This window comes from Oncorhynchus mykiss, chromosome 9, assembly GCF_057628025.1.
Source record: "Oncorhynchus mykiss isolate SJ-2025 chromosome 9, ASM5762802v1, whole genome shotgun sequence".
In the NCBI taxonomy this organism is placed as follows: domain Eukaryota; kingdom Metazoa; phylum Chordata; class Actinopteri; order Salmoniformes; family Salmonidae; genus Oncorhynchus; species Oncorhynchus mykiss.
Genome location: NC_143030.1, coordinates 72,786,935 through 72,859,023, shown reverse-complemented (window position 1 = coordinate 72,859,023; position 72,089 = coordinate 72,786,935). Strand labels below are relative to the sequence as shown.

The 72,089-nt window shown below is 44.6% G+C and overlaps 2 protein-coding genes across 2 annotated transcripts; both read right to left on the bottom strand.

The window, feature by feature from the left end:
* Window positions 1-18,749: 18,749 nt before the first annotated feature.
* LOC110533034 (pro-glucagon-like) lies at window positions 18,750-19,684 on the bottom strand. Its single transcript, XM_021617161.3, has 2 exons — window positions 19,575-19,684; window positions 18,750-18,906 (listed from the first exon to the last, which is right to left on the bottom strand). The coding sequence occupies exons 1-2, from the start codon at window positions 19,667-19,669 to the stop codon at window positions 18,750-18,752; spliced, it is 252 nt and encodes an 83-aa protein (XP_021472836.2). The 5' UTR covers window positions 19,670-19,684.
* Window positions 19,685-38,626: 18,942 nt separating this feature from the next.
* fignl2 (fidgetin like 2) lies at window positions 38,627-66,469 on the bottom strand. Its single transcript, XM_021616844.3, has 3 exons — window positions 66,270-66,469; window positions 57,387-57,556; window positions 38,627-41,000 (listed from the first exon to the last, which is right to left on the bottom strand). The coding sequence occupies exons 2-3, from the start codon at window positions 57,409-57,411 to the stop codon at window positions 39,157-39,159; spliced, it is 1,869 nt and encodes a 622-aa protein (XP_021472519.2). The 5' UTR covers window positions 57,412-57,556; window positions 66,270-66,469; the 3' UTR covers window positions 38,627-39,156.
* Window positions 66,470-72,089: the final 5,620 nt, after the last annotated feature.

Below are 72,089 nucleotides of genomic sequence, written 5' to 3'. Positions count from 1 at the left end.
ATTAGAACTGGGACATTAGAATATCACTGGGACATTACTATAGCATTGGGACATTAGAATAGCACTGGAACATTACTATAGCACTGGGACATTAGAATAGCACTAGGACATAACTATAGCACTGGGACATTATCACAGCACTGGGAAATTACTATGCACTGATACATTAGAATAGCACTGGGACATTAGAACTGGGACATTAGAATAATACTGGGACATTAGAATAGCACTGGGACATTACTATAGCACTGGGACAGTAGAATAGCACTGGGACAGTAGAATAGCACTGGGACAGTAGAATAGCACTGGGACATTAGAATAGCACTAGGACATTATTATAGCACTGGAACATTAGAATAGCACTGGGACATTACAATAGCACTGGGACATTAGAATAGCACTGGGACATTACCACAACACTGGGACATTGGAATAGCACTGGGACATTAGAATAGCACTAGGACATTACTATAGCACTGGGACATTAGATTAGCACTGGGACATTAGAATAGCACTGAGATATTAGAATAGCAGTTGGGACATTACTATAGCATTGGGACATTAGAATAGCCCTGGGACATGCCTATAGCACTGGGACATTAGAATAGCACTGGGACTTTACTTTAGCACTGGGACATTACTATAGCACTGGGACAGTAGAATAGCACTGGGACAGTAGAATAGCACTGGGACAGTAGAATAGCAATGGGACAGTAGAATAGCACTGGGACATTAGAATAGCACTAGGACATTATTATAGCACAGGGACATTAGAATAGCACTGTGACATTAGAATAGCACTGGGACATTACCACAACACTGGGACATTGGAATAGCACTGGGACATTAGAATAGCACTAGGACATTACTATAGCACTGGGACATTAGAATAGCACTGGGACATTACCACAACACTGGGACATTGGAATAGCACTGGGACATTAGAATAGCACTAGGACATTACTATAGCACTGGGACATTAGAATAGCACTAGGACATTATTATAGCACTGGGACATTAGAATAGCACTAGGACATTATTATAGCACTGGGACATTAGAATAGCTCTGGGACATAAGAATCTAAATAGGACATTACTATAGCACTGGGACATTAGAATAGCACTGGGATATTAGAATAGCACTGGGACATTAGAATAGCACTGGGACATTAGAATAGCACCAGGACATTACCACAACACTGGGACATTACCACAACATTGGGACATTATCACAACACTGGGACATTAGAATAACACTGGGACATTACCACAACACTGGGACATTAGAATAACACTGGGACGTTACCACAACACTGGGATTACCACAGCACTGGGACATTAGAATAGCACTAGGACATTACCACAACACTGGGACATTAGAATAGCACTGGGACGTTACCACAACACTGGGATTACCACAGCACTGGGACATTAGAATAGCACTAGGACATTACCACAACACTGGGACATTAGAATAGCACTGGGACGTTACCACAACACTGGGATTACCACAGCACTGGGACATTACCACAACATTGGGACATTATCACAGCACTGGGACATTAGAATAGCACTGGGACATTAGAACTGGGACATTCGAATAGCACTGGGACATTAGAATAGTACTGGGACATTACTATAGCACTGGGACATTATAACTGGGACATTAGAATAGTACTGGGACATTAGAATAGCACTGGGACTTTACTATAGCACTGGGACATTACCACAGCACTGGGACATTACCACAGTTTTTGGACATTACCACAGCACTGGGACATTATCACAGCACTGGGACATTACTATGCACTGAGACATTAGAATAGCACTGGGACATTAGAACTGGGACATTAGAATATCACTGGGACATTACTATAGCATTGGGACATTAGAATAGCACTGGAACATTACTATAGCACTGGGACATTAGAATAGCACTAGGACATAACTATAGCACTGGGACATTATCACAGCACTGGGAAATTACTATGCACTGATACATTAGAATAGCACTGGGACATTAGAACTGGGACATTAGAATAATACTGGGACATTAGAATAGCACTGGGACATTACTATAGCACTGGGACATTACTATAGCACTGGGACAGTAGAATAGCACTGGGACAGTAGAATAGCACTGGGACAGTAGAATAGCACTGGGACATTAGAATAGCACTAGGACATTATTATAGCCCTGGAACATTAGAATAGCACTGGGACATTACAATAGCACTGGGACATTAGAATAGCACTGGGACATTACCACAACACTGGGACATTGGAATAGCACTGGGACATTAGAATAGCACTAGGACATTACTATAGCACTGGGACATTAGATTAGCACTGGGACATTAGAATAGCACTGAGATATTAGAATAGCAGTTGGGACATTACTATAGCATTGGGACATTAGAATAGCCCTGGGACATGCCTATAGCACTGGGACATTAGAATAGCACTGGGACTTTACTTTAGCACTGGGACATTACTATAGCACTGGGATAGTAGAATAGCACTGGGACAGTAGAATAGCACTGGGACAGTAGAATAGCAATGGGACAGTAGAATAGCACTGGGACATTAGAATAGCACTAGGACATTATTATAGCACTGGGACATTAGAATAGCACTGGGACATTACAATAGCACTGGGACATTAGAATAGCACTGGGACATTACCACAACACTGGGACATTGGAATAGCACTGGGACATTAGAATAGCACTAGGACATTACTATAGCACTGGGACATTAGAATTGCACTGGGACATTACCACAACACTGGGACATTGGAATAGCACTGGGACATTAGAATAGCACTAGGACATTACTATAGCACTGGGACATTAGAATAGCACTAGGACATTATTATAGCACTGGGACATTAGAATAGCACTAGGACATTATTATAGCACTGGGACATTAGAATAGCTCTGGGACATAAGAATCTAAATAGGACATTACTATAGCACTGGGACATTAGAATAGCACTGGGATATTCGAATAGCACTGGGACATTAGAATAGCACTGGGACATTAGAATAGCACTAGGACATTACCACAACACTGGGACATTAGAATAACACTGGGACATTACCACAACACTGGGACATTGGAATAGCACTAGGACATTACTATAGCACTGGGACATTAGAATAGCACTGGGACAGTAGAATAGCACTGGGACATTAGAATAGCACTGGGACATTAGAATAGCACTAGGACATTATTATAGCACTGGGACATTAGAATAGCACTATGACATTACTATAGCACTGGGACATTAGAATCTAACTAGGACATTACTATAGCACTGCGACATTAGAATAGCACTGGGATATTAGAATAGCACTGGGACATTACCACAACACTGGGACATTGGAATAGCACTGGGACATTATCACAGCACTGGGACATAACTATAGCACTGGGACATTACTATAGCACTGGGACATTAGAATAGCACTAGGACATAACTATGGCACTGGGACATTTGAATAGCACTAGGACATTTCAAAGCACTGGGACATTAGAATAGCACTGGGACATTAGAATAACACTGGGACATTACCACAACACTGGGACATTGGAATAGCACTGGGACATTATCACAGCACTGGGACATAACTGTAGCACTGGGACATTACTATAGCACTGGGACATTAGAATAGCACTAGGACATAACTATGGCACTGGGACATTTGAATAGCACTAGGACATTTCTATAGCACTGGGACATTAGAATAGCACTGGGACATTAGAATAGCACTAGGACATTGCTATTCTAATAGTTTGTTGGTGAAGTGGGCACCAAGGAACTTGAAGCTCTCAACCTGCTCCACTTCAGCGACATTAGAATAGCACTGGGATATTAGAATAGCACTGGGACATTACCACAACACTGGGACATTGGAATAGCACTGGGACATTATCACAGCACTGGGACATAACTATAGCACTGGGACATTACTATAGCAGTGGGACATTAGAATAGCACTAGGACATAACTATGGCACTGGGACATTGGAATAGCACTGGGACATTATCACAGCACTGGGACATAACTATAGCACTGGGACATTACTATAGCACTGGGACATTAGAATAGCAGTGGGACATTACCACAGCACTGGGACATAACCACAACACTGGGACATTAGAATAGCACTGGGAAATTAGAATAGCAGTGGGACATTACCACAGCACTGGGACATAACCACAACACTGGGACATTAGAATAGCACTGGGACATTACCACAACACTGGGACATTAGAATAGCACTGGGACGTTACCACAACACTGGGACATTACCACAACACTGGGACATTAGAATAACACTGGGACGTTACCACAACACTGGGATTACCACAGCACTGGGACATTAGAATAGCACTAGGACATTACCACAACACTGGGACATTAGAATAGCACTGGGACGTTACCACAACACTGGGATTACCACAGCACTGGGATATTAGAATAGCACTAGGACATTACCACAACACTGGGACATTAGAATAGCACTGGGACGTTACCACAACACTGGGATTACCACAGCACTGGGACATTACCACAACATTGGGACATTATCACAGCACTGGGACATTAGAATAGCACTGGGACATTAGAACTGGGACATTCGAATAGCACTGGGACATTAGAATAGTACTGGGACATTACTATAGCACTGGGACATTATAACTGGGACATTAGAATAGTACTGGGACATTAGAATAGCACTGGGACTTTACTATAGCACTGGGACATTACCACAGCACTGGGACATTACCACAGCACTTGGACATTACCACAGCACTGGGACATTATCACAGCACTGGGACATTACTATGCACTGAGACATTAGAATAGCACTGGGACATTAGAACTGGGACATTAGAATATCACTGGGACATTACTATAGCATTGGGACATTAGAATAGCACTGGAACATTACTATAGCACTGGGACATTAGAATAGCACTAGGACATAACTATAGCACTGGGACATTATCACAGCACTGGGAAATTACTATGCACTGATACATTAGAATAGCACTGGGACATTAGAACTGGGACATTAGAATAATACTGGGACATTAGAATAGCACTGGGACATTACTATAGCACTGGGACAGTAGAATAGCACTGGGACAGTAGAATAGCACTGGGACAGTAGAATAGCACTGGGACATTAGAATAGCACTAGGACATTATTATAGCACTGGAACATTAGAATAGCACTGGGACATTACAATAGCACTGGGACATTAGAATAGCACTGGGACATTACCACAACACTGGGACATTGGAATAGCACTGGGACATTAGAATAGCACTAGGACATTACTATAGCACTGGGACATTAGATTAGCACTGGGACATTAGAATAGCACTGAGATATTAGAATAGCAGTTGGGACATTACTATAGCATTGGGACATTAGAATAGCCCTGGGACATGCCTATAGCACTGGGACATTAGAATAGCACTGGGACTTTACTTTAGCACTGGGACATTACTATAGCACTGGGACAGTAGAATAGCACTGGGACAGTAGAATAGCACTGGGACAGTAGAATAGCAATGGGACAGTAGAATAGCACTGGGACATTAGAATAGCACTAGGACATTATTATAGCACAGGGACATTAGAATAGCACTGTGACATTAGAATAGCACTGGGACATTACCACAACACTGGGACATTGGAATAGCACTGGGACATTAGAATAGCACTAGGACATTACTATAGCACTGGGACATTAGAATAGCACTGGGACATTACCACAACACTGGGACATTGGAATAGCACTGGGACATTAGAATAGCACTAGGACATTACTATAGCACTGGGACATTAGAATAGCACTAGGACATTATTATAGCACTGGGACATTAGAATAGCACTAGGACATTATTATAGCACTGGGACATTAGAATAGCTCTGGGACATAAGAATCTAAATAGGACATTACTATAGCACTGGGACATTAGAATAGCACTGGGATATTAGAATAGCACTGGGACATTAGAATAGCACTGGGACATTAGAATAGCACCAGGACATTACCACAACACTGGGACATTACCACAACATTGGGACATTATCACAACACTGGGACATTAGAATAACACTGGGACATTACCACAACACTGGGACATTAGAATAACACTGGGACGTTACCACAACACTGGGATTACCACAGCACTGGGACATTAGAATAGCACTAGGACATTACCACAACACTGGGACATTAGAATAGCACTGGGACGTTACCACAACACTGGGATTACCACAGCACTGGGACATTAGAATAGCACTAGGACATTACCACAACACTGGGACATTAGAATAGCACTGGGACGTTACCACAACACTGGGATTACCACAGCACTGGGACATTACCACAACATTGGGACATTATCACAGCACTGGGACATTAGAATAGCACTGGGACATTAGAACTGGGACATTCGAATAGCACTGGGACATTAGAATAGTACTGGGACATTACTATAGCACTGGGACATTATAACTGGGACATTAGAATAGTACTGGGACATTAGAATAGCACTGGGACTTTACTATAGCACTGGGACATTACCACAGCACTGGGACATTACCACAGTTTTTGGACATTACCACAGCACTGGGACATTATCACAGCACTGGGACATTACTATGCACTGAGACATTAGAATAGCACTGGGATATTAGAACTGGGACATTAGAATATCACTGGGACATTACTATAGCATTGGGACATTAGAATAGCACTGGAACATTACTATAGCACTGGGACATTAGAATAGCACTAGGACATAACTATAGCACTGGGACATTATCACAGCACTGGGAAATTACTATGCACTGATACATTAGAATAGCACTGGGACATTAGAACTGGGACATTAGAATAATACTGGGACATTAGAATAGCACTGGGACATTACTATAGCACTGGGACATTACTATAGCACTGGGACAGTAGAATAGCACTGGGACAGTAGAATAGCACTGGGACAGTAGAATAGCACTGGGACATTAGAATAGCACTAGGACATTATTATAGCCCTGGAACATTAGAATAGCACTGGGACATTACAATAGCACTGGGACATTAGAATAGCACTGGGACATTACCACAACACTGGGACATTGGAATAGCACTGGGACATTAGAATAGCACTAGGACATTACTATAGCACTGGGACATTAGATTAGCACTGGGACATTAGAATAGCACTGAGATATTAGAATAGCAGTTGGGACATTACTATAGCATTGGGACATTAGAATAGCCCTGGGACATGCCTATAGCACTGGGACATTAGAATAGCACTGGGACTTTACTTTAGCACTGGGACATTACTATAGCACTGGGATAGTAGAATAGCACTGGGACAGTAGAATAGCACTGGGACAGTAGAATAGCAATGGGACAGTAGAATAGCACTGGGACATTAGAATAGCACTAGGACATTATTATAGCACTGGGACATTAGAATAGCACTGGGACATTACAATAGCACTGGGACATTAGAATAGCACTGGGACATTACCACAACACTGGGACATTGGAATAGCACTGGGACATTAGAATAGCACTAGGACATTACTATAGCACTGGGACATTAGAATTGCACTGGGACATTACCACAACACTGGGACATTGGAATAGCACTGGGACATTAGAATAGCACTAGGACATTACTATAGCACTGGGACATTAGAATAGCACTAGGACATTATTATAGCACTGGGACATTAGAATAGCACTAGGACATTATTATAGCACTGGGACATTAGAATAGCTCTGGGACATAAGAATCTAAATAGGACATTACTATAGCACTGGGACATTAGAATAGCACTGGGATATTCGAATAGCACTGGGACATTAGAATAGCACTGGGACATTAGAATAGCACTAGGACATTACCACAACACTGGGACATTAGAATAACACTGGGACATTACCACAACACTGGGACATTGGAATAGCACTAGGACATTACTATAGCACTGGGACATTAGAATAGCACTGGGACAGTAGAATAGCACTGGGACATTAGAATAGCACTGGGACATTAGAATAGCACTAGGACATTATTATAGCACTGGGACATTAGAATAGCACTATGACATTACTATAGCACTGGGACATTAGAATCTAACTAGGACATTACTATAGCACTGCGACATTAGAATAGCACTGGGATATTAGAATAGCACTGGGACATTACCACAACACTGGGACATTGGAATAGCACTGGGACATTATCACAGCACTGGGACATAACTATAGCACTGGGACATTACTATAGCACTGGGACATTAGAATAGCACTAGGACATAACTATGGCACTGGGACATTTGAATAGCACTAGGACATTTCAAAGCACTGGGACATTAGAATAGCACTGGGACATTAGAATAACACTGGGACATTACCACAACACTGGGACATTGGAATAGCACTGGGACATTATCACAGCACTGGGACATAACTGTAGCACTGGGACATTACTATAGCACTGGGACATTAGAATAGCACTAGGACATAACTATGGCACTGGGACATTTGAATAGCACTAGGACATTTCTATAGCACTGGGACATTAGAATAGCACTGGGACATTAGAATAGCACTAGGACATTGCTATTCTAATAGTTTGTTGGTGAAGTGGGCACCAAGGAACTTGAAGCTCTCAACCTGCTCCACTTCAGCGACATTAGAATAGCACTGGGATATTAGAATAGCACTGGGACATTACCACAACACTGGGACATTGGAATAGCACTGGGACATTATCACAGCACTGGGACATAACTATAGCACTGGGACATTACTATAGCAGTGGGACATTAGAATAGCACTAGGACATAACTATGGCACTGGGACATTGGAATAGCACTGGGACATTATCACAGCACTGGGACATAACTATAGCACTGGGACATTACTATAGCACTGGGACATTAGAATAGCACTAGGACATAACTATGGCACTGGGACATTTGAATAGCACTAGGACATTTGAATAGCACTAGGACATTATTATAGCACTGGGACATTAGAATAGCTCTGGGACATAAGAATCTAAATAGGACATTACTATAGCACTGGGACATTAGAATAGCACTGGGATATTAGAATAGCACTGGGACATTAGAATAGCACTGGGACATTAGAATAGCACTAGGACATTACCACAACACTGGGACATTAGAATAGCACTGGGACATTACCACAACACTGGGACATTGGAATAGCACTAGGACATTACAATAGCACTGGGACATTAGAATAGCACTGGGACATTAGAATAGCACTAGGACATTATTATAGCACTGGGACATTAGAATAGCACTATGACATTACTATAGCACTGGGACATTAGAATCTAACTAGGACATTACTATAGCACTGCGACATTAGAATAGCACTGGGATATTAGAATAGCACTGGGACATTACCACAACACTGGGACATTGGAATAGCACTGGGACATTATCACAGCACTGGGACATAACTATAGCACTGGGACATTACTATAGCACTGGGACATTAGAATAGCACTAGGACATAACTATGGCACTGGGACATTTGAATAGCACTAGGACATTTCTATAGCACTGGGACATTAGAATAGCACTGGGACATTAGAATAACACTGGGACATTACCACAACACTGGGACATTGGAATAGCACTGGGACATTATCACAGCACTGGGACATAACTGTAGCACTGGGACATTACTATAGCACTGGGACATTAGAATAGCACTAGGACATAACTATGGCACTGGGACATTTGAATAGCACTAGGACATTTCTATAGCACTGGGACATTAGAATAGCACTGGGACATTAGAATAGCACTGGGACATTGCTATTCTAATAGTTTGTTGGTGAAGTGGGCACCAAGGAACTTGAAGCTCTCAACCTGCTCCACTTCAGCGACATTAGAATAGCACTGGGATATTAGAATAGCACTGGGACATTACCACAACACTGGGACATTGGAATAGCACTGGGACATTATCACAGCACTGGGACATAACTATAGCACTGGGACATTACTATAGCAGTGGGACATTAGAATAGCACTAGGACATAACTATGGCACTGGGACATTGGAATAGCACTGGGACATTATCACAGCACTGGGACATAACTATAGCACTGGGACATTACTATAGCACTGGGACATAACTATGGCACTGGGACATTTGAATAGCACTAGGACATTTGAATAGCACTAGGACATTATTATAGCACTGGGACATTAGAATAGCTCTGGGACATAAGAATCTAAATAGGACATTACTATAGCACTGGGACATTAGAATAGCACTGGGATATTAGAATAGCACTGGGACATTAGAATAGCACTGGGACATTAGAATAGCACTAGGACATTACCACAACACTGGGACATTAGAATAGCACTGGGACATTACCACAACACTGGGACATTGGAATAGCACTAGGACATTACTATAGCACTGGGACATTAGAATAGCACTGGGACATTAGAATAGCACTAGGACATTATTATAGCACTGGGACATTAGAATAACACTATGACATTACTATAGCACTGGGACATTAGAATCTAACTAGGACATTACTATAGCACTGGGACATTAGAATAGCACTGGGATATTACCACAACACTGGGACATTGGAATAGCACTGGGACATTATCACAGCACTGGGACATAACTATAGCACTGGGACATTACTATTGCAGTGGGACATTAGAATAGCACTAGGACATAACTATGGCACTGGGACATTGGAATAGCACTGGGACATTATCACAGCACTGGGACATAACTATAGCACTGGGACATTACTATAGCACTGGGACATTAGAATAGCACTAGGACATAACTATGGCACTGGGACATTTGAATAGCACTAGGACATTTGAATAGCACTAGGACATTGTTATATCACTGGGACATTAGAATAGCTCTGGGACATAAGAATCTAAATAGGACATTACTATAGCACTGGGACATTAGAATAGCACTGGGATATTAGAATAGCACTGGGACATTAGAATAGCACTGGGACATTAGAATAGCACTAGGACATTACCACAACACTGGGACATTAGAATAGCACTGGGACATTACCACAACACTGGGACATTGGAATAGCACTAGGACATTACTATAGCACTGGGACATTAGAATAGCACTGGGACAGTAGAATAGCACTGGGACATTAGAATAGCACTGGGACATTAGAATAGCACTAGGACATTATTATAGCACTGGGACATTAGAATAGCACTATGACATTACTATAGCACTGGGACATTAGAATCTAACTAGGTTATTACTATAGCACTGCGACATTAGAATAGCACAGGGATATTAGAATAGCACTGGGACATTACCACAACACTGGGACATTGGAATAGCACTGGGACATTATCACAGCACTGGGACATAACTATAGCACTGGGACATTACTATAGCACTGGGACATTAGAATAGCACTAGGACATAACTATGGCACTGGGACATTTGAATAGCACTAGGACATTTCTATAGCACTGGGACATTAGAATAGCACTGAGACATTAGAATAGCAGTTGGGACATTACTATAGCATTGGGACATTAGAATAGCCCTGGGACATGCCTATAGCACTGGGACATTAGAATAGCACTGGGACTTTACTTTAGCACTGGGACATTACTATAGCACTGGGACAGTAGAATAGCACTGGGACAGTAGAATAGCACTGGGACAGTAGAATAGCAATGGGACATTAGAATAGCACTGGGACATTAGAATAGCACTAGGACATTATTATAGCACTGGGACATTAGAATAGCACTGGGACATTACAATAGCACTGGGACATTAGAATAGCACTGGGACATTACCACAACACTGGGACATTGGAATAGCACTGGGACATTAGAATAGCAGTAGGACATTACTATAGCACTGGGACATTAGAATAGCACTAGGACATTATTATAGCACTGGGACATTAGAATAGCACTAGGACATTATTATAGCACTGGGACATTAGAATAGCTCTGGGACATAAGAATCTAAATAGGACATTACTATAGCACTGGGACATTAGAATAGCACTGGGATATTAGAATAGCACTGGGACATTAGAATAGCACTGGGACATTAGAATAGCACTAGGACATTACCACAACACTGGGACATTAGAATAACACTGGGACATTACCACAACACTGGGACATTGGAATAGCACTAGGACATTACTATAGCACTGGGACATTAGAATAGCACTGGGACAGTAGAATAGCACTGGGACATTAGAATAGCACTGGGACATTAGAATAGCACTAGGACATTATTATAGCACTGGGACATTAGAATAGCACTATGACATTACTATAGCACTGGGACATTAGAATCTAACTAGGACATTACTATAGCGCTGCGACATTAGAATAGCACTGGGATATTAGAATAGCACTGGGACATTACCACAACACTGGGACATTGGAATAGCACTGGGACATTATCACAGCACTGGGACATAACTATAGCACTGGGACATTACTATAGCACTGGGACATTAGAATAGCACTAGGACATGCCTATAGCACTGGGACATTAGAATAGCACTGGGACTTTACTTTAGCACTGGGACATTACTATAGCACTGGGACAGTAGAATAGCACTGGGACAGTAGAATAGCACTGGGACAGTAGAATAGCAATGGGACATTAGAATAGCACTGGGACATTAGAATAGCACTAGGACATTATTATAGCACTGGGACATTAGAATAGCACTGGGACATTACAATAGCACTGGGACATTAGAATAGCACTGGGACATTACCACAACACTGGGACATTGGAATAGCACTGGGACATTAGAATAGCAGTAGGACATTACTATAGCACTGGGACATTAGAATAGCACTAGGACATTATTATAGCACTGGGACATTAGAATAGCACTAGGACATTATTATAGCACTGGGACATTAGAATAGCTCTGGGACATAAGAATCTAAATAGGACATTACTATAGCACTGGGACATTAGAATAGCACTGGGATATTAGAATAGCACTGGGACATTAGAATAGCACTGGGACATTAGAATAGCACTAGGACATTACCACAACACTGGGACATTAGAATAACACTGGGACATTACCACAACACTGGGACATTGGAATAGCACTAGGACATTACTATAGCACTGGGACATTAGAATAGCACTGGGACAGTAGAATAGCACTGGGACATTAGAATAGCACTGGGACATTAGAATAGCACTAGGACATTATTATAGCACTGGGACATTAGAATAGCACTATGACATTACTATAGCACTGGGACATTAGAATCTAACTAGGACATTACTATAGCGCTGCGACATTAGAATAGCACTGGGATATTAGAATAGCACTGGGACATTACCACAACACTGGGACATTGGAATAGCACTGGGACATTATCACAGCACTGGGACATAACTATAGCACTGGGACATTACTATAGCACTGGGACATTAGAATAGCACTAGGACATAACTATGGCACTGGGACATTTGAATAGCACTAGGACATTTCTATAGCACTGGGACATTAGAATAGCACTGGGACATTAGAATAGCACTGGGACATTGCTATTCTAATAGTTTGTTGGTGAAGTGGGCACCAAGGAACTTGAAGCTCTCAACCTGCTCCACTTCAGCCCCGTCAATGAGAATGGGGGCGTGCTTGGTCCTCCTTTTCCTGTAGTCCACACTCATCTCCTTTGTCTTGATCACATTGAGGGAGAGGTTGTTTTCCTGGGACCACAAGGCCAGGTCTCTGACCTCCTCCTTATAGTCTCATCGTTGTCTGTGATCATGTGTCATCGGCAAACTTGATGATGGTGTTGGAGTCATGCCTGGCCATGCAGTCATGAGTTAACAAGGAGTACAGGAGGGGACTGAGCACGCAGCTCTAAGTGGCCCCAGTGTTGAGGATCAGCATGGCGGATGTGTTGTTACCTACCCTTATAACCTGGGGACGGCCTGTCAGGAAGTCCAGGATCCAGTTGCAGAAGGAGATGTTTAGTCCCAGGGTCCTTAATTTATTGATGAGCTTTCAGGGTACTATGGTGTTGAACGCTGAGCTGTAGTCAATGAATAGCATTCTCACATAGGTGTTCCTTTTGTCCAGGTGGGAAAGGTCAGTGTTGAGTGCAATAGAGATTGCATCGTCTGTGGGTCTGTTGGGGCCGTATGCAAATTGGAGTGGGTCTAGGGTTTCTGGGATAATGATGTTGATGTGAGCCATGACCAGCCTATCAAAGCACTTCATGGCTACAGATGTCAGTGCTACGGGTCGGTAGTCATTTAGGCAGGTTACCTTAGTGTTCTTGGGCACAGGGACTATGGTGGTCTGCTTGAAACATGTTGGTATTACAGACTCAGTCAGGAATAGGTTGAAAATGTCAGGAAAGACACTTGACAGTTGGTCAGCTCGGAGTACAAGTCCTGGTAATCTGTCTGGCCCTGCGGCCTTGTGGATGTTGACCTGTTAAAAGGTCGTACTCATATTTGCTACGGAGAGCATGATCACACTCTCATGCATGTTTCAGTGTTACTTGCCTCGATGCGAGCATAGAAGTAATTTAACTCACCTGGTAGGTTCCTGTCACTGGTCACTGTGCTTCCCTTTATAGTCTGTAATAGCCACATCCGACGAACGTCGGAGCCAGTGTAGTACGATTCAATCTTAGTCCTGTATTGACGCTTTGCCTGCTTGATGGTTCGTCAGAGGGTATTGCAGGATTTCTCATAAACTTCCGGGTTAGAGTCCCGCTCCTTGAAAGCAGCAGCTCTAGCCTTTAGCTCAGTGCGGATATTGCCTGTAATCTATGGCTTCTGGTTGGGGTATGTACGTATGTTCACTGTGGGGACGACGTCATTGATGCACTTATTGATGAAGCCAGTGACTGATGTGTTGTACTCCTCAATGCCATCGGAGGAATCCCAGAACATATTCCAGTCTGTGCTAGCAAAACAGTCCTTTAGTTTAGCATCTGCTTCATCTGACCACTTTTTTGTTGACCAAGTCACTGGTGCTTTCTGCTTTAGTTTTTACTTCTCAAGCAGAAGTCAGGAGGATATAATTAGGGTCAGATTTGCCAAATGGAGGGAGAGCTTTGTACGTGTCTCAGTGTGTTGAGTATAGGTAGAGTTTTTATTCCCTCTGGTTGCACATTTAACATGCTGGTAGAAATTAGGTAAAACGGATTTAAATTTCCCTGCATTGAAGTCCCCAGCAACTAGGAGCGTCACCTATGGATGAATGTTTTCCTGTTTGCTTATGGCCGTATACAGCAGACTTTGTTGAAATTATTCAACTTTATTCCATAAATACAGATTCAGTTCCTAATTTCATGCTCCAAATTAAATACCTCTCACAGTAAATATTTACATATTCAATTTTCATAATGCAGTATCATCATCCAATATAAACCCTTATTTTAATTTATACAGATGTATACAAACATTTTAGATTGCTCTATCTCTGACCAAACTGTCCTTCCAATTTGATTGATGCGGATTCTGCAGACCTATTTGAAAACCAAAATGGTAACATGGCTTTTAATGAAGAGTTACCGTAAGTTGTTAGACCTGAGATTTACGTTCTGTGGCATTCCAAACTCCATTTCTGTTATTATTTTCATGTTCATATTTCAGGTGATCAGCTCCTTGCTGTAGAAAATCAGAGCAGCCTGTTCGCACAGAGTGTACAGCCTACAATACAATTCAGAAATAATGTCCAGGATTCTGTGTAATTTACCACAACATAAACCAAAGACAGGAAACTGTCTTATTTTTTATTTTTCGTTGGTAGAAGGTCCTGTTTTATGATACTGTCCATCACAGGAGGTTGGTGGCACCTTAATTGGGGAGGAGAGGCTTGTGGTAATGACTGGAGCGGAATCAGTGGAAGGGTATCAAATACATCAAACACATGGTTTCCAGGTCTTTGATTCCATTCCATTTGCTCTGTTCCGGCCATTATTATGAGCCGTTCTCCGCTCAACAGCCTCCACTGCTGTATATGATGTTAAGTAGCTAGGAAACGTCCTTGTGGCACTTCTGGTGGTGTCTGGGTCTTCTTACACCCCCTCTAGGTTGAGGGGAAGCTCCTTGCATCTACAGGTCAACATGGAAACACCTCTTTCAATTACAATGTAATAACCAAAAGCTCAACTGAAAAAAACGACAGAAAACTAATGTAGATCTTTTGCAATAATTTTGACAAACAAAAGTCAACATTAACAATTAATTATACACAATTCGAGAATATAAGGTCTAATCTGCAACAGAGTTATTGACTTTGTTCTATATCATGTTCTCTACCTATAAAGTACTCTAAAAAAATGTGCTTGCATCATTCTAACCAATCAGGGATCAGAACTTTATTGTCATCTTTTTGCAGGTAGAACCTTCTAATTCTAAGATCACGAATTGTCATATGCAGTTGAAGTCGGAAGTTTACATACACTTATGTTGGAGTCATTAAAACTCGTTTTTCAACCACTCCACAAATTTCTTGTTAACAAACTATAGTTTTGGCAAGTTGGTTAGGACATCTACTTTATGCACGACACAAGTAGTTTTTCAAACAATTGTTTAGACAGATTATTTCACTTATAATTTACTGTATCACAATTCCAGTGGGTCAGAAGTTTACATACACTAAGTTGACTGTACCTTTAAACAGCTTGGAAAATTCCAGAAAATGATGTAATGGCTTTAGAAGCTTCTGATAGGTTAATTGACATCATTCGAGTCAATTGGAGGTGTCCATGTGGATGTATTTCAAGGCCTACCTTCAAACTCAGTGCCTCTTTGCTTGACATAATTGGAAAATCAAAAGAAATCAGCCAAGACCCCAGAAAAAAATGTAGACCTCCACAAGTCTGGTTCGTTCTTGGGAGCAATTTCCAAACGCCTGAAGGTACCGCGTTTATCTGTACATCTGTTCATCTGTAAACAATAGTACGGAGGTATAAAAACCATGTGACCACGCAGCCATCATACCGCTCAGGAAGGAGACGCGTTCTGTCTCCTAGAGATGAACGTACTTTGGTACGAAAAGTGCAAATCAATCCCAGAACAACAGCAAAGGACCTTGTGAAGAGGAAACAGGTACAAAAGTATCTATATCCACAGTAAAACGAGTCCTATATCGACATAACCTGAAGGCCGCTCAGCAAAGAAGAAGCTACTGCTCCAAAACGGCCATAAAACAGCCAGTATACGGTTTGCAACTGGACATGGGGACAAAGATCGTACTTTTTGGAGAAATGTCCTCTGGTCTGATGAAACAAAATTAGAACTGTTTGGCCATAATGAACATCGTTATGTTTGGAGGAGAAAGGGGGAAGCTTGCAAGCCGAAGAACACCATCCCAACAATGAAGCCCGGGGGTGGCAGCATCATGTTGTGGGGGTGCTTTTCTGCAAGATGGACTGGTGCACTTCACAAAATAGATGGCATCATGAGGAGGAAAAGTATGTGGATATATTGAAGCAACATCTCAACACATCAGTCAGGAAGTTAAAGCTTGGTCGCAAATGGGTCTTCCAAATGGACAATGACGCCAAGCATACATCCAAAGTTGTGGCAAAATGGCTTAAGGACAACAATGTCAAGGTATTGGAGTGGCCATTAAATCCCTATCCTCAACCCTATAGAAAATGTGTGGGCAGAACTGAAAAAGCGTTTTCGAGCAAGGAGGCCTTACAAACCTGACTCAGTTACACCAGCTCTGTCAGGAGGAATGGGCCAAACTTCACCCAACTTATTGTAGGAAGCTTGTGGAAGGCTAACCGAAATGTTTGACCCAAATTAAACTATTTAAAGGCAATGCTACCAAATACAAATTGAGTGTTTGTATACTTCTGACCCACTGGGAATGTGATGAAAGAAATACAAGTTGAAATAAATAATTCTCTCCACTATTATTCTGACATTTCACATTCTTAAAATAAAGTGGTGACCCTAACTGACCTAAGGCAGGTACATTTTTACTAGGATTAAATGTCAGGAATTGTGAAAAACTGAGTTTAAATGTATTTTGCTAAGGTGTATGTAAACTTCCGACTTCAACTGTATATATATATATTCGAACAACATTTATCTTAACCCTGGAGTGAACATTGTTCTGTTCACACTGGTATTTTTAAATCGGAGCAAGACTTTTAATCTAATTCAAACCAGGGTAAAAATGTGAAAACATTGGTGTTGAGCTTGCGCAGAGATGAAAGGGTTTAATTTGACTAAATTACTTTGGTACCTTCTGTGTTGGGGAGACCCAGGTTGTTCAAGCTGAATCGCCTCTGCACAGTGGTGGACACCGACCGATACAACACACATATAACAGTTGCCTCCCTCCCCTCTTTTTAATATCCTGTCCATACTATTGCAAGGATTACCTACCTGAAACGTACTGTGATGGCTCAGATATAAATGATCTTCATTGTCCTACCTAGAACACATCCATAATGTTCCAACAACTATGGTGGATGTGTAAACAGATCAGTGCAGTGCAGCTTGGCATGGTTCTGCTCGACAGAGTGGTTTGAAAAGTGTGAAAGGTCAGTCGCATCATCAACAGCTAGCCTGCTTTGCGATACTCTGATGATTCTGACTGGAATGTCTATCTGTGGTGTGCTACTAACAAAATGTCAGTGCCCTTACTTCTCTCGTTTGGTGCTGGCCAGCCACTGTATGAAGTCTTTAGCCTTGATCTTATCCAGGTAGTGGGTGTAGTCATTGGTGAACGTTCCGTCTGAATGCCTTTTGAAGCTGTTGATGCCATTCTGTCCTCTCTGCAGCTCATATGTACGCCACCTGGGAGGAACAAGGCGTGATGAGGGGCCACAGTGTTAATTCTCCTTATGATGTGCATGTTAATAATTACTTGAGTCCATTTTGGAGAATTTAAAACAGAATATTTTTCAATCAGGATATTTCAATTATTAACTTGGAATTTCAATTTACACCCTGGACTGACTGTATTGAAATGACTCAAACACTGATGCTGCAAAGAATCTGCCAGTTAGAATGTTACAGGAAAATAAACCTGGATTATTATTCAGTCATTTCAATTTAGCAAGGTAACTAACTAGATAAGATAGTTAAGATAAGATAATCATTGAGATAAGATAGATAAGACAGATAAGCATTGAGATAAGATAATATAAGATAAATAAGCATTGAGATAAGATAAGATAGATAAGATAGGTAAGCATTGAGATAAGATAATAGAAGATAAATAAGCATTTAGATAAGATAGATAAGATAGGTAAGCATTGAGATAAGATAATAGAAGATAAATAAGCATTTAGATACGATAAGATAGGTAAGCATTGAGATAAGATAATATAAGATAAATAAGCATTGAGATAAGATAAGATAGATAAGATAGGTAAGCATTGAGATAAGATAATATAAGATAAATAAGCATTAAGATAAGATAGATAAGATAGGTAAGCATTGAGAGTAGCCTAAGGTGTTACCCTGACTGGCTGGCTAAGGCTTTGTCCTCCAGCACCATCTCATCAGTACCAGGACAGAGCAACAGAAGCAGCAGACACCACACTGAACCACACATCCCTGCGTCTGGATCTGGTCAGGTCCCCTCACTGGAGAAACAGGGAGAAGAGCATGAGAAAATTACATTAACCTAGCCTGAGTATTGAAGACTTGTGTTGGCTCCCCAAGCGAATGCGCAGTCAATGGATGAGTTTTAAACCTGACCTTTTAGAATGTACAGCAGCAGAAGTGGTCCTTGGAAGTCTTTCTCTAGCAAGAGGAACCGCTGGGAGCTGAAGTCTATTGTAGTGAACACACGGCCCCAAAACCCTATCTGGGAGAGAGAGGTACTTCACACACTACTGTAGCTTCAAGACACTTTGAGAGAGAGGGGCTTCTTCTCACAAACCACTGGAGATCTGTCATCATCCCTGTCACTTTATAAGGAGACCAGGTGTCTTCCTGTGACACCTAGGTCAACTCGCACACTGTTGGATCCACAAGGGGCTCTTAACATTATCCTCAGACCATCGCTCTCTCGCTCTCTTTTTCTCTCCCTCTCTTTCTCATTATAGTAGTCCACATGATGCTCTGGAGAGGCCCCCCCCCCCCTCTATCTCTCGTTTCCCCGTCCCCCTCATTATGGTGGAAGTTATTGAGTCTTTGGAACCTGTTTGAGGTGACCTCTCCATACAGGTCAATGAGTCAGAGTTTTCTGTCAGTGACAACTCACTCATACAGCAGGTGTGAACCTGGCACGTAGAGATAGAGATGGATAGAGGACGCACTTGCCACAAAGCCTCTTTTAGCATGGGCAGCACCGTTTGGGCTTCCTCAATGTTAAAGTAGTCAACTTGGTGGGACTTGCAATGGGTTAAGGAGGGATCACAGAATTTCATCCAGGTCACCAGGATGGATCAGACAATTAATTCAACAGAATTATGGCAGTACATCCCTGGCTTTATTCCTGTTGAGGTGACAAACTCCAGGTGGTGGTATGCACAATTTCAGTTTGTTTATGAACTGTCAATAGACTCAAATAAATATAAGAAGTGAAGACAGTTAAAATGAAGATGGCGTTCATTATGATGTCATAGAAGCCATCAAAGCGATACTTTCCCATCTCTATGTTGACCTGTCACGCTTACTACCCGCTCCCCCTCTCTGGTGCTCATTGTCGCCAGTTTACTCATTATTACGCACACCTGCCACCATCGTTATACGCACCTGGACTCCATCACCTTCCTGATTACCTCCCCTATATCTGTCACTCCCCTTGGTTCTTTCCTCAGGTGTTATTGACTCTTTCTCTTTCTGTTTCATGGCTGTATGCTTTTCATGTTTATTGTTTTGTACGATGTTCTAGTTATTATAAAAGTTGCACTCCCTGTACTTGTTTCCCAACTACCAGCGTACATGTTACAGTACATGACTCCACCAGCATCAGTGTGTTGGTTTAGAGAATATTATAGTTGAAACCTTTAAATCTTATAATAGTTTCTCCCGACATATGTTCAAATGTAATACATGTCAAACTAAGTACCTGGCCAGTGCGCACTGGCTAGATCTTTGCACAAGGGGGCGCTGTGAGAGCATAGCAAATCTTCCCCATGCTGCTCCATAGGCAAGCACCAAGGTCTTGAAGATGATGCTTAGACTGGGAGCCAGTGGAGTGTGCGGAGGAGCGGGGTGACATGGGAGAACTTAGGAAGGTTGAACACCAGGCGGGCTGCAGCATTCTGGATAAGTTTCAGGGGTTTGATGGCCCAAGCGGGGAGCCCAGCTAATAGGGAGGCGGAGTAGTCGAGACGGGAGATGACAAGTGCCTCGATTAGGACCTGCGCCACTTCCTCTGTGAGAAAAGGTTGTACTCTACAGATGTTGTAGAGCATGAATTTGCAGGAGCGAGTCACTGCGTTGATGTTTGCAGAGAATGACAGGGTGTGGTCCAGGGTCACGCCAAGCTTCTTTGATCTATGGGAGGTGTACACTGTGGAGTTGTTAACCATGATGGAGAGGTCTTTGAGCGGGCAGGCCTTTCCCTCGAGCAAGAGCAGCTCCGTCTTGTCAAGGTTGAGCTTGAGGTGGTGGGCCGACATCTAAGCTGAGATGTCTGCCAGACACGCAGAGATGCTTGTCGCCACCTGGGTGTCAAAAGGGGGGAAGGAGAAGAGTGGTTGAGAGTCATCCTCATAGCAATGATAGGAGAGGCCATGTGAGGATATGACAGAGCCAAATTACTTTGTGTAAAGAGAAAAGAGGAGAGGGCCTAGAACCGAGCCCTGGGGGACTCCAGTAGTGACAGCACGTGGTGCAGACACAGATCTTGCCACGCCACCTGGTAGGAGCAACCTGCCAGGTAGGATGCAATCCAGTAGTCTGCAGAGATGGCCAACCCTGAGAGGGTGGAGAGGAGATTCTGATGGTTCACAATAATGCCTTGCAGTCTGGAGGGTGGCCTTTTGCATTCCCCCAATGGTCCAAATGTGGAATCTGTACCCTTACCGATATCTTGGACAGTAATGGTTTGAGAACATTCCAAGATTTGAAAGGCACGCACACATTACCTTTTCTATATTTACAACTTAGGTCAGCTATTCTGGCCTATGGAGTCCATTGGGAAACCCAACTACCGAACCCTCTAATGATGGGATTTATAAATAAATTATCTGGGCTTCCGAAAGGACTGATCTCTTTAATATGTTCTGAACAAAAATATAAACGCAACATGCAACAATTTCAAAGATTTTACTGGTACAGTTCACATAAGGAAATCAGTCAATTGAAATAAATTAATTAGGCCCTAATCTATGGATTTCACATGACTGGGAATACATATATGCATCTGTTGATGACAGATACCTTTAAAAAAAAAGGTAGGGGCGTGGATCAGAAAACCAGTCAGTGTCTGATGTGACTACTATTTGTCTCAAGCAGCGCAACAACATCGTCTTCGCATAGAGTTGATCAGGCGGTTGATTGTGGCCTGTGGAATGTTTTCCCACTCCTCTTCAACGGCTGTGCTAAGTTGCTGGATATTGGCGAGAACTGGAACACGGTGTCGTACACGTGGATCCAGAGCACCCAAAACATGCTCAATGGGTTAACGTGTATAATGAGTGACATGTCTGGTGAGTATGCAGGCCATGGAAGAAATTGGGCATTTTCAGCTTCCAGGAATTGTGTACAGATCCTTGCGACATCGGGCTGAAACACAAGTTGATGGTGGCGGATTATTGGCACAACAATGGGCCTCAGGATCTCGCCACGGTATCTCTGTGCATTCAAATTACCATCGATAAAATGCAATTGTGTTCGTTGTCCATAGCTTATGCTTGCCCATACCATAACTCCACCACTCTGAGATGATTGTGGACTTCAGGAAACAGCAGAGGGAACACCCCCCTATCCACATCGATGGGACAGTAGTGGAGAGGGTAGTAAGTTAAGTTCCTCGGCGTACACATCACAGACAAACTGAATTGGTCCACCCACACAGACAGCATCGTGAAGAAGGCGCAGCCTCAGGAGGCTGAAGAAATTCGGCTTGTCACCAAAAGCACTCACAAACTTCTACAGATGCACAATCGAGAGCATCCTGTCGGGCTGTATACGGCTGGTACGGCAACTGCTCCGCCCACAACCGTAAGACTCTCCAGAGGGTAGTGAGGTCTGCACAACGCATCACCGGGGGCAAACTACCTGCCCTCCAGGACACCTACACCACCCGATGTCACAGGAAGGCCATAAAGATCATCAAGGACAACAACCACCCGAGCCACTGCCTGTTCACCCCGCTATCATCCAGAAGGCGAGGTCAGTACATGTGCATCAAAGCTGGGACAGGGAGACTGAAAAACAGCTTCTAGGGCCATCAGACTATTAAACAGCCACCACTAACATTGAGTGGCTGCTGCCAACACACTGACTCAACTCCAGCCACTTTAACCTGTTAATGGGAATTGACATAAAATATATCACTAGCCACTTTAAACAATGCTACCTAATATAATGTTTACATACCCTACATTATTTATCTCATATGTATCTCATATGTATACCGTATATACTGTACTCTATATCATCTACTGCATCTTTATGTAATACATGTATCACTAGCCACTTTAAACTATGCCACTTTGTTTACATACTCATCTCATATGTATATACTGTACTCGGTACCATCTACTGCATCTTACCTATGCTGCTCTGTACCATCACTCATTCATATATCTTTATGTACATATTCTTTATCCCTTTACACTTGTGTGTATAAGGTAGTAGTTTTGGAATTGTTAGTTAGATTACTTGTTGGTTATTGCTGCATTGTCGAAACTAGAAGCACAAGCATTTCGCTACACTCGCATTAACATCTGCTAACCATGTGTATGTGACAAATAAAATTTGATTTGTTCACAACACTGACCTCAGCAAACCGCTCACCCACACGATGCCATACAGGGTTTTTTTGATTGTGAGGCTGGTTGGACGTACTGCTAAATTCTCAAAAAAATTTTTAGAGTGGCCTTTTATATTAGGTGCACCTGTGTAATGATCATGCTGTTTAATCAGCTTCTTGATATGCCACACTTGTCAGGTGGATGGATTATCTTGGCAAATGAGAAATGCTCACTAAATGCTCATACCTATTGTAAAATATGGTTGTGGATCTTTGATGTTATGGGGCTGTTTTGCTTCCACTGGTCCTGGGGCCCTTGTTAAGGTCAACAGCATCATGAACTTTACTCAGTACATGGACATGTGCCTCTGCAAGGAGGCTGAAGCTTGATAAGTGGATATTCTAGCAAGACAATAACATCAAGCACGCATCATAATCTACAAACAAATAGTCTCTGAACTTGAACTCCACTGAAAACCTGTGGTTTGATTTGGACAGGCCAGTCCATAAGGGCAGACGAAGGATATCAAGGATCTGGAAAGATTATGTATGGAGGAATGGTCTAAAATCCCTCCCATAAAACTTTTCAGAAAAAATGGTTTTGAAACCAATAGACAAAATATACACACCGAATATAGACCAAAGGATTTACTCATATTCTACATATAGGATAGATACAGTAAAAACATAACAATTAAACATAATTAGAGAGTATTGTTATTGAGTATTTGAGACGTACTCCCATTTGAACATTTGACAAACACAGGCGCTTTTGAAGATTTGCCCTGGTATTCTTAAAACATCATTTGGCACTGTTGGTCATTCATTTTCATAATTTTTCAGTATTTAGTTCCTTAGAAAGGTCAAGACCTAGTTTCAATCAGATCAAGCATTAACTCGCACTAGCCGACACCCACATAGCTTTTGTTTTGGGGGATGTGTCCAAAACAAAGTTTGAGACGTCCAGTTGGGGAGCACCTGCTCTTGTGGTCAATGTCACGAAGCCACACCTTCTCCAACCTCTTTTGAAGTTCAGAATGATAAAATGTTGGCTGTGTAGAAAATAGAAAATCATTACATCAGTCTTATCGAGGTGTAGATTACATCACACATGCCAGTTTTTTAAATTGTAACATGGCTGCGCAGGATTTCTACTAACGCAACTCAGTGCAGCCAATGGCAGTGTCCACAATAGGTATAACACCGGGAGCCGCTTGAGGATGTGACAGTTGCACCTCCGACACCGCCAAAACCACAGCTATGCGGGTGTTGTATAGCGCGGAAATGATTGAATCTGATCTAGTCCCAGGTCTCCTAGTGGTCTCTCAGTTGTGTCACAGGCTGTCACTCATTAGTCTCCTCTCTGCGACCCCAGGGTTGGGCCTGTGATGATGTCAGTGGTCAGGGGATAAGGGTTGTATGAGGTCAGGCCTGGTTCCTGTCTCATGTCGCATGACTGCAACAGGCCACACAGTCCTCAGCAGTAATTGGGATAAGAGTCAACCCAGATGGCTGTGGTTTACCCACCTCTGTCTCTGTGTATGTGTGCCGTATAGCCTACAGCGTGAGAAGTACCACAAACAGACAAAAACTCCAGGGTCATATATTTATTAGGCACCAAATGGAAGAAAACATAAAGGACTAACTGGACTTGATCAATAAGAAACCCACATTTCTGTTGCATACCCTAATGAATAGGACGTATCTGTCAATGCCCAGGTAACACTTCCCCTCATCCTCCTCCTGCTGCTCCTCCTCCCCTTCCTCATCCTCTTCCTCCTCCCTTCCTCCTCATTCTCCCCTTGTTTGGTGTTCCTTGCCCCTGGGTCTCATCCACTGTAGCACCAGCAGCTGAGTCTGTACTGAGTTTCTTTGTGTGTTTGTGTGTCAGTTATACATCATTAAAGTGCAACTATGATTCCTTCCCTCCTGTCTGCATAGCTGTTCTGCATGGCTGTTCTGCATGGCTGTTCTGCATGGCTGTTCTACATAGCTGTTCTACATAGCTGTTCTACATGGCTGTTCTGCATAGCTGTTCTACATGACTGTTCTGCATGGCTGTTCTGCATGGCTGTTCTACATAGCTGTTCTGCATGGCTGTTCTGCATGGCTGTTCTACATAGCTGTTCTGCATGGCTGTTCTACATGGCTGTTCTACATAGCTGTTCTGCATGGCTGTTCTACATGACTGTTCTGCATGGCTGTTTTGCATGGCTGTTCTGCATAGCTGTTCTGCATGGCTATTCTGCATGGCTGTTCTGCATAGCTGTTTTGCATAGCCTGGACAATGGAGGTGCAAGAAGCAGCACTGAGCTGGAGAAAGGTGGAGAGGGAGAGGGGAAAAGGTTAGGGGTAGAGGTGAACAGGGAGAGGGAGAGGGAAGGGGGAAAAGGTTAGGGGTAGAGGTGAACAGGGAGAGGGAGAGGGAAGGGGGAAAAGGTTAGGGGTAGAGGTGAACAGGGAGAGGGAGAGGGAAGGGGCAAAAGGTTAGGGGTAGAGGTGAACAGGGAGAGGGAGAGGGAAGGGGGAAAAGGTTAGGGGTAGAGGTGAACAGGGAGAGGGAGAGGGAAGGGGGAAAAGGTTAGGGGGTAGAGGTGAACAGGGAGAGGGAGAGGGAAGGGGGAAAAGGTTAGGGGTAGAGGTGAACAGGGAGAGGGAGAGGGAAGGGGGCGAGGTGAAGCGAAAGAAGGAGAGAGAGGGGGGGGGCAGGCTACACCTTATTTTCATGTACAATGTGAATTAAGAAATTACCCTTTGTTAATTAATGAAATCATGGTGAGGTCTGTACGTTCGTTCGTACGTTTGTCACACTCGATATCAGCACTGGGCCGATTTGGACAAAACTTGGGTGAACGATGTGTCCTGCCATAGAGATCCAGCATTTAAAGAATTACACTGATTTGCCCAAAGTGGGAGCTATAGTAATTAACAGACATTTGTTAGCCACATGCAATATCTCATTTGGCCCAATGGGGGGCGCTGCATCATTCTTGGGGGACGTCATGTTTACTGTTATCTTGTTTTGGTGTGGTGGTTGTTGTTGTCACATAAATATGATTCATGTTTTTGTGAGCTTGTTGCAAGGCCTCATTGTACCTCTCCTCTCCTCACTTCACCTCTCCTCTCCTCTCCTCTGTCAGTATTATGAGTTAATATGATGGTGGATCATTAGCATATTTTATTATCTCATTATAAACTCTACTCGCCTAATTACCTCCAATTAACAACAATTATTGACTTCCTGCTTCCTGTTGGCCGAGAACCAATCAGAACAACAACAACAACAACACTCCAACAACAACACTCCATGGGAGGATAGATATTAAGGTCATAGTTCTCATTCTAACACTTAGACTGACACCATCACCGTGGCCAGGGACAACAGGCCGTGTTTCTGGACGTTGTTTGCTGTACACATTAGAAGATCCATTAACACAACAGATCTCCCCTGATCTTCAAACACATCTCGTTATCCATTACCAGACATAGGCCTATAGTCTGGTTAGTGAAACAATAGTGAGCGCAGCGGGTAGTCTGGTTAACCTGAGACCAATAGCCTTCATGGATTTATAGTAATAAGTGTAGAAAGGGTGGATTACTAAATGCTGTCTTACAAATTCTTGGTGTTCTATGGTATTCTTTGATCGGATGAAGTTAACCACATTGTCATACAAGCTGTAACCAGGCCTATAACCTTCATGGACAAATACAATTAGTTTGTAATGTCTTAGACATTCTTGGTATTCGTAGATACTCCTGTGTGGTGTTCACGGCACTCAAGGAACACTGTCTGTTGCTGCCTGCAAACAAGGTTTCGTTGCTGCCTCGCTCTCCATCCAAGGTTCCGTTGCTGCCTCGCTCTCCAACCATGGTGCCATCGCTGCCTCGCTCTCCATCCAAGGTTCCGTTGCTGCCTCGCTCTCCAGCCAAGGTTCCGTTGCTGCCTTGCTCTCCATCCAAGGTTCCGTTGCTGCCTTTCTCTCCATCCAAGGTTCCGTTGCTGCCTCGCTCTCCATCCAAGGTTCCGTTGCTGCGTCGCTCTCCAACCATGGTGCCATCTCTGCCTCGCTCTCCATCCAGGGTTTTGTTGCTGCCTCGCTTTACAACCATGGTGCCATCTCTGCCTCGCTCTCCATCCAAGGTTTCGTTGCTGCCTCGCTCTACAAGCATGGTGCCATCACTGCCTCGCTCTCCTACCATGGTGCCATCTCTGCCTCGCTCTCCTACCATGGTGCCATCTCTGCCTCGCTCTCCTACCATGGTGCCATCTCTGCCTCGCTCTCCTACCATGGTGCCATCTCTGCCTCGCTCTCCTACCATGGTGCCATCTCTGCCTCGCTCTCCTACCATGGTGCCATCTCTGCCTCGCTCTCCTACCATGGTGCCATGGTAGGAGAACTGAAGAAGAGAATATTCATCCACTCTTGAAGAACAACGATTCTAAATTATTATTATTTAAACGAACAAATGTCTGCATTTAACCTTCAGCACTCCTTCTCCACTCACCAACCTCTACAAGGTTACAATTAGGTCTGTTCTGTGTAAGTGTGTTTATGTTTCTAACAGCTGGGGAAACAATTATCCTTGATGGAGGGCTGAAGGACGGCCACTAACCACAAAGCTGAGGGCAGAACACAGCTATACATCATTATTAGACTATTATTAATCATACAGTCAACACCACACACACACACACACGCATGCACTCACTCACTCACGCACGCAAGCACGCACACACGCACTCACGCACGCACACACACACACACACACACACACACACACACACAAACACACACTATTCTACTAGGACTCACACACATCTTATAGCTCAGTTTAGATGTTGACATTACTGCTATCCCTAACCCTATCTTCAACCACAACCGTAACCCTAACTAATAAGTGATGGCTTCCAGAAACTTTAATTCACCATTTTTTGTCAATGACAGACCCGAAATAGAATTTGTCAGATTCACTTCTATATCAGTCAGTTTTTTAAAATGATTCAGTCAGTGAAGAAATAGGAGAGTTGAGGCAGTATGGTACACGTTGTTGTTTACATAGTGTGACAGGGATGGATGAGCTCAGTGCTCTGGTTTCTCTGGAGGTATACTCTGTGATCCTGTAGCTGTCTCTGGATCTGCTACTGCTGCTGCTGATGTTGCAACTGTCTCTGGGTCTGCTACTGCTGCTGATGCTGCAACTGTCTCTGGGTCTGCTACTGCTGCTGATGTTGCAACTGTCTCTGGGTCTGCTACTGCTGCTGCTGCTGCAACTGTCTCTGGGTCTGCTACTGCTGCTGCTGCTGCTGCAACTGTCTCTGGGTCTGCTACTGCTGCTGATGTTGCAACTGTCTCTGGGTCTGCTACTGCTGCTGATGCTGCAACTGTCTCTGGGTCTGCTACTGCTGCTGATGTTGCAACTGTCTCTGGGTCTGCTACTGCTGCTGCTGCTGCTGCAACTGTCTCTGGGTCTGCTACTGCTGCTGATGTTGCAACTGTCTCTGGGTCTGCTACTGCTGCTGATGCTGCAGCTGTCTCTGGGTCTGCTAATGCTGATGCTGCAACTGTCTCTGGGTCTGCTACTGCTGCTGATGCTGCAGCTGTCTCTGGGTCTGCTAATGCTGATGCTGCAACTGTCTCTGGGTCTGCTACTGCTGCTGATATTGCAACTGTCTCTGGGTCTGCTACTGCTGCTGATGTTGCAACTGTCTCTGGGTCTGCTACTGCTGCTGCTGCTGCTGCAACTGTCTCTGGGTCTGCTACTGCTGCTGATGCTGCAGCTGTCTCTGGGTCTGCTAATGCTGCTGCTGATGTTGCAGCTGTCTCTGGGTCTGCTACTGCTGCTGCTGATGTTGCAACTGTATCTGGGTCTGCTACTGCTGCTGATGCTGATGTCGCAACTGTCTCTGGGTCTGCTACTGCTGCTGATGTTGCAGCTGTCTCTGGGTCTGCTACTGCTGCTGCTGATGTTGCAACTGTCTCTGGGTCTGCTACTGCTGCTGCTGATGTTGCAGCTGTCTCTGGGTCTGCTACTGCTGCTGATGCTGCAACTGTCTCTGAGTCTGCTACTGCTGCTGCTGATGCTGCAACTGTCTCTGGGTCTGCTACTGCTGCTGATGTTGCAACTGTCTCTGGGTCTGCTACTGCTGCTGCTGCTGCTGCAACTGTCTCTGGGTCTGCTACTGCTGCTGATGCTGCAACTGTCTCTGGGTCTGCTACTGCTGCTGATGCTGCAACTGTCTCTGGGTCTGCTACTGCTGCTGATGTTGCAGCTGTCTCTGGGTCTGCTACTGCTGCTGATGCTGCAACTGTCTCTGGGTCTGCTACTGCTGCTGATGTTGCAACTGTCTCTGGGTCTGCTACTGCTGCTGATGTTGCAACTGTCTCTGGGTCTGCTACTGCTGCTGATGCTGCAGCTGTCTCTGGGTCTGCTAATGCTGATGCTGCAACTGTCTCTGGGTCTGCTACTGCTGCTGATATTGCAACTGTCTCTGGGTCTGCTACTGCTGCTGATGCTGCAGCTGTCTCTGGGTCTGCTACTGCTGCTGATGCTGCAGCTGTCTCTGCTACTGTTGCTGATGTTGCAGCTGTCTCTGGGTCTGCTACTGCTGCTACTGATGCTGCAGCTGGATCTTTGAGCTAAGGATGTAAAAAAATATCCAGCAACTCTTGGAAGAACAGTGGAAGAAACTGAGATTTATTTGAATAATAAATCATTATTTTTTAAACAAGCTTCTATTGACAGTTAGTTGCTGGATAGTTGTTCCATCTTCAGCTTGCGTCACTGTTCATGTAGCTTGATGTAGCTTTTTTTCTTTACTGTCTTTCTGAACCCCTAGAGCACTGAGAGGATGAACATATTCTCAAAACACAAGAACCAATAAAAAAACTGCCCAAGACAATATATCTGACCATAATTCTATCCTCTGATTCCTGCTTACTCGCAAAAACTAAAGCAGGAAGTACCAGTGACTCGCTCAATACAGAAGTGGTCAGAACCATCAAACAAGCAAAGCGTCAATACAGGATTAAGATTGAATCCTACTACACTGGCTCTGACGCTCGTCGGATGTGGCAGGGTCTGAAAACTATTACGTATTACAAAGGGAAACCCAAGCTAAATGCCTTTTATGCTCACTTTGAGGAAAACAACACTGAGCATGCACGAGAGCACCAGCTGTTCTGGATGACTGTGTGATAACGCTCTCGGTAGCTGATGTGAACAAAACCTTTAAACAGGTCAACATTCACAAAGCCGCTGGGCCAGACGGATTACCAAGGCGTGTACTCAAAGCATGCGCGGACCAACTGTCAAGTGTCTTCACTGACATTTTCAATGTCTCCCTGACCGAGTCTGTAATACCTACATGTTTCAAGGAGACCACCATAGTCCCTGTGCCCAAGGAAGCGAAGGTAACCTACCTAAATGATTACGGCCCCGTGGCACTCACGTTGGTAGCCATGAAGTGCTTTGAAAGGCTGGTCATGGCTTACATCAACAGCATCCTCGTAGACACCCTAGACCCCCTCCAATTCGCATACCGCCCCAACAGATCCACAGATCACGCAATCTCTATCGCACTCCACACTGCCCTTTCTCACCTGGACAAAAGGAACACCTATGTGAGAATGCTGTTCATTGACTACAGCTCAGCATTCAACACCATAGTGCCCACGAAGCTCATCACTTAGCTAAGGACTCTGGGACTAAACACCTCCCTCTGCAACTGGATCCTGGACTTCCTGATGGGCCACCCCCAGGTGGTAAGAGTAGGCAACAACACATCTGCCACGCTGATCCTTAACACTGGGGTCCCTCAGGGGTGTGTACTTAGTCCCCTCCTGTATTCCCTGTTCACACACAACTGCGTGGCCAAACACGACTCCAACACCATCATTAAGTTTGCTGACGACACAACAGCCTGATCACTGACAACAATGAGACGGCTTATAGGGAGGAGGACAGAGAACTGGCAGTGTGGTGCCAGGACAACAACCTCTCCCTCAATGTGAGCAAGACAAATTGGCTGATCGTGGACTACAGGAAAAGGCGGGCTGAACAGGCCACAATTAACATCGACAGGGCTGTAGTGGAGCGGGTTAAGAGTTTCAAGTTCCTTGGTGTCCACATCACCAACGAACAATCATAGTCCAAACATACCAAGACAGTCGTGAAGAGGACACGACAAAACATTTTCCCCTTCAGGAGACTGAAAAGATTTGGCATGGGTCCCCAGATCCTCAAAAGGTTTTACAGCTGCACCATCGAGAGCATCCTGACCGGTTGCATCACCGCCTGGTATGGCAATTGCTCGGCATCTGACTGTAAGGATCTACAGAGGGTAGTCTGAATGGCCCAGTACATCACTGGGGCCAAGCTTCCTGCCATCCAGGACCTGTACAATAGGCAGTGTCAGAGGAAAGCCCATAAAATTGTCAGAGACTCCAGTCACCCAAGTTATAGACTGTTTCTCTGCTATCGCACAGCAAGCGGTATCGGAGCGCCAAGTATTGGACCAAAAGGCTCCTCAACAGCTTAAGACTACTGAACAATTAATGAAATCGTCACCGGACAATTAGCATTGACCCCCTCCTTTTTTGTACACTGCTGCTACTCGCTGTTTATTATCTATGCATAGTCACTTCACCTGTCAGTTCCTGACCTTAGTTCCTTTTTTATGTCTCTATTTTAGTTTGGTCAGGGCGTGAGTTAGGGTGGGCATTCTATGTGTTGTTCTATGGCCTGGTATGGTTCCCAATCAGAGGCAACTGTTTATCGTTGTCTCTGATTGAGAACCATACTTAGGCAGCCTGTTTTCCCACTATGAGTTGTGGGTGGTTTTTTCCTGTTTTGTGTTGCTGCACCTTACAGGACTGTTTCGTTTTCGTTTCACTCTTTTTGTTATTTTGTTTAGTGTTTCTGTTCCAATAAATATAACATGAACACTTATCACGCTGCGCATTGGTCCGATCCTTCATACTCCTCGTCAGAAGAGGAGGAAAACCTTTACATCACCCCTACCTACATGTAGAAATTACCTCAACTAACCTGTACCCCCACACATTGACTCAGTACCGGTGCCCCCTGTATATAGCCTAATTATTGTTACTTTTTATTATAACTTTTTATTTTAGTCTACTTGGTAAATATTTTCTTAACTCTTCTTGAACTGCACTGTTGGTTAAGGGCTTGTAAGTAAACATTTCACGGTAAAGTCTACACTTGTTGTATTCAGCATTTCACGGTAAAGTCTACACTTGTTGTATTCAGCATTTCACGGTAAAGTCTACACTTGTTGTATTCAGCATTTCACGGTAAAGTCTACACTTGTTGTATTCAGCATTTCACGGTAAAGTCTACACTTGTTGTATTCAGCATTTCACGGTAAAGTCTACACTTGTTGTATTCAGCATTTCACGGTAAAGTCTACACTTGTTGTATTCACCGCATGTGACTAATAAAGCTTGATTTGATTTGTAGGTCTACTGCCTAACTACAAATCCATGTTACTGATGTCTGAAAATGTAATTAGTGTTTTGAATCATTAAATTATATTTTCATCAATTGGAGTGACTTCACTGACCTTAACATTGGGGTCAGCCCAGTTATATGGATGTAGAGTGAGGTAAGAAGGAGGAATGTTGTCATTCCAGCGTTTTCTGGAATTGGAACTCTTTAACAATCCAATTGAAATGCGAAATGGGAACACCTGATCCAAAACGCATGTCATGCAAGGCCATGGTTGAGTGATAAATCATCCGGCACATGTATGAAGCTCCCGACCGGAGTTCAATTCCTCCATCCACCCTTCCCTCTGTTTCTCCCACCGGCCTGTATCCTCTTCTTCTTTTATAACCGTAAAGAAAGTGTGGTAATGTCCTGAAATAAATGTATTCAAAAATGACTCACAATGCCACAGTTCAACATTGACACATTTCTGTTTAATAGCGTGTGATAATCTTCTCTTAACATCGTCTTTTCTGAAGGAGACCATTATTACAGTTCAAAAACATTGTTATCAGCTTGAAAACAGACATAAAAAAACACATGAAATCAATACTTCATGTACAAGATGTTGCAAAATGAGGTAGAAATGGTCACAGAAAATGTACAAGAACCAAAAACAAAGTCACTGTAGTAAATACATAACATAAGTAATAGATAACAAAAAAGCTTTTTTGTTGGACAAACTGTTTTCGTATTTTTTTCTTTCCTCATTGGCTTTATAAAGACAAAACACTGATTTACAAACAGGTGTATTGTAGACGTGATGGACTTCTGGGATATGATCCTAACATGCTGCTGCATTGGTGAAACGTTTTCTCCATTTGTAAGAATCTCATTTGAAACTTTGGCATTGTATAGCGTTATCCCAGATCAATTCAGGACAGGGCTTTCTCTCTCAGTGTTTCGGTTAAATCTGAGACTATTTAGTGACTATCCTATGACTATTTAGTCATATTGGGTGACTATTCTGTGATAATCAGTTTATCACCAAGTCTTTTTCCAAGAAATCAGCCAGACGTTGTGAGCTCATTGCACTTTAAAAGGGCTACCTCACCCAATCATCAATACCTTCTAATGACCTGAGCTGTTCCTGCTAATGAACTCGGACTGATACCATCAAGCATATATGTTTAGCGAGGTAATCCATTAAGTAAAAACAAGTAAACAACTGACAGAAAAATTAACAAAATAAGTATGTTCTTCTAAATCTACATGTTAGACAAACATGGACGTTTTGGGGAATCTGAGCCTGGTGAACTGGCTGAAAGATGTTTAACGAATCACATTGACTAATTATAGTATAGATATAGGCTGCTATTCATGAACTAAACTCTCATTACCTCTGTTTTAAACTACGACAGTTGGCCTCAAGCCTCAGGCCCTGCCAGATATGCAACACCTCCATCTGAAAGCTAATTATAACAGCCTGTAATGATTATTATCAATTATGTATCTTGATGTAGTTGCATGTAAATGATTACATATTTAACCCATCTCTCAGTACCCTCCCAAGGCTGAGTTCTCCTGCTTGGTTTAAAGATGTATTTTTAGTTTATTAGACCTACCATGTTGCCAATGGCACCCTATTCCCTATATAGTGCATTACGTTTGACCAAGGCCCTAGTCAAAAGTTGTGTACTATAAAGGGAATAGGGTGCCATTTGAGACAAAGTGATCAATATGTGCCTGAACCTTGGGGTCAGTGTGTTTGACCCGGCTGTATGGCATGACTGAAGACACCAGCTGTACTGAGGACACTGGGAGGCCAGAGTGGTGATATATCCAATCAGAGCAATGCCACTCCAAAATAGGGGGGGGGGGGGGGGTAATACTACCATAATGAGATTGCATTGGGGGTGGGGGGGTAAGAACATTACATCATCCTCCAGCGTGTGCCTCCAGTCTACATAACTATGGTAACAAACCAATATTCATGACATCACGTCAGTACAGAACTGAACTGAATGACCTCATGTTTCCAGACTTTTGTTAAACAGAGTGGTAGAGATACAACACTGTGAATATGTTTTCCTCTGGATTGTCTACATGTTATATCTAGTATTGTATTTTACATAAAGCATAATACTGATTAGGAAAAGGGGGATACTTAGTCAGTAGTACAACTGAATGCATTCAACTGAAATGTGTCTTGCGCATTTAACCCAACCCCTCTGAACCAGAGAGGTGCTGCCTTAATCAACATCCACGTCTTCAGCACCCAGGGATCAGTGGGTTAACTGCCTTGCTCAGGGGCAGAACGACAGATTTTTACCTTGTTTGTCAGCTCGGGGATTTAATCCAGCAACCTTTCGGTTACTGGCCCAATGGTCTAACAACTAGGCTTCTCTCTTTTTATTATTAGACAACATCTTCAGGTGCATCTTCTATTTTCTTCTGTTATATCTTGTCTGTGTCCAGGTTTGAAATATAAGTGTCATTTAAATGTACACCTTTTGTTTATATCTTTCAATGAAGATTTGCATCTATTACAATAAAATGTGTATATAACATTCATTTGTGAATAGTACATGTAAACCCAATGCTTTGGGTTGATTTGTAAACAGTTTGTCCAACAAAAATCTAATATTTTCTGTGTTCAACATAACACTTCATAAACACAACCAGCCTTCCACCAAAAGAAAAATAGACATTCAAATTTAAAAACATGTATTTATATTCACATATAATAATAAAACCATTGATTTTATGGCGTCAAATATCCTGTGAAATACCTGAATTACATTCAATGTTACTCTTTGTAGCATTTTCAAGTTTCTCCCCAAAGGTATATGCACAGACAGCTGCAGTGTGTATGCAACAGGACTCTGTTAGGGCTCTTCTCTTTTTCCTCCCCCTCTTTCTCTCCTCTTCTTTCTCTCCTCTTTCTCTCCTCCTCTACTCTCTCCACCAAGACCTGAAGATTACATACATTCTTTATTTCAAATTTCTGAGGTAAATTCATTTTTTCCTGAGCATTTCAAACAAGGCTTCCGCCATCTTGCCTTACTGTGCCTGTGTGTGTTATATTTTGTATTAAAGCAACATCCAAGGAGCTGCCATCTTGCCTTGCAGTGCCTGTGTGTGTTATATTTTGTATTAAAGCAACATTCTCAGGAACTGGTGAACGAGGAATATGTGATAAATCAACATTCAAATACATGTGTGGACATTATGCTTATGTCTTTGAATTATAGCGTTGTATATTTAAGCAATAAGGCCTGAGGAGGTGTGGTATTTGGCAAATATACCACGGCTCAGGGCTGTTCTTAGGAACAACGCTACGCTGTGGTATATTGGCCATATAGCATACCACAAACCTCCAAAGGTGCCTTATTGCTATTATAAACTGGTTACAAATGTAACTAGAACAGTAAAATTAAATGTTTGTCATACCCGTGGTATACAGTCTCACGGCTTTCAGCCAATCAATATTCAGGGCTCGAACCACCGAGTCTATTATCAAATACAGCCCAGTACCATGACCAATACGTTCCATTTCAACGTTTTTTTAAAGTTTGATTTTTGTAATGGTCATGATGTCATGATTTTGGTGAGAAGCTATGTTTTAAGTCAATAAGAGACGATGAGCTACTATTGATATTTTGGGGTTTAAAAAAAAAAGAAAAGTTATTCAGATAGATCCTAAGCTCTTTTCACACCCAAATGACCAATAATGATGCTAAATAGGGTGATAAATAAGGTAATGACATCTAAAACACCACAGGAGAGGACTAGTAATGAATAAGGTAATGAAATCTAAAACACCACAGGAGAGGACTAGTAATGAATAAGGTAATGACATCTAAAACACCACAGGAGTGGACTGGTAATGAATAAGGTAATGACATCTAAAACACCACAGGGGGGGACTGGTAATGAATAAGGTAATGACATCTAAAACACCACAGGAGAGGACTGGTAATGAATAAGGTAATGACATCTAAAACACCACAGGAGAGGACTGGTAATGAATAAGGTAATGACATCTAAAACACCACAGGGGAGGACTGGTAATGAATAAGGTAATGACATCTAAAACACCACAGGAGAGGACTGGTAATGAATAAGGTAATGACATCTAAAACACCACAGGGGGGGACTGGTAATGAATAAGGTAATGACATCTAAAACACCACAGGAGAGGACTGGTAATGAATAAGGTAATGACATCTAAAACACCACAGGAGAGGACTGGTAATGAATAAGGTAATGAAATCTAAAGCACCACAGGAGTAGACTGGTAATGAATAAGGTAATGACATCTAAAACACCACAGGAGAGGACTAGTAATGAATAAGGTAATGAAATCTAAAACACCACAGGAGTGGACTGGTAATGAATAAGGTAATGAAATCTAAAACACCACAGGAGTGGACTGGTAATGAATAAGGTAATGACATCTAAAACACCACAGGAGAGGACTGGTAATGAATAAGGTAATGAAATCTAAAGCACCACAGGAGTAGACTGGTAATGAATAAGGTAATGACATCTAAAACACCACAGGAGAGGACTAGTAATGAATAAGGTAATGAAATCTAAAGCACCACAGGAGTAGACTGGTAATGAATAAGGTAATGACATCTAAAACACCACAGGAGAGGACTGGTAATGAATAAGGTAATGAAATCTAAAACACCACTGGTAATGAATAAGGTAATGAAATCTAAAACACCACAGGGGAGGACTGGTAATGAATAAGGTAATGAAATCTAAAACACCACAGGAGAGGACTGGTAATGAATAAGGTAATGAAATCTAAAACACCACAGGAGTGGACTGGTAATGAATAAGGTAATGAAATCTAAAATACCACTGGTAATGAATAAGGTAATGACATCTAAAACACCACAGGAGAGGACTGGTAATGAATAAGGTAATGAAATCTAAAACACCACAGGAGAGGACTGGTAACGAATAAGGTAATGAAATCTAAAACACCACAGGAGAGGACTGGTAATGAATAAGGTAATGAAATCTAAAACACCACAGGAGTGGACTGGTAATGAATAAGGTAATGAAATCTAAAACACCACAGGAGAGGACTGGTAATGAATAAGGTAATGAAATCTAAAACACCACTGGTAATGAATAAGGTAATGAAATCTAAAACACCACAGGGGAGGACTGGTAATGAATAAGGTAATGAAATCTAAAACACCACAGGAGAGGACTGGTAATGAATAAGGTAATGAAATCTAAAACACCACAGGGGGGGACTGGTAATGAATAAGGTAATGACATCTAAAACACCACAGGGGAGGACTGTAATGAATAAAGTCCTGAGAGTAGCAGTCAGTCAACAGGGGGTTCTCCCAAATCAACCCTGGGTCCTGTTCATTAGGGCAAACGTTTTAAAAAGTTTTGCGATGGAAAACAAAAATGTGTGTTCTATGTTGGACGAGTCCAGGTAGTCCTGGCCCTATTCAGTCTGTTTTGCAATGGAAATCGAAAATAAATGTTTCTTAATGGACAAATCCAGGTTGTTCCTTCCCTGTTTCTGTATGTTTTATTTTGTTTGGTGCCTCATGAACAGGACCCTGACTATCCATTTCCTTGGACCATGTCACCTTGACAACACATTGCTGATTTATGTCTTGGATCACGAATAACCAAGATCTTTGGATGGAATCCTAACTAACTGGAGATGCACGTTGCGCTCAACTCGGCTTTCTGTAAAAAGCATCTGGCAGGCCCACGTGGTAGCGCTTGGCGAAGCTCCGATGCACAGCATCCTGGAGCAGATCTGGCCTACCGGTGGCACACACCATGATCACCAGCCCAGGGGCTCCTCCCGCCGATCCTAACTCCATCTGGGCCTTCTCCAGGGCAGATAGCAACACCTGCCTCAACCCCTCCTCCTTCTCCATAGCCTCCACCTCACTGAGCAGCACCACGGAGGGCTGCCTCAACCCCGCCACCTGCAGTGTGGCCTCCAGGATCCCCTCAGCCTCAGCCTTGCCTTTAGAGGCTAACATGGCCCCGCTGAGCCTATAGAAGGAGGCCCCAAGCTGGGAGGCCATGGAGCGTGCTAGGGTGGTCTTCCCGCCTCCTCGGGGGCCGAATAACAGAACAGTGGCTGGGGGGCGGACAGCGGGGCTGGGCCTAAGACAGGGCCACAGCAGCTCCTCCTCCAGGGCAGCCTTGACATGGGTCAGCCCAGCCAGCTCCCCCCATAGCAGGGCCGGGCTACAGTCCAGCAACTCCCCATTGACTAGATCCAGAAGCCTGGGGTCTGGGCTCTTCAGGCTGCCCGACTCCCCTGGCCCAGACCCAGGCTGGCCCTGGCCATGCAGGGAGGGGAGTTTATTGTTGTGGACCAGGGAGGAGTGGTGCTGCTGCTGGGTGAAGCCCTTGTTCTCTGACCCTCCTCCTCCTCCTACGTTCTCCCCAGTCATCCCTGCTGGTGGGCTGTAGTCCCCTGCTAAAGCCACCCTGTACGGAGGAGACACGAGGGGCTGGGAGGAGGGCTTACTGGGCTTGAAGGCCTGGGGATCTGTGCTGCCCGTGGTGAAGCCACTGTTTTCTTTATCTCCCACTCTGTAGGGAGAGAGAGAGTCCCCTCCTCCGGGCTTCACTGGGTCGTAGCTTGTATACTTACTGTATCTAGAGCCATCCTCCTCCTCGTCTAATGACATTTCAAACGCCTTCCTCTTCAACCCACCTCCGGATTCCTGGTAGCCGTAGCTACCCCCGACCACGGTGGGCCGAGACGGGAGGGGAGTGGGGGCGGCCAGCCCCGGGGGTAAGTACCCTGCAGAGGGGTGGCTGTAGGTGGGGCCCAGGCCGGGCTGGTGGGGGTAGCTGCTGGGGGGGTAGTTGTAGACCGAGGTGGAGAGGGAGTAGCTGGGCAACAGGGTGGGTGTGGGCTGGAGGGGGTGTTGGAGGGAGGCAGGGGGGAGTGCTGAAGGGGGCTGGGGGCAGTAGCCAGGCGAGACGTAGGTACCGTTGTAGCTGGGGCGGTTGTAGTCACCTGAGTGAGAGCCAGAGGAGGAGCTGCTACCACTATAACAAGATTCTGAGAGGTTACTGTTGACCCCTGACATATTGCTCGCCCCTGGGGGCCCTGCTGATGTGGCCCCGGCCTTCGGGCCCGAGAGACCATCCAGGGACCCGGGGTAGAGCCCTTCTGCACTGTGGCTCAGGGGCCAGTGTTCCAGCTCAGTCTTGAGGCCAATAAGGCCCCCGAAAGCCCCTGGCTCTGGGTAGGCCTCTACAGCGGGCCCCGGTGGACGGTCGTATGGCGAGTCTAGAACATCACAGTACTTCTCTGCATAGCTCTTCAGCAGGTTGGAGGCGGTGAGGGCTGAGATGTCATCATTGGCCCAGGCGTAGCCACCTCGGCCGTGGGCGTGGCCAGCGGCGTAAAGCTCAGACTTGTGGGCCGGTGAGGAGGTGGTGGAAGACACATCCAGGTGCTGCTCAGGCCACTGGCTGAGGGACTGGCTGAGGGACTGACTGAGGGACTGGGCATGCTCCGGGTTCCAGTGCATCTTATACAGGCCTGGAGGACAGGACACAGACAGAGAGACACCACGTTATATACTGTAAGGTTCTGCTTAAAAACTCAGACGCACCGGTAGAATTGTCAAACATTTGCCTACTGGGCCAGACGGATTACCAGGACGTGTACTCCTGGTGCGTTGACCAACTGGCTAGTGTCTTCACTGACATTTTCAACCTGTAATACCAACATGTTTCAAGCAGACCACCATAGTCCCTGTGCCAAAGAACACCAAGGTAACCTGTCTAAAATGTACCCGGAGCACTCACATCTGTAGTCATGAATTGCTTTGAAAGGCTGGTCACGGCTCACATCAACACAGTTATCCAGGAAACACTAGAACCAACTCCAATTTGCATACATCCCCAACAGATCCACAGATGACGCAATCTCTATTGCACTGGTGCAGGCTGTGTTAGTAGTGGTGTGGGCTGTGTTAGTAGTGGTGTGGGCTGTGTTAGTAGTAGTGTGGGCTGTGTTAGCAGTGGTACAGGCTTTGTTTGTAGTAGTGTGGGCTGTGTTAGTAGTGGTACAGGCTTTGTTTGTAGTAGTGTGGGCTGTGTTAGTAGTGGTGTGGGCTGTGTTAGTAGTGGTGTGGGCTGTGTTAGTAGTAGTGTGGGCTGTGTTAGTAGTGGTACAGGCTTTGTTTGTAGTAGTGTGGGCTGTGTTAGTAGTGGTACAGGCTTTGTTTGTAGTAGTGTGGGCTGTGTTAGTAGTGGTGTGGGCTGTGTTTGTAGTAGTGTGGGCTGTGTTAGTAGTGGTACAGGCTTTGTTTGTAGTAGTGTGGGCTGTGTTAGTAGTGGTGTGGGCTGTGTTTGTAGTAGTGTGGGCTGTGTTTGTAGTAGTGTGGGCTGTGTTAGTAGTAGTGTGGGCTGTGTTAGTAGTAGTGTGGGCTGTGTTAGTAGTAGTGTGGGCTGTGTTAGTAGTGGTGTGGGCTGTGTTTGTAGTGGTGTGGGCTGTGTTAGTAGTGGTGTGGGCTATGTTAGTAGTAGTGTGGGCTGTGTTTGTAGTAGTGTGGGCTGTGTTAGTAGTGGTGTGGGCTGTGTTAGTAGTGGTACAGGCTTTGTTAGTAGTAGTGTGGGCCGTGTTAGTAGTAGTGTGGGCTGTGTTAGTAGTAGTATGGGCTGTGTTAGTAGTAGTGCATGCTGTGTTAGTAGTAGTGTGGGCTGTGTTAGTAGTAATGTGGGCTGTGTTAGTAGTGGTACGGGCTGTGTTAGTAGTGGTGTGGTGATGATAGTAGTGTAGTGGTGATGATAGTAGTGTAGTGGTGTTGATTGTAGTGTAGTGGTGATGATAGTATTGTAGTGGTGATGATAGTAGTGGTGTGGTGATGATAGTAGTGTAGTGGTGATGATAGTAGTGTAGTGGTGATGATAGTAGTGGTGTGGTGATGATAGTAGTGTAGTGGTGATGATAGTAGTGGTGTGGTGATGATAGTAGTGTAATGGTGATTATAGTAGTGTAGTGGTGATGATAGTAGTGTAATGGTGATGATAGTAGTGTAGTGGTGATGATAGTAGTGTAGTGGTGATGATAGTAGTGTAATGGTGATGATAGTAGTGTAATGGTGATGATAGTAGTGTAGTGGTGATGATAGTAGTGTAGTGGTGATGATAGTAGTGTAGTGGTGATGATAGTAGTGTAGTGGTGGTGGTAGTAGTGTAGTGGTGATGATAGTAGTGTAGTGGTGATGATAGTAGGGGTGTGGTGATGATAGTAGTGTAGTGGTGATGATAGTAGTGGTGTGGTGATGATAGTAGTGTAGTGGTGATGATAGTAGTGTAGTGGTGATGATAGTAGTGTAGTGGTGATGATAGTAGTGTAGTGGTGATGATAGTAGGGGTGTGGTGATGATTGTAGTGGTGTGGTGATGGTGATGATAGTATGGACCATATGGACCCTATAGACCCTATGGAGGAGGAGAGAGAGAGGAGGGAGAGAGACAGATAGGGGGAGAGGGACTTCTACGCCATTAAAAGGAACATCGGGGGGAAGAGGGAGAAAGGAAGAGGGGAGAAATAGAAACAGGGAAACAGAAAGAGAGAGAGGAGGAGAAACTGAGAAAAAGAGAGAGAGAGAGCGAGAGAGAGAGAAGGAGAAACACTGACAAAAAGAGAGAAAGTGCGAGAGAGTTAGAGAGAGAGAGAGATGAGGAGCAACACTGAGAAAAAGAGAGAGAGCGAGAGAGAGAAGGAGAAACACTGAGAAAAAGAGAGAAAGATCGAGAGAGAGGGAAGGAGAAACACTGAGAAAATGAGAGAGAGAGAGAGCGAGAGAGTGAGAAAAATATTTATTAGGATCCCCATTAGCCGACACCAATGGCAACAGCTAGTCTTACTGGGGGCCAACGTATAACGAAAAAGACATTACAGGGAAAATACTTTAGAATTTACACACAACTAAAAATATTAACATGTAGTGTGTGTGTGTGCATCTATCAGTTACACATACTGTACACGTTAATATGTCAAGATATCCCTCCAGTGGTGTGGGGGCTGTGCTTTGGCAAAGTGGGTGGGGTTTTATCCTGCCTGTTTAGCCCTGTCCGGGGGTATCATCGGATGGGGCCACAGTGTCTCCTGACCCCTCCTGTCTCAGCCTCCAGTATTTATGCTGCAGTAGATTATGTGTCGCGGGGCTAGAGTCAGTCTGTTATATCTGGAGTACTTCTCCTGTCTTATCCGGTGTCCTGTGTGAACTTAAGTATGCTCTCTCTAATTCTCTCTTTCTTTCTCTCTCTCGGAGGACCAGAGCCCAAGGACCATGCCTCAGGACTACCTGGCATGACGAGTCCTTGCTGTCCCCAGTCCACCTGGCCGTGCTGCTGCTCCAGTTTCAACTGTTCTGCCTGCGGCTATGTAACCCTGACCTGTTCACCGGACGTGCTACCTGTTCCAGACCTGCTGTTTTCAACTCTCTAGAGACAGCAGGAGAGGTAGAAAAGAGCAAACAAAGCAAGAGAAAACAATATACATTCAGCAGTCCATTAATCAGTTGGTGTGTGTACGTGTGTGTGTGCTACGAGGTTGAAGCTACGAACCCATAGGCTTGGCTCTCTTATCCCTTCCAGGCTTTTGAGAAGGAGGCTGGAAAATTAGCCTGCCATAGCGGATGTAAGCAATGTCCCCACAGCTACCTTGTCCTTGAACCTCAGGAACTTGACCACTATTGGAATCTTCCTGTGGTCCATCTTCAGTTTCTCCGAGATACTTTCCCTCACTTTGTCCTCAGACTCCATCCAGGTCTCATGTGGAGATTCTGCAATTCCGTCCACAACCATGTTGTTCCGCCTTGATTGTCCTTCGAGATAATCTGATTTCTTTGTCATTGTTATCATGGATTCACATACAGAACTGATGTCCTCTCTCAATGATTTCTGTCACCTTGCTGTTCTCCTGTTTAAACTCATCGAGCTGATCTTGGGAGAACTGCAAACTGTTCTTCAGGTCCTGGACCTCTCTGGTCAGGTCGTCCATTCTTTTATTAGATGACTCCACCAGTATTTGGACAAAACACTTGAAGCTACATTCTTGTTGTTGTAACAACTGCTTGCAGAACTATTTTTGTTCGTATAAAAGATCCTTCACCTGTGATCGAGAGACACCACTGTCCTCAACGGTACTCCCACCGGCTTTGGTGTTTGTCATGGTAACAACAGTAGGTTATGCTTTTACCCCTTGCAGTTTCAGACAGGGCAGGCCGCAGGGAATATTGAAAACAACAACAACAACAACAAAATATCAAGCGTCTAGACAGCCCCAAGCCCGAGACAATCCCCTGTCCCAGCTACATAGGCTAACGTCCCGCGGGCTGCCTTCAAGCCCTCAGGAAAACCCTGGTAGCTTGATAGGCAGCTAGCTAGCAGCTAGGCTAGCTGCTATACCAAACAGCTCCTCAGACCCGGCCTTGGTCAGCAGGATCACTGGACAAATTGTAGCGTCCCAGCAACTGATGCCAACCGTGTCGCTGGATCCAAACTCAAAAGGGAGCTAGCTATAACCAAACTTTTTCAAACGATTTTCCAAACTTTCCAAACCAACAAACCAAACTCTTCCTCGTCTCGCGTTCAACAGGAAGTGACAAGAGGAAGTGAGAGAGGTAAAAAGAAAGAAAGAGAAAGAGTAAGAGAGAGACAAAGAGAGAGAAAGAGAGTAAGCGAGAGAGAAAAAAAATACTCAGGTCATTCCCATCTGTAGCAGGCAGCAGGACTAAACCAGGCAGCAGGACTAGACTAGGCAGCAGGACTAAACCAGGCAGCAGGACTAGACCAGGCAGCAGGACTAGAACAGGCAGCAGGACTAAACCAGACAGCAGGACTAAACCAGGCAGCAAGACTAGACCAGGCAGCAAGACTAAACCAGGCAGCAGGACTAAACCAGGCAGCAGGACTAAACCAGGCAGCAAGACTAGACCAGGCAGCAGTAGGCAGTTTGTTAGCCGCCTAAGGCTCAATAATGGAGCCAGTGTGTGACAGAGATGGATGGGAGCCCAGGGCAACTCATAAACCTGCAGTGGACAAAGGGAGGGAGTTGTCCTCTAGTTGCTCTCTCTCTGTCTGATTCTGTAATTAGATTTAGTTCTGTAGAGCAGCAGCGTCTCTATTCCCTCCACAATAACCTGAACAGGCTTTAATCTACATGTCTGCTAGTCCCAGATGAATACAGCGTGGAGGTGGGCACATGGAGCGAGGATGCTAAGATCAACAGGCGGAAATCAGGACAATGTAAATGGACTTTAGTTATGTAGTATTTCAGACACAGAGACCTCTCAGTGAACTGTTCATAATCACACCAGATTATTGGTAAAAATAAAAACCAGTTTAGAAAGGTTATAGGCAGTAACAACTACTGAGATTCTCTCAGTCTCAGTTGTTTTGGATGCTTACTGAATGAAGATATCTGCTTTACTGTGTGAATGGAAGAGTATGCAGCCCAGTCCGGCAGACAAATGACCTAGTGGCCTCATGGGTGGAATGTTATTTATATAATTAATAATTCATTTAAAAAAACTGCAGAAAATCCAGTGTTTCTATGTCAAATGGTTTTGTTATATTTCAGTCTTCTGTGATGTATATAAAGTGTAATATTGGGATGCAAACTGTAAATGTAATACATTTTAACACTATATCTGACATTTTCTTAAAGCCATAACCATGTGTGTGAGGTGTATACTTTTGTTTCAAAGTAGATTTGTTTAAGACTACCCAGAAACACTCTGTGTGAACCTAATTTAGCCCACTGCAGTTAAAGGGAAGGTTCACCCGTTTTGAATGTTATATTGTTTTTGTGCATCTCCGAGTGATATTTCACGTTTTCATGAGTATCTGAGTTATTGGCATTCAAGCAGGCAGAAATCCGGCCGGTGTGACGTAGCACCGAGATAAAGTCTCTCTCACTACACTGGAAGTTAATAGGAATATGACTTTTAGATGGTGAAAACATCTATCATACATGTCAGATTTCAATACTGGCCGTGATCATAACTCAGGAGGACGTTTTCTCTTGAATTAGCCATAGTTCATATTTTTGCGAAATTCCTACCTTGAGAATTTTTTTATTTTACAGAGGGTCTAGGACATGCTTCCTATTTGTCTGCCTCTTTAGTCCAGGGTGCATTGCATGGTGCCGTTGCCAGAGATATTATAGAAATTAGATAGGAATTCAATGAATGAAGGAACGCATAACGCCCCACCCAGCAGACTGTCGACTAATCGCGTTCACGTTGTCATGCTGCGTCACGTGGTTGCTAAGCTAATCATCACGCACTCGCTTCTCAAAGTCAGTGTATATGTCGAGAAACGTGCCTTTTTTCCTCGTAAGTATGTATTAGTGTCACGATTCCAAAGCAATACGATACTACAGATGGCAAGTTCATTATCCTACATCTCGTAAAAGATTTGTAATGTTTTTACTTGTTGACAAAATGTATGTTTGTTTTTTGAGCTAGCACCCAATAGGCTCCCATTAACTCCTTAAAGGAGAGCTCTCCTTGTCCCAGAATCACCAAGATGAAGGGGAGGAAAAAGGTTAAAGAAGGATTTTTAAGCCTTAGGACAATTGAGACATGAATTGTGTGCCAGTCAGAGGGTGAACGGGCAAGACAAAAGATTTAAGCGCCTTTGAATGGGGTATGATAGTAGGTGTCAGGCGCACTGGTTTGAGGGTGTCAAGAACTGCAACGCTGCTGGGTTTTTCTCGCTCAACAGTTTCCCATGTGTGTCAACAATGGTCCACCATCCAAAGGACATCCAGCCAACTTGACACAACTGTGGGAAGCATTGGAGTCAACATGGTCCAGCATCCAAAAGACATCCAGCCAACGTGACACAACTGTGGGAAGCATTGGGGTCAACATGGATCAGCATCCCTGTGGAATGCTTTAAACACCTTGTAAAGTTGAAAGCAACTCAATAGTAGGAAGGTGTTCGTAAAATTTTGTAAAAAGAAAGTCCTTCCTCAATATCTTTACTACATCTTCACATGGCAGTGCACCCTGTGCCGGATGGCTGATAAGGAACTTCTGGGTGTTTACATATTTGCCTACGTTTGTGTGTGTGTGTGTGTCCTCTCTCAGCCCCCTTAGAGAGGGAAGAAACAGATGTTCCATACTGACCGTTTTAGTAATACTGTCTCTGAGTCTTTCCAGTCATTGTGAGAGCTGCTCGTCCACCAGACATCCTCTCTGGTCCCTCGGCCCTGCCTTGTGTGTGTGTGTGTGTGTGTATGCGTGCGTACGTGTGTGTGTGCGTGCATGCGTGCGCGTGTGTGTGTGTGTGTGTGTGTGTGCGTGTGTGTGTGTGTGCGTGTGTGTGTGTGTGTGTGTGTGTGTGTGCATGCGTGCGTGCGTGCGTGCGTGCGTGTGTGTGTGTGTGTGTCGTCCACCACTCGGACCATCCTGTTGGCTCTGAGACAAAGCCTAGAGGATCCCAAGCTGCCTGAGGTCTAATTATGGAAATCTTACTAATCTATTCAGCAGCAGCTAGCCCTCTGACAGCCTTTGTTCATGCAAGGGATTTATTGAAGGACCTGTGTGTGTGTGTGTGTGTGTGTGTGTGTGTGTGTGTGTGTGTGTGTGTGTGTGTGTGTGTGTGTGTGTGTGTGTGTGCGTGTGTGCGTGTGTGCGTGTGTGCGTGTGCGCGAGTGAGTGAGTGAGTGAGTGTGTAGTTGTGTGTGAGTTGCTGCCTCCTTTTGTAGGGTAGAGGAGCCTCCTCAACTGATATTAGCTTTATTTGGGGAGGCAAAGAGGAGAGGGTTTTAAGAGCTGAGGAGTGTCATCTAGGTGGGTCAGGGTCGTATTCACTAGACACCAAACGGACAAAAACACACCAAAATGAGGGACAAAATGAGGGACTACCTGAACTTTGTTGCAAAACATTTGCTGTTGCAAAATATTTTGCCATGGTTTGTTACATGTGCTCTAATCACAGGGCCATTCACTGATCTGGTATTCCTCATTTCCCCAGGGCACAATGGCTTTTCGGGTTGACTAAGTGAAACTGGGAGCTTTAGAGTCGTGATGGTAGACTGGAGCTGGTTTTCTCTGAGGTAGAGATTGAAACTGGAGCTTGGCAGGGAACCTAGTGCTGGAGTGTCCCGATGCTGTTACACTGCTCCCGTGGGGCTCTTCCCCCTCTCCTCTTCTCCCTCCTCTCCACTTCCACCTATCATCTCCGCTGGCCGCAGAGGAAAGGAGGGGATGGGGTAGAAAGGAGGGGAGAGGAGAGGATGGACAGGAGAGGAGAGAGGAGAAGAAGCAGTTTGTAAACAACAATAGCTCTCCCTGGATCAATCCAGTCAGCCTGTATTCAGGGAGAGAGACCCTCCACCCCCACCTTACCTACCAAACCCTGTAAACTAGCTACTTCCTTTACCACCCCCACCCAACCCATTAAAATACTGTAGACTAGCTATGTCCTGCACCAACCCCAGCTTACCTACCAAACCCTGTAAACTAGCTATGTCGTCCACCACACACACCTAACTCACCAAACCCCGTAAACTAGCTACGCCCTCCTCCACCCCCACCTAACCTACCAAACACTCGTAATCAAATGTTTGCAGAGTGCATGAAGCCTCTCTCCCTACAAACTCAGATGTGGGTTGAAGAGCTGTTTATTTAATCAGGGGCGCAACTTTGGTTTATCCAGTCGGAGTATCACTCCAAACAGCCTACCCGACCGCTCGGAGATGTCCGCATGGTCCTAAAGAACACCGCTGCCTTGTTCTGTATCACATTCCAATGATTAAACATTCCAATGATTAAACATTCCAATGATTAAATATTCCAATGATTAAACATTCCAATGATTAAACATTCCAATGATTAAACATTCCAATGATTAAATATTCCAATGATTAAATATTCCAATGATTAAACATTCCAATGATTAAACATTCCAATGATTAAACTGATGGGGACAAAAATGCCATTTCAGACATGTCCCTCCGTCCCCAGTGCCCCGGTATTACATGGACAGTATCTTTCTTTGATGTACCAACTAACTTATTCCCCTCATTTCTGCCAGGGCGGTAGGTAGCCTAGTGTTTAGAGCGTTGGGCCAGTAACCAAAAGGTTGCTAGATTGAATCCCTGAGCTGACCAGGTAATAATCTGTCGTTTTGCTCCTGAACAAGGCAGTTAACCCATTGTTCCCAGGTCGTCATTGAAAATAAGAATGTGTTCTTAATGAAAGTTCCTACAGAAGTTTGTTTTTAAGGGAAAAGCACTTAACTACGTACTGGTTTTTGTTTAAATGTTGATTAATTGACAAACACTGAGAAATACTGCTGATATTGTGTGCAGCAAAAGCGAATCCCATGTAAGATCGTCGGTCGGTATTTTATAGTCTCCTTTTTCAACGCTCTCTAAAACACTCAAACTCCTCTGAAGTAAATATCTTAGATGTGTCACTGTGCTTCGTGCTCATAGTTTTGGAAACAACTGTTCCCATCCCCCGTGCCTGCTACCCTGCTACCCTGCTACACTAACCTAACGCGCGTCCACAAATGGTCAGCCACTTATCCCCCCTCCCCTTTAACAAAAACAGGGTCCCTATATATATATGTGTGTGTGTGTGTGTGTTTCCACTAATATATCAAAGAACAGCTGTCTGAAGGCTCTGTGATGACAACTCACCCCTTCCATCTGTCTCCTTCCTCCTTCTCCTCCTCCTCCCTCATTCCCAATCATCTCTTTCCCCTACAGTCTCTATCTTTCCCTCTCCTCTACAGCTCTGCTCCATCGTTTCCTTCCAATCTCTCTCTCCCCCTCTTTATAATCTCTCTCTCTCTCTCTCTCTCTCTCTCTCTCACTCTTTATAATCTCTCTCTCGCTTTTAATCTCTCTCTCTCTCTCTCTCTCTCTCTCTCTCTCTCTCTCTCTCTCTCTCTCTCTCTCTCTCTCTCTCTCTCCCCCTCTTTATAAACTGTCCTCTCTCTGTCCCTTCCCTTTGCTCTGACTACATGGACACCAACTCTGGGATGTGTTGTTGCTCTGACTACATGGACACCAACTCTGGGATGTGTTGTTGCTCTGACTACATGGACACCAGCTCTCTGTACAACCCACCCGCTGTACCCCTAGAACCATGCTCCGCACTGCTGGAGCTGAAGGCTTGGAGCTGAAGGCTTGGAGCTGCCCCACTCTACTCAATATCAGGCCAGGCAGGCATATGTATGTTGGTGTGTTGAAAAGAAAAGGTATCCCTCCACCAGCAGTGGGGGCCCCCAGCAACAAGGGTTATGGCACTCCTGGGCTACCGGCCTGGGACTGATTTAGGAGCCTGTTTGAAGTGCAGATTACAGATTCTTTGCACCAAATCCCTCCAGGAGTATCCATGGCCCCTGGAATCTCTCTCAGGTTTCATTCAGGTCCGGCCCTAGCTGGCAGACCCAACTTGGGGTCTTCTGGACGAGAGATAAAGAGCCAGGAGCCAGAGGGTAGGAACAACGGCCGGACGAACACACAGAGGGGACATGAGGGAACAGATGAGGTGAATAGAAGGTCTATGAGGAAAGAGTGTATCTCAGCTGTGTGTGTGTGTGTGTGTGTGTGTGTGTGTGTGTGTGTGTGTGTGTGTGTGTGTGTGTGTGTGTGTGTGTGTGTGTGTGTGTGTGTGTGTGTGTGTGTGTGTGTGTGTGTGTGTGTGTGTGTGTGTGTGTGTGTGTGTGTGTGGGTGTGTGTGTGTGTGTGTGTGTGTGTGTGACTAAGCTGAAATACCAGTGCTAGAAGTCAGAAGTAACATAAGAAAGTAGGAATGTTTAGTCTTCCCCACAAAGAAAGTTCTGACATGTAGGTGAGATTGTTCACGTGTACACCACATACATTAACCCTCCTCTTCGCATGATTTGGGGGAGATGTAGGGATCGGGGGAGATGTAGGGAGAGAGAGGGGGAGAGAAAGAGGGAGAGAGAGAGAGGGGGAGAGGTAGGGAGGGAGAGAGAGAAAGAGAGGGAGAGAGGGGGGAGAGGTAGGGAGAGAGAGAGATAGAGGGAGAAAGAGAGGGGAGAGGTAGGGAGAGAGAGAGACAGAGAGGGGGACAGAGAGAGGGGGAGAGGTAAGGAGAGAGAGAGAGGGGGAGAGAGAGGGGGAGAGGTAAGGAGAGAGAGACGGGGGGAGAGAAGGGGAGAGGTAGGGAGAGAGAGAGGGAGAGAGAGTGGGAGAGGTAGGGAGAGAGAGAGAGGGGGAGAGAGAGAGAGGTAGGGAGAGAGAGAGACAGAGAGGGGGACAGAGAGAGGGGGAGAGGTAGGGAGAGAGAGAGAGGGGGAGAGAGAGGGGGAGAGGTAAGGAGAGAGAGACGGGGGGAGAGAAGGGGAGAGGTAGGGAGAGAGAGAGGGGGGGAGAGAGAGGGGGAGAGGTAGTGAGAGAGAGAGAGGTAGTGAGAGAGAGGGGGAGAGGTAGTGAGAGAGAGAGAGAGGTAGCGAGAGAGAGAATGAGAGGTAGGGAGAGAGAGAGAGAGAAAGAGAGAGAGGGGGGGAGAGGGGGAGAGGTAGGGAGAGAGAGAGGGAGAGAGAAGGGGAGAGGTAGGGAGAGAGAGAGGGGGAGAGAGAGAGGTAGGGAGAGAGAGAGAGAGGGAGAGAGAGAGAGAGAGAGGTAGGGAGAGAGAGAGAGATGGAGAGAGAGGGTGAGAGGTAGGGAGAGAGAGAGAGGGAGAGAGAGGTAGGGAGAGAGAGGGAGAGAGAGGTAGGGAGAGCGAGAGAGAGAAGTAGGGAGAGAAAGAGAGGTATGGAGAGAGAGAGAGAGAGGTAGGGAGAGAGAGAGAGAGGTAGGGAGAGAGAGAGAGAGAGAGAGAGAGAGGTAGGGAGAGCGTAAGAGAGAGGTAGGGAGAGAGAGAGAGGTAGGGAGAGAGAGAGAGAGGTAGGGAGAGAGAGAGAGAGAGAGAGAGAGAGAGAGAGAGAGAGGTATGGAGAGAGAGAGAGAGAGAGGTAGGGAGAGAGAGAGGTAGTGAGAGAGAGAGAGAGGTAGGGAGAGAGAGTCACCACTCGCTCTGTGTCAGTGGTCTCAGATACCATCAGCACGGTGACTAACTCCACTGTGTGTACTCTCCTACCATCTCACTGTACAGAAAGAGACACGCTAGCAATCTGTTACCAACCCTTCACACCACTCACCACACAGCAGTACACAACACAGCAGTTATTCTAACGAAACAACCTCTAGCTATAGCTAAAGTACAAGAAAACCTGTAGTGTGTGTGTACAGGCAGAGCTAGCCGAGACCATTTCAGACAAAGCCCAGGATTTGGTGCGTTGAATGAGTCCAGTAAAAGAAAGCAATGTTCCGGAGTCTTAGAGGCATTCAAGGGTATTCTAAACATTCCGCCCGTGGTTTGTGACATTCTTGGGTCTACGTGTTCTGAAGAGAGCAGAGGAGAGTGTTGATTGGTCGGTCAGTATGTATGGTCTGCCTGATGGAAGTCAGTTCACAACAGTTCTATCAGTTCACAACAGTTCTATCAGTTCACAACAGTTCTATCAGTTCACAACAGTTCTATCAGTTCACAACAGTTCTATCAGTTCACAACAGTTCTATCAGTTCACAACAGTTCCATCAGTTCACAACAGTTCTATCAGTTCACAACAGTTACAACAGTTCACAACAGTTCTATCAGTTCACAGCAGTTCTATCAGTTCACAACAGTTCTATCAGTTCACAACAGTTCTATCAGTTCACAACAGTTCTATCAGTTCACAACAGTTCTATCAGTTCACAACAGTTCTATCAGTTCACAGCAGTTCTATCAGTTCACAACAGTTCTATCAGTTCACAACAGTTCTATCAGTTCACAACAGTTCTATCAGTTCACAACAGTTCTATCAGTTCACAACAGTTCCATCAGTTCACAACAGTTCCATCAGTTCACAACAGTTCTATCAGTTCACAACAGTTACAACAGTTCACAACAGTTCTATCAGTTCACAGCAGTTCTATCAGTTCACAACAGTTCTATCAGTTCACAACAGCTCTGAACCAGAACAGTGGTAGCCTGAACTCTGAACCAGAGCAGTGGTAGCCTGAACTCTGAACCAGAACAGTGGTAGCCTGAACTCTGAACCAGAACAGTGGTAGCCTGAACTCTGAACCAGAATAGTGGTAGCCTGAACTCTGAACCGGAATAGTTGTAGCCTGAACTCAGCACCAGAACAGTGGTAGCCAGAACTCTGAACCAGAACACAGTGGTAACCTGAACTCTGAACCAAAACAGTGGTAGCCTGAACTCTGAACCAGAACAGTGGTAGCCTGAACTCTGAAACAGAGCAGTGGTAGCCTGAACTCTGAACCAGAACAGTGGTAGCCTGAACTCTGAACCAGAACAGTGGTAGCCTGAACTCTGAACCAGAGCAGTGGTAGCCTGAACTCTGAACCAGGACAGTGGTAGCCTGAACTCTGAACCAGAGCAGTGGTAGCCAGAACTCTGAACCAGAGCAGTGGTAGCCTGAACTCTGAACCAGAACAGTGGTAGCCTGAACTCTGAAACAGAGCAGTGGTAGCCTGAACTCTGAACCAGGGCAGTGGTAGACTGAACTCTGAACCAGAACAGTGGTAGCCTGAACTCTGAGCCAGAACAGTGGTAGCCTGAACTCTGAACCAGAGCAGTGGTAGCCTGAACTCTGAACCAGGACAGTGGTAGCCTGAACTCTGAACCAGAGCAGTGGTAGCCTGAACTCCGAACCAGGACAGTGGTAGCCAGAACTCTGAACCAGAACAGTGGTAGCCAGAACTCTGAACCAGAGCAGTGGTAGCCTGAACTCTGAACCAGAACAGTGGTAGCCTGAACTCTGAACCAGAACAGTGGTAGCCTGAACTCTGAACCAGAACAGTGGCTGCCTGTGAAATGAGGGTTTAGAAACAACAGGGTTCCTGCCGCTAAAGTCATCAACCTTCCAACCTCCTCTTTTTCTCCGTCTCCCCCTCTCTCCCTCTCTTCTTCTCTCCCTCTCTTCCTCTCTCCCTGTCTTCCTCTTTCCATCTCTCCCTGTCTTCCTCTTTCCATCTCTTCCTCTCTCCCTCTCTTCCTCTTTCCATCTCTTCCTCTTTTCATCTCTTCCTCTCTTCCTCTTTCCATCTCTTCCTCTCTCCCTCTCTTCCTCTTTCCCTCTCTTCCTCTTTCCATCTCTTCCTCTTTTCCTCTTTCCATCTCTTCCTCTCTTCCGCTCTCCATCTCTCCCTCTCTTCCTCTTTCCATCTCTTCCTCTTTTCCTCTTTCCATCTCTTCCTCTCTCCCTCTCTTCCTCTCCCTCTCTTCCTCTTTCCATCTCTCCCTCTCTTCCTCTTTCCATCTCTTCCTCTCTTCCTCTTTCCATCTCTTCCTCTCTCCCTCTCTTCCTCTTTCCATCTCTCCCTCTCTTCCTCTTTCCATCTCTTCCTGTCTCCCTCTCTTCCTCTCTCCCTCTCTTCCTCTTTCCATCTCTTCCTCTCTTCCTCTTTCCATCTCGTCCTCTCTCCCTCTCATCCTCTCTCCCTCCCTTCCTCTTTCCATCTCTCCCTCTCTTCCTCTTTCAATCTCTTCCTCTCTTCCTCTTTCCATCTCTTCCTCTCTCCCTCTCTTCCTCTTTCCATCTCTCCCTCTCTTCCTCTTTCCATCTCTTCCTCTCTCCCTCTTTCCATCTCTTCCTCTCTCCCTCTCTTCATCTTTCCATCTCTCCCTCTCTTCCTCTTTCCATCTCTTCCTGTCTCCCTCTCTTCCTCTCTCCCTCTCTTCCTCTTTCCATCTCTTCCTCTCTTCCTCTTTCCATCTCTCCCTCTCTTCCTCTATCCATCTATTCCTCCCTTCCTCTTTCCATCTCTCCCTCTCTTCCTCTTTCCATCTCTCCTTCTCTTCCTCTTTCCATCTCTCCCTCTCTTCCTCTTTCCATCTCTTCCTCTCTTCATCTTTCCATCCCTTCCTCTCTTCCTCTTTCCATCTCTTCCACTTCTAGTTCACTGCACTACACATAGATACAGTGTACCCCACACTACACTACACTACATGCAGATACACAGTGTACACTACACTACACTACACGTAGATACATAGTGTACACTACACTACACTACACGTAGATACAAGACGCCCCACAAGCTGGACTGTATATTTAATATTTAATGAAGCTGCCAGTTGAGGACTTGTGGGGTGTCTGTTTCTCAATCTAGACACTCTAATGTACTTGTCCTCTACTTGTCCTCTTGCTCAGTTGTGCACCGGGGCCTCCCACTCCTCTTTCTATTCTGGTTAGAGACAGTTTTCGCTGTTCTGTGAAGGGAGTAGTACACAGCTCAGTTTCTTGGCAATTTCTCGCATGGAATAGCCTTCATTTCTCAGAACAAAAATATGGCGAGTTTCAGAAGAAAGTTATTTGTTTCTGGCCATTTTGCGTCTGTAATCAAACCCACAAATGCTGATGCTCCAGATACTCAACTAGTCTAATGAAGGCCAGTTTTATTGCTTCTTTAATCAGGGCAACAGTTTTCAGCTGTGCTAACATAATTGCAAAAGGGTTTTCTAATGATCAATTAGCCTTTTAAAATGATAAACTTGGATTAGCTAACACAACGTGCCATAGCAACACAGGAGTGATAGTTGGTGATAACAGGCCTCTGTACGCCTATGTAGATATTCCATAAAATATCTGCCATTTCCAGTCATTTACAACATTAACAATGTCTACACTGTATTTCTGACCAATTTCATGTCATTTTAATGGACAAAAAAATTAGCTTTTCTTTCAAAAACAAGGACAGTTCTAAGTGACCCCAAACTTTTGAACAGTAGTGTAGAGTGTACACTACACTACACTACACGTAGATACATAGTGTACACTACACTACACATAGTACATAGTGTACACTACACTACACTACACGTAGATACAGAGTGTACACTACACCACACTACACGTAGATACAGAGTGTACACTACACCACACTACACGTAGATACAGAGTGTACACTACACTACACTACACGTAGATACAGAGTGTACACTACACTACATTACACGTAGATACAGAGTGTACACTACACTACATGCAGATACAGAGTGTACACTACACTACACATATATACAGAGTGTACACTACACTACACTACACTACACATATATACAGTGTACACTACACTACACGTAGATACAACGTGTACACTACACTACACTACATATATATATACAGAGTGTATGGTACTTACTGTATATTACTATAGGGGGCAATGGGACTCAGCATTCTGTGATATAGGGGTGAGTGTATGCTACTTACTGTATATTAGTATAGGGGGCAATGAGGTTCAGCATTCTGTGATATAGTGGTGAGTGTATGGTACTTACTATAGGGGGCAATGGGGCTCAGCATTCTGTGATATAGTGGTGAGTGTATGGTACTTACTATAGGGGGCAATGGGGCTCAGCATTCTGTGATATAGTGGTGAGTGTATGGTACTTACTATAGGGGGCAATAGGGCTCAGCATTCTGTGATATAGGGGTGAGTGTATGGTACTTACTATAGGGGGCAATGGGGCTCAGCATTCTGTGATATAGTGGTGAGTGTATGGTACTTACTATAGGGGGCAATGGGGCTCACCATTCTGTGATATAGGGGTGGGTGTATGGTACTTACTATAGGGGGCAATGGGGCTCACCATTCTGTGATATAGGGGTGGGTGTATGGTACTTACTATAGAGGGCAATGGGGCTCAGCATTCTGTGATATAGGGGTGAGTGTATGGTACTTACTGTATATTACTATAGGGGGCAATGGGGCTCAGCATTCTGTGATATAGGGGTGTGTGTAGGTACTTACTATAGGGGGCAATGGGGCTCAGCATTCTGTGATATAGGGGTGAGTGTATGGTACTTACTATAGGGGGCAATGGGGCTCAGCATTCTGTGATATAGGGGTGTGTGTAGGTACTTACTATAGGGGGCAACGGGGCTCAACATTCTGTGGAGCTGGTCTCAGTTAGGAGGAGAGTAGTTCTGTCAGAGGAGAGCAGTAACCAGCCAGGTCCAGGTTAGCATCTGTCTGCCTGTTGTCCATCACTGTTAGGGGTTGCCAGTACTAACGGGCTACAACACCCTTCTTACCCTGTACAAGGAGATGAGAGACAGTTACAGATCCACAATATCTTGGGACAAAATGTTTTTATCGAGGCGGGACTGTGGATCTGTGTACATCATTCCATATGTTAGTTTGAATGTTAGTCACACACGACATCTCTCAAACAGCACTGGGCCAAGGGGGGAGGGGGGGGGGGGGGGGCTCATCACATTTACTGTTGCCTTGTTTTATTTAAACAGGGAAAGCCCTGCCCACAATCATACAATTCACAACATTTACAAATCCAAATAGATAAACACCTACAATATTTACAAGCAATTTAAGAAATGTAACTTATAAAACACGATTATGATAAATATACCCATTCCTCAGTAAAAACGTAATCAACCATCCATCCAAACTGCACTAGAAGCCCCAGAACATTCAACTTTGGAGAGTTTTTGAGATCATTCCACAGGTAAACACACACACTCACACACATGTATATTACATGTATAACCTCTCATTCGTGTCGTCTGAGATTCCCAAAGATTGGAAAGCAGCTGCGGTCTTGAAACAAACAGCTACAGACCTATATCTATCCTACCCTGCCTTTCTAAGGTCTTCGAAAGCCAAGTCAACAAACAGATTACCGACCATTTCGAATCCCACCATACCTTCTCTGCTATGCAATCTGGTTTCAGAGCTGGTCATGGGTGCACCTCAGCCACGCTCAAGATCCTAAACGATATCTTAATCGCCATCGATAAGAAACAATACTGTGCAGCCGTATTCATTGACCTGGCCAAAGCTTTCGACTCTGTCAATCACCACATCCTCATCGGCAGACTCGACAGCCTTGGTTTCTCAAATGATTGCCTCGCCTGGTTCACCAACTACTTCTCTGATAGAGTTCAGTGTGTCAAATCGGAGGGCCTGTTGTCCGGGCCTCTGGCAGTCTCTATGGGGGTGCCACAGGGTTCAATTCTTGGACCGACTCTCTTCTCTGTAAACATCAATGATGTCGCTCTTGCTGCTGGTGAGTCTCTGATCCACCTCTACGCAGATGACACCATTCTGTATACTTCTGGCCCTTCTTTGGACACTGTGTTAACAACCCTCCAGGTGAGCTTCAATGCCATACAACTCTCCTTCCGTGGCCTTCAATTGCTCTTAAATACAATTAAAACTAAATGCATGCTCTTAAACCAATAGTTGCCTGCACCTGCCCACCCGTCCAATATCACTACTCTGGACAGTTCTGACTTAGAATATGTGGACAACTACAAATACCTAGATGTCTGGTTAGACTGTAAACTCTCCTTCCAGACTCACATCAAACATCTCCAATCCAAAGTTAAATCTAGAATTGGCTTCCTGTTTCGCTACAAAGCATCCTTCACTCATGCTGCCAAACCTTGTAAAACTGACCATCCTACCAATCCTCGACTTCGTCGATGTCATTTACAAAATAGCCTCCAATACCCTACTCAATAAATTGGATGCAGTCTATCACAGTGCCATCCGTTTTGTCACCAAAGCCCCATATACTACCCACCACTGCGACCTGTACGCTCTCGTTAGCTGGCCCTCGCTTTATGCTCGTCGCCAAACCCACTGGCTCCAGGTCATCTACAAGACCCTGCTAGGTAAAGTCCCCCCTTATCTCAGCTCGCTGGTCACCATAGCATCTCCCACCTGTAGCACGCGCTCCAGCAGGTATATCTCTCTTGTCACCCCCAAAACCAATTCTTCCTTTGGCCGCCTCTCCTTCCAGTTCTCTGCTGCCAATAACTGGAACAAACTACAAAAATCTCTGAAACTGGAAACACTTATCTCCCTCACTAGCCTTAAGCACCAGCTGTCAGAGCAGCTCACAGATTACTGCACCTGTACATAGCCCATCTATAATTTAGCCCAAACAACTACAGTGCCTTGCGAAAGTATTCGGCCCCCTTGAACTTTGCGACCTTTTGCCACATTTCAGGCTTCAAACATAAAGATATAAAACTGTATTTTTTGTGAAGAATCAACAACAAGTGGGACACAATCATGAAGTGGAACGACATTTATTGGATATTTCAAACTTTTTTAACAAATCAAAAACTGAAAAATTGGGCGTGCAAAATTATTCAGCCCCCTTAAGTTAATACTTTGTAGCGCCACCTTTTGCTGCGATTACAGCTGTAAGTCGCTTGGAGTATGTCTCTATCAGTTTTGCACATCGAGAGACTGCAATTTTTTCCCATTCCTCCTTGCAAAACAGCTCGAGCTCAGTGAGGTTGGATTGAGAGCATTTGTGAACAGCAGTTTTCAGTTCTTTCCACAGATTCTCGATTGGATTCAGGTCTGGACTTTGACTTGGCCATTCTAACACCTGGATATGTTTATTTTTGAACCATTCCATTGTAGATTTTGCTTTATGTTTTGGATCATTGTCTTGTTGGAAGACAAATCTCCGTCCCAGTCTCAGGTCTTTTGCAGACTCCATCAGGTTTTCTTCCAGAATGGTCCTGTATTTGGCTCCATCCATCTTCCCATCAATTTTAACCATCTTCCCTGTCCCTGCTGAAGAAAAGCAGGCCCAAACCATGATGCTGCCACCACCATGTTTGACAGTGGGGATGGTGTGTTCAGCTGTGTTGCTTTCACGCCGAACATAACGTTTTGCATTGTTGCCAAAAAGTTCAATTTTGGTTTCATCTGACCAGAGCACCTTCTTCCACATGTTTGGTGTGTCTCCCAGGTGGCTTGTGGCAAACTTTAAACGACACTTTTTATGGATATCTTTAAGAAATGGCTTTCTTCTTGCCACTCTTCCATAAAGGCCAGATTTGTGCAATATACGACTGATTGTTGTCCTATGGACAGAGTCTCCCACCTCAGCTGTAGATCTCTGCAGTTCATCCAGAGTGATCATGGGCCTCTTGGCTGCATCTCTGATCAGTCTTCTCCTTGTATGAGCTGAAAGTTTAGAGGGACGGCCAGGTCTTGGTAGATTTGCAGTGGTCTGATACTCCTTCCATTTCAATATTATCGCTTGCACAGTTCTCCTTGGGATGTTTAAAGCTTGGGAAATCTTTTTGTATCCAAATCCGGCTTTAAACTTCTTCACAACAGTATCTCGGACCTGCCTGGTGTGTTCCTTGTTCTTCATGATGCTCTCTGCGCTTTTAACGGACCTCTGAGACTATCACAGTGCAGGTGCATTTATACGGAGACTTGATTACACACAGGTGGATTGTATTTATCATCATTAGTCATTTAGGTCAACATTGGATCATTCAGAGATCCTCACTGAACTTCTGGAGAGAGTTTGCTGCACTGAAAGTAAAGGGGCTGAATAATTTTGCACGGCCAATTTTTCAGTTTTTGATTTGTTAAAAAAGTTTGAAATATCCAATAAATGTCGTTCCACTTCATGATTGTGTCCCACTTGTTGTTGATTTTTCACAAAAAAATACAGTTTTATATCTTTATGTTTGAAGCCTGAAATGTGGCAAAAGGTCGCAAAGTTCAAGGGGGCCGAATACTTTCGCAAGGCACTGTATCTCTCCCCCTACCTTATTTATTTATTTTGCTCCTTTGCACCCCATTATTTTTATTTCTACTTTGCACATTATTCTATTGACAATCTACCATTCCAGTGTTTTACTTGCTATATTGTATTTACTTTGCCACCATGGCCTTTTTTTTTGCCTTTACCTCCCTTCTCACCTCATTTGCTCACATTGTATATAGACTTGTTTCTACTGTATTATTGACTGTATGTTTGTTTTACTCCATGTGTAATTCTGTGTTGTTGTATGTGTCGAACTGCTTTGCACGCACACGTACACACAAACACACGCCAATACACAGGCATCAACTAACCACACACACTCCAATACACAGGCATCAACTAACCATTTCACACACTCCAATACACAGGCATCAACTAACCGTTTCACACTCCAATACACAGGCATCAACTAACCACACACACTCCAATACACAGGCATCAACTAACCACACACACTCCAATACACAGGCATCAACTAACCATTTCACACTCCAATACACAGGCATCAACTAACCACACACACTCCAATACACAGGCATCAACTAACCATTTCACACACTCCAATACACAGGCATCAACTAACCGTTTCACACTCCAATACACAGGCATCAACTAACCACACACACTCCAATACACAGGCATCAACTAACCATTTCACACACTCTAAACACACAACATAAATGAAAAAACAGCAGCCTACAAGTTTAACAAACACACACACGTCCACATTAACACCTACTGTCTCCCAGACTGAGTCACACACACGTCCACATTAACACCTACTGTCTCCCAGACTGAGTCACACACACACACGTCCGCTCACACACAGCGGTACAAAAACTGTCAAATATATTGGCACCATTGCATAAATGACTATTTCTTCTAAAATAAGTTGAAATTGAAAATAGGACAAAGAAGAAGAAGAATCTATACCAAAATGTTGAATTTTCATTTCCAAGTCACATGTGTCCTGGACTAAGTTATTCACAATTCAAATACATTTTGTAGGACACAATGATTCTCATTTACTGGGTCGTTTATCTCACCTGTTAACGTTGCAGGTGGCCACAGGGTAAGAATTGGCATTCACCCATTTTCTTTAAATAGGAAAACGAGCATTCTGCTCCATTGCACTCAATTGTAAAGTGCAAGGGTGCCAATATATTTGACCACATATAGTCATTAGCCTGAGGCAAACAGGAATGGACACAGTAAGGCTGTGGTCAGAGAGCAGGGCTTTAAAGAGGGCCTTCTAAATCTGACTACCTCCCCAAAACAACCAAAAGAACACTGCTTTCTGTGTGTTGGCTGAGGCCAGTGCTTTCTGTGTGTTGGCTGAGACCACTGCTTTCTGTGTGTTGGCTGAGACCACTGCTTTCTGTGTGTTGGCTGAGGCCAGTGCTTTCTGTGTGTTGGCTGAGACCACTGCTTTCTGTGTGTTGGCTGAGACTAGTGCTCTGTGTGTTGGCTGAGACCACTGCTTTATGTGTGTTGGCTGTGACCACTGCTTTCTGTGTGTTGGCTGAGGCCACTGCTTTCTGTGTGTTGGCTGAGACCACTGCTTTCTGTGTGTTGGCTGAGACCACTGCTTTCTGTGTGTTGGCTGAGGCCAGTGCTTTCTGTGTGTTGGCTGAGACCACTGCTTTCTGTGTGTTGGCTGAGACCACTGCTTTCTGTGTGTTGGCTGAGACCACTGCTTTCTGTGTGTTGGCTGAGACCAGTCCTTTCTGTGTGTTGGCTGAGACCACTGCTTTCTGTGTGTTGGCTGAGAACAGTGCTTTATGTGCGTTAGCTGAGACCAGTGCTTTATGTGTGTTGGCTGAGACCAGTGCTTTCTGTGTGTTGGCTGAGACCAGTGCTTTATGTGTGTTGGCTGAGACCAGTGCTTTCTGTGTGTTGGCTGAGACCACTGCTTTCTGTGTGTTGGCTGAGACCAGTGCTTTCTGTGTGTTGGCTGAGACCAGTGCTTTCTGTGTGTTGGCTGAGACCACTGCTTTATGTGTGTTGGCTGTGACCACTGCTTTCTGTGTGTTGGCTGAGACCAGTGCTTTCTGTGTGTTGGCTGAGACCACTGCTTTCTGTGTGTTGGCTGAGACCACTGATTTCTGTGTGTTGGCTGAGACCAGTGCTTTCTGTGTGTTGGCTGAGACCAGTGATTTCTGTGCATTGGCTGAGACCACTGCTTTCTGTGTGTTGGCTGAGACCACTGCTTTCTGTGTGTTGGCTGAGACCAGTGCTTTCTGTGCATTGGCTGAGGCCACTGCTTTCTGTGTGTTGGCTGAGACCAGTGCTTTCTGTGTGTTGGCTGTGACCACTGCTTTCTGTGTGTTGGCTGAGACCAGTGCTTTCTGTGTGTTGGCTGAGACCAGTGCTTTCTGTGCATTGGCTGAGACCACTGCTTTCTGTGTGTTGGCTGAGACCACTGCTTTCTGTGTGTTGGCTGAGACCAGTGCTTTCTGTGCATTGGCTGAGGCCACTGCTTTCTGTGTGTTGGCTGAGACCACTGCTTTCTGTGTGTTGGCTGAGACCACTGCTTTCTGTGTGTTGGCTGAGACCAGTGCTTTCTGTGCGTTAGCTGAGGCCACTGCTTTTTGTGCATTAGCTGAGACCAGTGCTTTCTGTGCGTTAGCTGAGACCACTGCTTTCTGTGCGTTAGCTGAGACCAGTGCTTTCTGTGTGTTGGCTGAGACCAGTGCTTTCTGTGTGTTAGCTGAGACCACTGCTTTCTGTGTGTTAGCTGAGACCAGTGCTTTCTGTGCGTTAGCTGGGTCCAGTGCTTTCTGGCGTTAGCTGAGACCACTGTTTTCAGTGTGTTAGCTGAGATCAGTGCTCTGTGTGTTGGCTGAGACCACTGCTTTCTGTACATTCGCTGAGACCAGTGCTCTGTGTGTTGGCTGAGACCACTGCTTTCTGTGTGTTAGCTGAGATCAGTGCTCTGTGCGTTGGCTCAGACCAGGGCTCTGTGCGTTGGCTGAGACTAGTGCTCTGTGCGTTGGCTGTAAAGACATGCTCTGTTGCCCTGTGTGTTAGCTAGGGCTGTAAAGACATGCTCTGTTGCCCTATGTGTTAGCTAGGGCTGTAAATACATGCTCTGTGTGTTAGCTAGGGCTGTAAAGACATGCTCTGTGTGTTAGCTAGGGCTGTAAAGACTGCTCTGTTGCTCTGTGTGTTAGCTAGGGCTGTAAAGACATGCTCTGTTGCTCTGTGTGTGTTAGCTAGGGAATTAAAGACTGCTCTGTTGCTCTGTGTGTTAGCTAGGGCTGTAAAGACTGCTCTGTTGCTCTGTGTGTTAGCTAGGGCTGTAAAGACATCGTCTGTTGCTCTGTGTGTTAGCTAGGGCTGTAAAGACTGCTCTGTTGCTCTGTGTGTTAGCTATGGCTGTAAAGACTGCTCTGTTGCTCTGTGCGTTAGCTAGGGCTGTAAAGACTGCTCTGCTGCTCTGTGTGTTAGCTAGGGCTGTAAAGACATGCTCTGTGTGTTAGCTAGGGCTGTAAAGACTGCTCTGTTGCTCTGTGTGTTAGCTAGGGCTGTAAAGACTGATCTGTTGCTCTGTGTGTTAGCTAGGGCTGTAAAGACTGCTCTGTTGCTCTGTGTGTTAGCTAGGGCTGTAAAGACTGCTCTGTTGCTCTGTGTGTTAGCAAGGGCTGTAAAGACTGCTCTGTTGCTCTGTGTGTTAGCTAGGGCTGTAAAGACTGCTCTGTTGCTCTGTGTGTTAGCAAGGGCTGTAAAGACTGCTCTGTTGCTCTGTGTGTTAGCTAGGGCTGTAAAGACTGCTCTGTTGCTCTGTGTGTTAGCTAGGGCTGTAAAGACTGCTCTGTTGCTCTGTGTGTTAGCAAGGGCTGTAAAGACTGCTCTGTTGCTCTGTGTGTTAGCTAGGGCTGTAAAGACTGCTCTGTTGCTCTGTGTGTTAGCAAGGGCTGTAAAGACTGCTCTGTTGCTCTGTGTGTTAGCTAGGGCTGTAAAGACTGCTCTGTTGCTCTGTGTGTTAGCAAGGGCTGTAAAGACTGCTCTGTTGCTCTGTGTGTTAGCTAAGGCTGTAAAGACTGCATTCTCATGAGACTTACTGTAACACAATAAGGCAGTAGAAGTAGTCAAAATAATGGGAAACGATGTTTCCTACAACAACAACGTTTGACCCACAGCATTCTGACTGACAAATTAAAAGACATTTCAAAACAAGGACATGACATCTTTGTTTTTCGCAGCTTTCCAGGGAAGATAAGTCAAGCGTTTCTAGGGAAATCATGTACTCAGATGAAATGTGTTGTAATCCTGCTGCGTTTTCTATATTTGTTGATCTAATATAACTATAGCCTCTCCAACAGGACTATCAGTTCACAGAGAATTGAACAAATCTTACATAAAAATGGCAAACATTCATGTCTATAAAGATGCACATATTTAAAATACTTGGTCCACAAAACATAATGGATAAATTCCACATCCTGTTTCAGACCAGCTAGAAGAGTATTAGGCTGAATATTGAAAAACGAATGCTGAAAGTCAGAATGAACATGTGCAATTTTCCGTTACATACAGAACTGGAAGATAATGATAATATATATTTTTAAAGGTAACTCATTTTTTAAAAACAACTTCATTCCATGAATATCCTAAATCTGTAATGTGGATTTTTAGCATGTTTCATCAATGCGATAAAAAGCGTGACACTCTCTATAAAGCGGTCTGATCATATGGAAGTGAATATTATGCAGTAAACTCAGCGCACGGCTGTCCCTGAACAATGGACTGCACAAGACTTCTGTCTGGAGTGGGTTGAACTCATGTACCTTCTCCTGACACACACAGACATCTCTAAATTAACTTTTATCAGTACACTAATTTCTAAATCGCTTTGAAATAAACAGAGCTATTTATACACTTCTAGAAATATTAAATAGTGCAGACGATGAGAAAGAATCATAGAAAGAGAGAATGACAGAGAACCCCACAGGGGCTAAACAGATGGACAGACAGACAGAACAGGAGATGTTGAGCTTGGGAATGTACATGGTGGCCAGCGGCCAAAGACAAGTCCACGCTTCCTGTACTTCCTTCACACCCACAGAGATAGAGCCAAGTCAAACAGACACAGACAGGCAGCAGCCACCTCCTACCACGCTACAGTAGAAACACAGCACAGCGCTGCGGTCACAACACTCCAACACTGAAGACAGAGGAGAGAGAAGCTGTTCTTACCTATTCATGCCTGCAGATTCTCTTTCTATCTGAATGCAGCAGTTAGATAATCCTGTTGGGCAGAGAGCAGAGAGCAGAGAGCAGAGAGCAGAGAGCAGAGAGCAGACCTTGTGTTCACCGCTGCCTTTTTTGTCTCCATGTATGGGACACAACTCAACTATCCCTCTCCCTCCCTCTCTCCCTCCTCTCCCTCCTCTCTCTCTCTTTCTAGCTCTGCCTGCCAGTGACAACAGAGTGCACACACACAATTCCCCTCCCCCATCCCTCCCTCCCTCCCTCTTTATGTTAAAAGTATTTAAGCAGGGAGAGAGAATGAGAGGGGGGAGTTGACCAATCATGTTTGAGAGAAGAGAGAGCAAGAGAGAGAGAGAGAGAGAGAGAGAGAGAGAGAGAGAGAGAGAGAGAGAGAGGGTTGGAGGGAATTGAGTTTTGCCCAGGATAATTATCTAGGGGCAGGGGGGTCAGGGGGTACAGAGAAGGGTAATGAGGTAAGGGGAAGAGATTTGGGTGGGAACACTCTCATTTAACTCCCCTCAGTGTTGTGTCCTGAGATAAAATACTTATAGTTACTTACAGTAACAGATTGTTATTTTCTTTCATCCACAGGTATGGCAATTCATGGAATTCATTCCAAATATGATTTTGGTCAAAAACATGCCAAACACTATAAAATAAAACTGATTGCAAATCTCTTCAAATCAATATCCTAATTTGTTATACTGTAATAACAGCTCAATCCATAACCCAACTCAACTGAACAGTTTAAGCTCAACAGTTGTTTCTTTAATGTTTGTGTCTCAATTTGTAGTTTGGACATTACGGTAAGGGGAGGACAGAAGGAAAATAATGTTAAATGGATCTGATATTGATGATGTAAGCTGCTCCTATGTTCTGGGCTCCATGGTCACTGACCTCTCTGTCTCTCTCTCTCCCTCTCCCTCTCCCTCTCCCTCTCCCTCTCCCTCTCCCTCTCCCCTTCCCTCTCCATCTCCCTCTCCCTCTCCTTCCCTCTCCCTCTCCCTTCCCTTCCCTTCCCTTCCCTTCCCTTCCCTTCCCTTCCCTTCCCTTCCCTTCCCTTCCCTTCCCTTCCCTTCCCTTCCCTTCCCTTCCCTCTCCCTCTCCTTCCCTTCCCTTCCCTTCCCTTCCCTTCCCTTCCCTTCCCTTCCCTTCCCTTCCCTTCCCTTCCCTTCCCTTCCCTTCCCTCTCCCTCTCTCCTTCCCTCTCCATCTCCCTCTCCCCTTCCCTCTCCCTCTCCCTCTCCCTCTCCCTCTCCCTCTCCCTCTCCCTCTCCTTCTCCCTCTCCCAGCTGTGTGTCTGGTTTAAGAGTCACACCAAGGGCCACATGTCCAGCAGAACTCCTCCTGTTACACACAGACACTAAACTCCTCTCATACACACATCCATCCCCACCACGTTACCACACACACACATCTATCCATCCCCACCACATTACAGCACATCCATCCCCACTGTATTACACACACACACACACACACACACACACACACTCTTCTATCACTCTCATCTCTTCTATCTCTCTTTCCTCTTCTATCACTCTCATCTCTTCTATCACTCTCTCCTCTTGTATCTCTCTCTCCTCTTCTATCTCTCTCTCCTCTTCTATCTCTCTCCTCTTCTATCTCTCTTTCCTCTTCTATCACTCTCATCTCTTCTATCACTCTCATCTCTTTTATCACTCTCTCCTCTTTTATCTCTCTCTACTCTTCTATCTCTCTCTTCTCTTCTATCACTCTCATCTCTTCTATCACTCTCTCCTCTTTTATCACTCTCCCCTCTTCTATCACTCCCTCCACTTCTATCACTCTCTCCTCCTCTCTTCTTCCCCTCTTTCTATCATTCTATTGCATTCATAGTGCTGAGGCTGCAGTGTGTACACAACCAGCATGCTGAGCTCAGCACTACTGGGGCACCAAATGAGGACTATAGGCTACTTCATAACACAGAGACAAAAGAGAGGGCTGTGAGACGGAGAGAGGGAGACAGAAAGAGAGAGAGTAGAGAGAGAGAGAGAGAGGGTGAGAGAGAGAGAGAGAGAGAAAGAAAGAAATAATGAAAGAAACAAAGAAAGAGGGAGAGGGAGCGAAGGGGAGAAGAGATTGGGATTAGAGTGACGGGGAGACAGAGAGAGCGAGAGAGAGAGAGAGGGAGCGATTGGCGAGAGAGACAGGGATGAGAGTGACAGGGAAAGAGAGAGAGGGAACATCAAAAGGAACATCAATTTGACATCACAATTAGGATCTTGCTTTAAATACTTGAATCAGATATAGAATCCATCGCCCTTTATGATTGTGAGGTCCAAGAAATCACAAAAGAAATCACAAAATGGGACAAACACCAAATATCCTCCGTGAACAACGTAAATCCCCAAATAATGCACGTAGAGCAGAATTTGTCCGATACCCACTAATGATACAGAAAATTCTACAACTAGCTAACAAAGTGATTCCCAAACCTTCCATAACATAACATAAAAAAAATTTAAAGCCATGACCTACAGAGATGAACCTGGAGAGTAGTCCCCTATTCTCAATACAATTAGACCCAAACAAATCATGACAAAACAAAAATGTAATTTCTTGACACATTGAAAATAATTAACAAAAAAAATAAGTAAACTAGAATGCTATTTGGCCCTAAACAGAGAGTACACAGCGGCAGATTACCTGACCACCGTGACTGACGCAAAATTAAGAAAATCCTTGACTATGTACTGACTCAGTGAGCATAGCCTTGCTATTGAGAAAGGCCGCCATTGGCAGACCTGGCTCTCAAGAGATGACAGGTTATGTGCACACTGCCCACAAAATGAGGTGGAAACTGAGCTGCACTTCCTAACCTTCTGCCAAATGTATGACCTTATTAGAGACACATATTTCCCTCAGATTACACAGATCCACAAAGAATTTGAAGACAAATCCAATCTTGATAAACTCCCATATCTACTGGGTGTGATACCAAAGTGATCCATCACAGCAGAAGATGTGTGACCTGTTGCCACAAGAAAATGTCAACCAGTGAATAACAAACACTGTTGTAAATACAACCTACAGTATATTTATCTGTATTTATTTTTTCTTTCATACTTCAATACTCTACATACACAATAATATAATTATGAGTGTAATGTTTACTGTTCATACGTTTATTATTGTTTATTTCCCTTGTTTATTTCCTGTCAATTTCACTTGCTTTGGCAATGTAAACATCTGTTTCCCATGCCAATAAAGCCCCTTTGAATTGAATTGAATTGAGAGAGGGGGGGGGGGGGGAATAAAGAGAGACACTCCCATTCAGACGAGCTCTGTGCAATATGAAGGTGTTTGACAGGTGTCAGTCTCAAAAGTCACTCTGAAGACTCCCATTCCTCCCTCTTTCACATCTCACTACGTCACACTGTAAGAAATGGCTTTGAAACACCACAGAGCTGGTGAGGGATTCTCACAAGACATTAGGCATTTCATGTTTTCTTCTTTTCCATACAATAAAAAACATTAAGACATTAAGCAAGGTGGGAGAATTGAACTGTTACTGCAAGCTTAGAGATCTGCTTTGGGCTGTTTGACTTAATGGAGATGGAGGTGAGATGGTCAACACTGTGTCAGGCGGCATGTCAACAACATGCTCGTGTTATTATTTCTCTCTGCAGGGCATGTCAACTCAACACCTCTGCAGCAGGTTGGCGAAGTTCTCTCTGGACTTTGTTAGAGGGTCAGTGTGTGTGTATGTTTGTGTGTGTGTGTGTGTGTGTGTGTATGTGTGTGTGTGTGTGTGTGTGTGTGTATGTGTGTGTGTGTGTGTGTGTGTGTGTGTGTGTGTGTGTGTGTGTGTGTGAGTGTGTGTGAGTGTGTGTGTGTGTGTATGTGTGTGTGTGTGTGTGTGAGTGTGTGTGTGTGTGTGTGTGTGTGTGTGTGTGTGTGTGTGTGTGTGTGTGTGTGTGTGTGTGTGTGTGTGTGTGTGTGTGTGTGTGTGTGTGTGTGTGTGTGTGTGTGTGTGTGGTTTCCAATCTGAGATGTTTTAGTGTATTTTATTTTTATTTATTATGGATCCCATTAGCTGGTGCCAAGGCAGCAACTACTACTACTACTTCCTGGGCTCCGGCCAAATTAAGGCAATTTATACAGTACATTCACATATTTCACAACACACTGTGTGCCCTCAGGCCCCTACTCCACCACTACCACACATCTACAGAACAAATCCATGTGTGTGTATAGTGAGTATGTTATCGTGTGTATGCATGCATGTGTGTATGCATGTGTCTATGTCTATGTTTGTGTTGCTTCAAAGTCCCCGCTGTTCCATGAGGTGTATTTTCTCTCTGGTTTTAAAATCTGATTCTACTGTTTGCATCAGTTACCTGATGTGGAATAGAGTTCTATGTAGTCATGGCTCTATGTAGTACTGTGCGCCTCCCATAGTCTGTTCTGGACTTGGGACTTGGGGACTGTGATGAGACCTCATGTGGCATGTCTTGTGGGGTAGTCGTGGGTGTTCGATAAGTCCCTTTTAATGGCACCTGACCACACGACTGAACAGAAGTCCAGGTACAACAAAACTAGGGTCTGTAGGACCTGCCTTGTTGATAGTGTTGTTAAGAAGGTAGAAACTAGGGCCTGTAGGACCTGCCTTGTTGATAGTGTTGTTAAGAAGGTAGAAACTAGGGCCTGTAGGACCTGCCTTGTTGATAGTGTTGTTAAGAAGGTAGAAACTAGGGCCTGTAGGACCTGCCTCGTTGATAGTGTTGTTAAGAAGGTAGAAACCAGGGCCTGTATGACCTGCCTTGTTGATAGTGTTGTTAAGAAGGTAGAAACCAGGGCCTATAGGACCTGCCTTGTTGATAGTGTTGTTAAGAAGGTAGAAACCAGGGCCTGTAGGACCTGCCTTGTTGATAGTGTTGTTAAGAAGTTAGAAACTAGGGCCTGTATGACCTGCCTTGTTGATAGTGTTGTTAAGAAGGTAGAAACTAGGGCCTGTAGGACCTGCCTTGTTGATAGTGTTGTTAAGAAGGTAGAAACTAGGGCCTGTAGGACCTGCCTTGTTGATAGTGTTGTTAAGAAGGTAGAAACTAGGGACTGTAGGACCTGCCTTGTTGATAGTGTTGTTAAGAAGGTAGAAACCAGGGCCTGTAGGACCTGCCTTGTTGATAGTGTTGTTAAGAAGGTAGAAACTAGGGCCTGTAGGACCTGCCTTGTTGATAGTGTTGTTAAGAAGGTAGAAACTAGGGCCTGTAGGACCTGCCTCGTTGATAGTGTTGTTAAGAAGGTAGAAACCAGGGCCTGTAGGACCTGCCTCGTTGATAGTGTTGTTAAGAAGGTAGAAACTAGGGCCTATAGGACCTGCCTTGTTGATAGTGTTGTTAAGAAGGTAGAAACTAGGGCCTGTAGGACCTGCCTTGTTGATAGTGTTGTTAAGAAGGTAGAAACTAGGGCCTGTAGGACCTGCCTTGTTGATAGTGTTGTTAAGAAGGTAGAAACTAGGGCCTGTTTGACCTGCCTTGTTGATAGTGTTGTTAAGAAGGTAGAAACTAGGGCCTGTAGGACCTGCCTTGTTGATAGTGTTGTTAAGAAGGTAGAAACCAGGGCCTGTAGGACCTGCCTTATTGATAGTGTTGTTAAGAAGGTAGAAACCAGGGCCTGTAGGACCTGCCTTGTTGATAGTGTTGTTAAGAAGGTAGAAACTAGGGCCTGTAGGACCTGCCTTGTTGATAGTGTTGTTAAGAAGGTAGAAACTAGGCCCTGTAGGACCTGCCTTGTTGATAGTGTTGTTAAGAAGGTAGAAACCAGGGCCTGTAGGACCTGC

Coding starts and splice junctions, on each gene's coding strand:
- LOC110533034 (XM_021617161.3), bottom strand. CDS start 19,669: ATGTGTGGTTCAGTGTGGTGTCTGCTGCTTCTGTTGCTCTGTCCTGGT. Junction 18,907..19,574: donor GCCTTAGCCAGCCAGTCAGG/GTAACACCTTAG, acceptor TGTTCCTCCCAG/GTGGCGTACATATGAGCTGC.
- fignl2 (XM_021616844.3), bottom strand. CDS start 57,411: ATGTTGAGCCCCGTTGCCCCCTATA. Junction 41,001..57,386: donor GAGCCCCGTTGCCCCCTATA/GTAAGTACCTAC, acceptor CCTGTCCTCCAG/GCCTGTATAAGATGCACTGG.